The sequence below is a fragment of the Chenopodium album genome, chromosome 8 (genome assembly GCF_948465745.1).
Source record: "Chenopodium album chromosome 8, dcCheAlbu1.1, whole genome shotgun sequence".
Taxonomy (NCBI): Eukaryota; Viridiplantae; Streptophyta; class Magnoliopsida; order Caryophyllales; family Amaranthaceae; genus Chenopodium; species Chenopodium album.
In genome coordinates this window covers 76,259,185-76,317,455 of record NC_137841.1, presented here as the reverse complement: position 1 = coordinate 76,317,455, position 58,271 = coordinate 76,259,185, and the positions used below count along the sequence as shown (strand labels likewise).

The 58,271-nt window shown below is 33.5% G+C and overlaps 5 protein-coding genes across 10 annotated transcripts; 3 read left to right on the top strand and 2 right to left on the bottom strand.

Annotated features, from left to right (window-relative positions):
• Window positions 1-2,809: 2,809 nt before the first annotated feature.
• On the bottom strand, window positions 2,810-4,706 carry LOC145556794 (uncharacterized). The gene is made up of 3 exons (XM_081618443.1): window positions 4,568-4,706; window positions 3,978-4,341; window positions 2,810-3,227 (listed from the first exon to the last, which is right to left on the bottom strand). The coding sequence occupies exons 2-3, from the start codon at window positions 4,332-4,334 to the stop codon at window positions 3,060-3,062; spliced, it is 525 nt and encodes a 174-aa protein (XP_081474569.1). The 5' UTR covers window positions 4,335-4,341; window positions 4,568-4,706; the 3' UTR covers window positions 2,810-3,059.
• Window positions 4,707-12,638: 7,932 nt separating this feature from the next.
• Window positions 12,639-14,029, bottom strand: LOC145556793 (ethylene-responsive transcription factor SHINE 2-like). The gene is made up of 2 exons (XM_081618442.1): window positions 13,787-14,029; window positions 12,639-13,540 (listed from the first exon to the last, which is right to left on the bottom strand). The coding sequence occupies exons 1-2, from the start codon at window positions 13,867-13,869 to the stop codon at window positions 12,961-12,963; spliced, it is 663 nt and encodes a 220-aa protein (XP_081474568.1). The 5' UTR covers window positions 13,870-14,029; the 3' UTR covers window positions 12,639-12,960.
• A 9,625-nt stretch (window positions 14,030-23,654) lies between these two features.
• On the top strand, window positions 23,655-28,607 carry LOC145556791 (phospholipase D alpha 1-like). The gene is made up of 5 exons (XM_081618441.1): window positions 23,655-23,913; window positions 23,997-24,118; window positions 25,240-27,187; window positions 27,562-28,038; window positions 28,239-28,607. The coding sequence occupies exons 2-4, from the start codon at window positions 24,020-24,022 to the stop codon at window positions 27,996-27,998; spliced, it is 2,484 nt and encodes an 827-aa protein (XP_081474567.1). The 5' UTR covers window positions 23,655-23,913; window positions 23,997-24,019; the 3' UTR covers window positions 27,999-28,038; window positions 28,239-28,607.
• A 631-nt stretch (window positions 28,608-29,238) lies between these two features.
• On the top strand, window positions 29,239-35,388 carry LOC145642465 (uncharacterized). 6 transcript variants are annotated; one of them, XM_081693654.1, is made up of 6 exons: window positions 29,239-29,482; window positions 29,677-29,745; window positions 32,938-33,196; window positions 33,702-33,789; window positions 34,516-34,582; window positions 34,921-35,388. In XM_081693654.1, exons 2-6 carry the CDS (start codon window positions 29,680-29,682, stop codon window positions 34,972-34,974), a joined length of 534 nt encoding a protein of 177 aa, XP_081549780.1. In that variant the 5' UTR covers window positions 29,239-29,482; window positions 29,677-29,679; the 3' UTR covers window positions 34,975-35,388. The 6 variants fall into 6 exon arrangements, with proteins under 6 accessions (XP_081549780.1, XP_081549779.1, XP_081549784.1 ...); XM_081693653.1 differs by having other exon boundaries at window positions 29,242-29,482; window positions 29,612-29,745; XM_081693658.1 differs by lacking the exon at window positions 29,677-29,745 and having other exon boundaries at window positions 29,257-29,482.
• Window positions 35,389-44,399: 9,011 nt separating this feature from the next.
• Window positions 44,400-47,949, top strand: LOC145642463 (EIN3-binding F-box protein 1-like). The gene is made up of 2 exons (XM_081693651.1): window positions 44,400-44,697; window positions 45,319-47,949. Exons 1-2 carry the CDS (start codon window positions 44,673-44,675, stop codon window positions 47,214-47,216), a joined length of 1,923 nt encoding a protein of 640 aa, XP_081549777.1. The 5' UTR covers window positions 44,400-44,672; the 3' UTR covers window positions 47,217-47,949.
• The last annotated feature ends 10,322 nt before the right edge of the window (window positions 47,950-58,271 follow it).

The window sequence follows — 58,271 nt, the reverse complement described above, 5'->3', positions numbered from 1 at the left end:
CTTACTCCATTATGTCAATACACACTAACACACCACTTCTCACAAATGCTACTCGTATATGGCATCAACATCTTATCTATATACACGATTCCAGAATCCACTTCAATTAAATGCGATTGGATACAAAGATAAAAATTAAAAATAAAACAAGACAAAACAAAAAGAATCAGTATCCAGTTCTTATCCCATTGATGATAATTTGTTATGCAATTTTACTTGTGTCTAACGGTAATGTATAAAGACTTTTTCATACATACGTAAAGCTTTACAACAAAGCTTAATGTGACTTTGTATTAAGTATTAACTAAGCTGTGTATTGGTATTAAACTTTAATTGTACATTAGTACGTTGTACGTATATTTGTATTTGGCAACAAAATAAGATGAGGTTAGCGTGCGTTTACCAGTTTGCCCTTGATAAACTTTTGTGAACTTATCATATCATAGACTCAGAGTTAGAATTGGGCGGCCCACTGGGCTTTCTTTGCAAGATTTATTGGGCTGATGATAGCGGATTACATCGTCATGTATGCTTACCGTTGGCATTTGGCAATCTAGCATAGTGACATAAGATGGGCTGATCTCATCTTCTCTAAAAGTAATGCATGCTTTAACTATTGTATTTTAAGTTTGTTTGTAAGTTATTTCTTCATTAATAAAACAAGCTAAGTTGAATAAATGACATTTTTTTGTTTTGTTTTGCTTCGTTTTGTTTTCTCTGTTTGTGAGAGTCTGTCTCGTTTTTTTGGGGGGTTTTCCCACTTTTATGAGAGTTTGATTCTCATCTATGGATGAGAATTTTATTTTTAAGGTATTATTAAAAAAAAAAAAGTAACTTACTTAAATGTCTAAACCTGCGAAATTTATTTTAGATTATTGTCTAAAGTTATGTCTTTAGCGCTTATTTTAATATAATATATTTCGTCTAATACTTTGTATAACTTAAAATACATTAAACAGAACAAGGCCTAGTTATAGGTTCAACTCATTAACCTATTATTAGACCTTGTTTAATTCGCCTTATTTCTACTTATTTTAAGAAAAAATAAGTTCAGATCAGAACATGTTTTATGTGCGGTTTTTTATCGCTAAATATCTTTAATTTCTTATTGAAAAAAATTGTGAAAATTACATATTAATAAACTACTATACACATTATTACGAATATAACAAGAAAGATCCCACTTGATATATTTATTTCCTTAAAGATTATCGTACACTTAAGGTCAAAGTTTGGTCATATCAGACAATCAGATCAGATCAGACCAGACTAAATCAAATCAGTAAAAATAAGGTGAACCAAACAAGGTCTTAGTATTTCCTTTGCTCTTTATAATTAAATAGAATATGCATTAGACATATTCTTACAATAATAGATGCATTAGACATATTTAATATATAATTTAAGAGTCATTTTAACAACTTCTCACCACATCACTCCAAAACCCAATCCCTCAATTCTCATTCAATCCCCCTTTTTTTTCCTTTTTTTTTTGGAATAAAAGTGAAAGGGGAGATGAGAATCCAAATAGGAATGAGAAATGGGAGGGAAATAGGGAGGTAAGGTAAAGAATGGACCCAAAATGACGTCATGTGGTAGTTGGGAGGCAAGAAGGTGGTAACTTTTGATGTTTTTGAAAATAGAAGGTGGTAATTTTCAAAAAAAAATAAATAAATAAAAGATGGTAATTGCTAAAATGGACATAATAGAAGGCGGTAATTGTCAAAATTTCCTTTTTTTTTTTTTAATTTTTTAATTGAGAGTGTGTTCTTCTCTATGCAAATTGCAAAGTCTATAAACCGACTCTCTATTAATATAAGGCACCCATTGCGTGGTTTCAAAAAAAAAAATTATTGCAAAGTCTATCAACTCATGGCGAATCTCATGATCTACTTAAAATATAATCAAACTCAATCGAATTTTTTTAATTAGGAATAAATGATAATTTACCAACTTATGCGTACATAATTGTAATTGTTATATACGTAATTATGTTGTTTGATGAATTAATAAATCACACAAAGATGGTAATGACTATTGAGTAATTTACCCCGAAAAAAAAGGGGTTATCTTTATTTTAAAAGAAAAAAAGAACAACCAAATTCATAAAACAAATTCGTTATCTTTGCAGCCTATCATCAACTGTTCGTCAAATCTTTCCTAAAAAAACAAAAAATTGTTCGTCAAATCATTATGCATCATTAATTATAGGAAAATTTGCGAGGAAGATCCTTTTATGTAGACATTTTTGTGACAAAGGCCCTTTTATAAAAAAAAGGTGACACAAAAGGTCCTTATGTCATGTTTAGGTTATGAGGAGGGTCCTTTGACCATTTTCCGGTGTTGACTTTTTTATTTTCCGGCCAAAAACAAGTGAAAAGATTGTGCAGCAATCAAGAGCTCCGCCTAGACAAACCAGAAGACCAAACCACATTCAAATTGTTCTTTAATACTACGTAATATTTATCTCTAGCTCAAATCGTTTAGTGAATTTTATGATCTCTCAGTAATTTTTACTCCTCATCAAGTTGCAGTACATAGTATAATAGGGTCTTTAATTTAATAAAGAGTTAAAGTCAATGATAGAGCTGAGGAACTTAATCAAAATCCCATTTAGTTGTGATTATTACATGGAAATAATGGCTTGTCACTTGGACTACATGCGCAATAATAAATTAAACCTGATGAACTGTCGCCAAATTTGTAAAGTAAAAAGAACATACTTCGTGTGCTAAAAGAGGCACATTACTTAATATGTTTATTTACTTAAGTACTCTGTAGTACAGTACAAGCAACTAGAAGTCTAGAAGACTAGAACATCATGCATCATATCAGATGTATGTTATTATATATGTTACATAACATTCTTAATAATTACTACCTAGCTAATTAATAATACTCCGTAACTAGTAATTAAGTAGCTAATACATAAGTATATAAAAGAGATCTTATTCTTAACCATCTTATAGTAGATTATTTGTCCGCCCTAGCTACACAATAAAAATGCTTCGTATATATCTAGCTTAATTAGGGCGGACCATATCATTATATTATTTCATTTACATGAAATCAGCACTCACTACATTTGCAGCAATAAAAGCCTTCACTGAAGTTCGAGTATATGCGTCAATGTAGGAGCATGACCGGGTGGAAGCCTCGAGGTCCCTTTCGACCTTATCCCAGTCTATGTTTTGGAATTTCTCCAATAGCCCACATTCTCCATAGACCTGCGCGCATATAATAGCGTTACATGTATCATATATGTCGCCGCTTTATAATAATTGATATGGTCAAACTTGACATAACTATCAATGTAATAATCTGACCTTATTTGTAAAAATTATAATACTCATATCATAGGGGATGCCCCTCGTATCATAGGAGGGGTGGGGTGAGGATCGAACTCAGGTCACTCTCGGAAGAAATGGATAATATTGTAAGTATGTAGTTTACAAGATAGTCCCTCCGAATTTAAATACTTACTCAACTTCCTTTTTCGGCCATTTTTAAATACTTTGCTCTATTTCCTTATTTGGAAAGTTTTTACAATATTTAACTAATTTCTCTCACCTAATGGACCCACCACATATTTTCTCTCCTCCAATCCTCTCCACTACTTTTACTTTTTACAATTTTTTATTCTTCCACTTACCCCACTAACTCCATATATTATTATTTTCTCCAATTTCTCCTAAAACTCCACGCATGGAGAAATGGAGCAAGTATTTAAAAACGGAGGGAGTAATATTTTTAAAATTGAACTATGAAATGAAGGCACAATATATAAGGGGGGAAAAAAAGTTTATCTAGTAGCATTTTGGTAAATAAATCAGTAACTTGTTACTTATTTGGGCTCTCAAATGATGATCAATTTATTTACGAAAATGTCATTTTGACTGAGTGCAGACATTAAATACATACTTGTATATAATTACATAGGAGTACCTTTGATTGCACCAAAAAAAACATAGGAGTACCTTTGAAGTGCGTCTTTCTTCATTGACGTAGAAGTGAGACCATGCCAAGAGAAAAGCATAGTGATTAGATTGATCTTCACTAGTTTTGATAGAATACACTACAGCAGACTTGATTATTCCCTTGTCCTTTTTTACGCTTTGTGTAAAACCGGTTGATTCTGCAAATATTTCAGAATATTTATGATAAAAATCCCCAGACCATATCTTCTCAGCGTGGAGGTGCATGGGTGTGTGGGTACTCTTGTTGTAAAACCAACCTCCAAAGATCAAATCATCATGGGACTTTGCTTCTTCGGCTTGCTTCATTAGCTCATTCATGGCCGATTCTTCCTTGTGCACCACACCCTCATCAGCCATTTCGATCCTGACAGGTAATAGTTTGTGTACATGTGAGTTGTCCCACATTAAATAATAAACATCATTATATTATATTCCGTATTACAATAATAGCACAACTTAGGAGAAAATAACGTTTGGAACCCTTTTTAATAATACTTCTACTAAATATTTCAAGAAAGTAACAAATGCATGCATTAAAACATACGAAACTTAATTTTGAGACAAAAAAAAAATAAATAATTGAGGATTACCTTAATTTCTTGATGAAGAGAAGCTAATAGAGAACTTGACTTGGTGAAAATGGCACAGAAGATGCTAGACAAGCAACCAATTCATTCCCTATTTATAATGTAGCTTAGCTTAGCTTAGATGTGGCAATAATAATACGGAGTAATATAAATAATGTGCCCTTGTTTAAGTATTCGGTTATCTAGAAGGACCTAATTACGATAAAATATTCCCTTTATTTTTATTTACTATCTCTGTTTCATATTATTTGTAACGATTAAACATTTTTCATATCTAATGGAATACTTGATTAAACCCAATGCAGCAAAGCTTCAATTCCCGAAGCTACGAGAAGCTGGTGTCGGCCTACAAGGCATACATTAGTCCGATCCACAACTGCGTACATGGTTTCACAAGTACCAAGGCATACATTAGTCCGATCCACAATATCTCCATTATATTTCTCAGAAGACATGCATCCAAATGCCAACACCTAGTTTTCTGATGAAGCTACCTACGTGTCTTGCGAGTTGCTCACTGATCAATTCATTTGAAACAGAGGTAGTATATGGATAAACATGTCTTGCGAGTTGCTAAGTATTTGGTACTCGTACCAAATTAAGTCTTACTTGATACTCCGTATTAAATTACTTCGTTACTGGTTATGTGCAACGATTACACATTTTTTCTCTCTGCTTTATGTCAAATCGTTGTATATAACCTGTAACGGATGTAGTATATAAAAATCTATTAGTACTGACAAAGTTGTATATTGTTTCTAGGGATCTGTCATCTTGAGCTTAATTTCAATCCAGTTCAGCTCCAATCAGTTCAATTCAGTTCAGTTCCTAATTTCCTTATTTCATAAACAATTCATTTTAGTTTTATTCAATTTAATTTAGTTCAGCTCCAATCAGTTCCGTTCTCTTCAGCTCAGCTCAATTTAGTAAATCAGAACAGACCCTAAATTATAAAGTTTATATAGTACTCTAAATTAGTGTGAGGTAAGTGTGCGTTTACCAATTTGCCATTTTGTAAACTATATCATGGTTAGAATCGGCAGCCCTTTAGGTTACTTTGCAAGATATGGCCGGACAGGTCATATATATGAAGCGTTAATGAATTGGGCTGATTTCATCGTTCTAAGCTCTATCGTTGGAATTAGTGGGCCACTATTAGATGGGCTCATCTCATCTACTCTTAAAGAAATGCTTCTTTGTGTATTAATTAAGTTTATTTGTAAGTTTTGTCCCCCCTCCCAAAAAAAAAAGAGTTTATTTGTAAGTTGTTTCTTCATTTAAAGAACAAGCTAAGATGATTAAAAAGTTTGGAGGAAACCATTTTTGTGGGTTTATGATGATAATGAACGTCTGTTATATTCGACTTTTTTTTAACTCATCCAAATAATTTGAATTTATTTTATCTATTTTTTTTTAATGTCTACACTCTCTAAAGTCTAATTTATATTGCTTGAGCTTATTTAAACATAATTCTTGTCAAAAAGATATATATTTAAATATAATTTATTTTGTCTAAAATAACTTTAAACAAAAAAAGACCTGAGTTATAGACTTATAGGTCTAACTCATTAGCCAATTCTTACTACTACGTATTCTCTTTGTTCTTTATACGGAGTATTATTTAAATCTTTTCTATTATTACGTTTATCAATACATAATTTCAACAATTAATACTCTGTATCTAAAATTATCAATAAACAAATATTATACTACATTCGTTTTATATTTTTTGCAACTTTGGCCATTATTTGAGAGATATAAAATATTCCAAAGTTGCAAAAAACATGAAACGGAGTTAATAAATTAAAAAAAAAAAAGTTATATGTGGATGATATACGGAGTATATATACATTGAGATTACATTTTTCCGTAATTTGGAGTATGAAATATTATCAATTGATTATACTCCGTATGATCCGTATATAGTACGGAGTACTACAGATTTAGTGATTTTTGAACCAGTAAATAAGTTTTTAATGATAAAGAAATCCTTGAAAATCATTTTCTTTTGGTGTAAATTGACAATCATTTATTAGAGTTTGTTCACATTTACTGAATTTAACTGAACTGGACTGATTAGAGTTGAAATGAATATTTTACGAGAGAAGGAAATTAAGAGCTGAGCTGAACTGATCGGAGCTGGACTGTACTTGAATTAAATTGAAGTGAACAGGCTCTTAGTCTATTTTTTTTTTTTTTTGTTTTGGGTGGGTGAGTGTGTGTGTGTGTGTGTGGGGGGGGGGGGGGGGGGGGTGCAATTTAATTATGTAAATGGTTTTTGTCTTTAGTGAACAAAGCTAGTGAGATTTTTCAAATGTTGGACGTTTGTATTTAAGATATGATTATTGATGTATAGTCATCCTAGAAGTGATGTATTAATGAATTATAAATGATGGCACCTACTTTGAATTTTTCATATCACACATATATTCTTGAATTAAATTTACTACATTTGTCAGTAAAATATACTATTTATAATTTGTCAGTAAATGCCAAAATTGGTACATTTGAGTACATATTTGTAAAATTCCACTTAGAATTTAATGAAATTTTTGTAAAGCAAATCATTTAAAATTTTAATAACATGGTCAAAAGTTGGTAAGATATAAATATATAAATTAATAAAACCATCTTTTTGCCAGTAAAAGATAGGAGACTTTGGAGGCACAAGAGTTCCGTATGATCACAAAATCTACCAAATTAGGCAGTTGCAATTACTATAATTTACTTTCTTTGATTTTATGTACTTATATTAATGTCATATTTGCTAATCTTCCCTTTAAATTGAATTTACTAATTGCATAGTTATTTGTTACATTCTCAATGTTTTTGCCTTTTATGCTATAAGAGAGGGTTTAATTATTTTTATCCATTGCCTAATTAAACCAAAAGGGGACCAAGTCCTGTCCTTCTCAATGTTAAATGCAATCTTTTGGTTGAAACCTTGGCTCCCAATTGCAAAGATAACTATTGCAAGCAAGCTCTCTTGGCTTTTCTTTTTCGAGTACTATTTTAAATACTACGTACTTCGTAAATGCGTGCTTAACAATTACTACACTATACAACTCTTTGCCTCGAATGAACATGCATGTTGCGTGTATAATTTATATATACTATTTTGTTCGTTCTTAATTAAGGATTGCCTCATTTTGCTTTTTCATTAGTTTATAAGAAATTAAATTATCTTAGCTATTTTCATTTTATCTAGGGAGCCTCGCAATTATTCCTCTACTTTATTCACGTATTATCCTATATATATTTTAAAAAATAAATATTTACCTAATAATATAACCCAAATCAATACAACTACTAAAAAGTTAAATTTAGGACAACATAATCATTCAAAAAGGCAGAAATTGAATTTTATTAGAATGTACAAAACTTATACTCTGCACATGTTGATGATATGCACCGTGTATTTAAAAAACCTAATAACTTGTATTATGTTATGGGAGATGATAAAATGTTAATACATCATGTATTACTTTTACTATTATTATTTATTTATTTATTTTTAAAATTTGGTACATGAATAAGAATTAGGAAGCAATGTCTTTCAAAAAAAAAAAAAAAGAATTAGGAAGCAATGGCCTAGTAGGATAGTAGAATAAGGACCTAATTTTTTATGAATGGGATACTCATAAAGTTGACTCTTTCTACAATTTCTCTCTAAAATTGACTCTTCTCCAAAGCCGGTCACACCAAGTTGACTTTTTCTACAGCGCCAAATGAAGGTGGCTAGGTGGGTCGTGTCGACTATAAAATCAATAAGTGGGCCGGGCCGAGCCCATCAAGTGTTAACAACTTGGGGCCCGCTACTCCGTTAGGACATTTTCCTTAGCGTACTTTGTACAAGTATGTAGCCAATGTAGGGATATATCAATGGTTTCCTAATCCTTTTATTTTTAGAGAGAAAAAACATTTAGCATCAAAATTACTTTCATAAGACAATGTTGTTAAAATAAAAGGCCTTAACTACACCCCAAACCTTAGCAATACCACTCGTGCCACTTTACGCACAAATGTTTTTCAGAAGTATAATGACTATGTAAGTTTTATTGAAAAACCTTTTAAATTTATTGCAACTTATTTTAGTTATAAATTAAACTGGTATTCTTTATTGACTCTTACAAGAGTTGTAAGTCTTGTAACTAGTAGGATTACAATATTATAGTGATTTAGCTAAAACCCTTATCCTTGCCTTGATGAGCATTAAAGGTGAAGACTATTATATTAGAGGAATTGAAGTGCCATTTCATTATGTAGCAACCATGAAAGAGGGTTTGTAACTTTGAAATTAGGGCATATGGATTAGAATTACATATAACAATCATTGCTATTGATTACAAAAATTTCAATTCACATTTTAGCTCAGTATCCAAAATTTGAAAATAGAATTTGTACATAGACACGACACATACCCGAAATTGAAGGTTTAACTTCGTTCATCCTAGCCATGTCAAAGCAAGGATTATTATTATTTATTACTTCCTAAATTTAAGGAGAAATGTGAGAATAATAATGCAATTGATGTGATTTCATAATAAGATTGATAAATTTTCAATTTGTTGAACACTTCAATTCTCACCAAGATATATAAATACATGCCCCCTATATTTTGTTTTTCTCTTCATATATTTACTATAAAGTTGATGCCAAGTAAATGTCAACATCTTGCTCAACCAATTATAGACTTTGATTAAGACATGTCAACTTCAGTTTGTGTCATTTAATAAGGGACTATACCCAGTAACCATCTGCTTATGAAAGTATGATGATGTGTCAACATTTCTAGTAGTAAGTACATTTTAATACAGCTAACCTAACTTAAATTATTTATAGGAGCATTGATTATCAAACCAACTACTTGGAAAACTATAGTCACTATTATGTTTACTTAAGTATGTATGAGCTCATTTGCTCTATGGATCTTTAGCAATGTGTAGAGCTTTATTTCCTTCTATTCTTATATGTGATGCTCATTTTGTTTGGATGGTGGTTCGTGGTTGCCTCAACTCGCAAAAAAAAGTCAAATTATAAAGAACATATATGGTGACAAATAATTGTTTTCTTAATTTGTACTAAGATAAATTTTACAATGCGTGATATATTTATATTAATCGTATCTCAAGTTATATATGTTTAAAAATAAATTAAAATTTATTTGATTAGGATGTACATATTGTTTTTAAAAAGTAAAAATAAAAAAAGAAGAGTATTTATTTGATTTACAATTCATATATTGATATATATGTCTTCACTATTCAAGTATATAGGTAGTTATCAAGTTTCTATTTTCAATGTATAGTACACATATAAAATGCAAGTGATCATGCAATATTATACGAGGTACAGATCGGAGTATTGATTATTCTCGATCTTACAACAATTATCAAAACAAAAATGATTAGGAAATAAAAGGGTTGTAGACTTGTAGTCACAATCGAATTTCATGAAGGATCTTCTTTTTCTTTCTAATATGGAGTATTTAGGTATAATTAAATTATAGTTGGTATATATTGTTTTTATTTTTTTTTTAGGAAAAAATTATAGTTGGTATATTTCCAAACATAATATATTGAAAGATACAGCTCATGTACATCATTATATTAATTGATCATGATATGTTTATAATTGATAAATCTAGTCAATTTAAATTATATGAAAACTTGCTTGTTGGTTGTTACTATTTTGAAACAATACATATCATCTATCATATACGAAGTTTATGCTTTTCTAATGACAAAATGTTTATGAATTTAGAGACCACACGCAACATAAGTTATTAAGTAAAAAAATTGAATTGGGTTGGAAATTAAATTAATATAACATAAAAAAAATATATGTTTACATCAACAAACATGAAATTAATTTAATTATGCCTAGGTGAAATTAGTCTATTTTTGTTTGAAAAGTAGATTATTACATTTAAAAGTTTAGTATTAAGACCTTTTTGAAAACTATGTTTAATTACTGTACTAATACCATCAATTTTCGCTTTTTGTTGAAACGTCGATGTTTGTGAGAGATCAAAGCAAAATTAATTGAGATCTAAGCATTGAAAATCCAAAGAACATTTATACATCAAGAAACAAATAAATTAGGGCACACTAATAAGAAATATTATTGATTAGTCAATTTTGCATGAAAAGTGTACAATGATTACAAAAAAAATAAGATCTCTTTGAAAGCAAATTTTAGGGTACAATATTTGTACAAATACCTTGTTCTTTTACTTAATTTTTGTTGAAATTAGTTTTTTCTATACTAAATTTAGTTATTATATTTGTTATGAGTAATTAAATTAATTTATTCATTATGAAATTTATATTTATGCTTATCAAAAATCATTATAACTGATTACACCTATTTCATAGATTTCCTTTATTGTTTATTTGTTGGAATCACAAATTTTAATTAAAATTATATTAAATTGCATCTAGTAATTAAAATTTATTCTTATTGAATACATAATATTACGAAGTGTTATTTTAAGGTAAAGAGAACAAGAAAGTACATAAGACATAGCAATTCTAGGTTGCATAATGATGAAATTAGCACTGTCAAAACGGTTTGACAGTTCGGTTTCGGTTCGGTTTGAAATCGGTTCGGTATTTAATCGAGTCGGTTTGGAATCGGTTTAATTATCTCACGGTTCGGTTTTGGTTCGGTTTAAATAGTTATCGGTTCTATTCGGTTTCGGTTTATTCTTAAGCGGTTTTAATTCGGTTCGGGTTGTAAACAGTCCGGGTAGTAAACGGTTCGGTGCAGATGGGTTGCGGTTTGTTAACGGTGCGGTGTAAACGGTATTTATCCCGGTTCAAACAGTTTCGGGTTGGAAACGGTTTCGGGTTAGAAACAGTTCGGTTCTTTTTTGGTTCTGTTTATAACTGGTTCGGTTCTTTTTCGGTTCAGTTTTTAACTGGTTCGGTTCTTTTTCGGTTCAGTTTATAACTGGTTCGGTTCTTCGATTGTTTAACCACTTTAACGTTATTCATATCGGTTCCATTTCAAGTTTACTAAATTATAGTTGAATCTGAATTAAAACATAGCCTAATAGTATATTCATGTCACTAGCACACTCCCATCTTTATTTCATTATTACTCACAGAATCAATGTAATCATATGCTTAATAGTCTCTGTGAATTAATTTTATTTATTACGCCTTCAGCCAAGCCTTGGTACTTAATATTACAAGCTTTTTGTTCATTTGGTTTCATCACCTCAAATGTATACATGACTAGAGGCAGTAGTGTTGCTAATAGTTTGAGGCAGGGCCTGAGCCTGCTTGTTTTGCTCTTGTTTGTGAACACTGATTATCCTTAAGACCTTAATGAATGATTTGCCTTGCTATTTTAAAAAATATATTCTAAGATTTCTAATATTTAATCCATTTAATTATATCCCCGTCAAAAAAAAAAAAAATCCATTTAATTATATAAAAAAGTTTGTAAACGGTTCGATTTAGAAGCGGTTTGGTTCATAAACGGTTCGGTTTATAACCAGTTCGGTTTACAATCAGTTCGGTTTTTAAATGGTTCGGTGCAAACGGGTAGCAGTTTGCTAACGGTTCGGTGTAACCAGTTTTTTTGCCAGTTTAAACGGTTTCGGGTTGGAACCGGTTTCGGATTAGATACGGTTCAGTTCTTTTTCGGTTCGGTTTTCTTTCAGTTCGGTTTATATTCGGTTCGGTGTGTTAACGGGTTCGGTTCTTATACGGTTTAACATTATTCGGGTCGATTCGGTTTCGAGTTTACTAAAATACGGTTCAGGTCGGTTTTCGGTTTCAAAAAAATCGGTTTTTAATCGGTTCGGTTCTCATTTGGATCGGTCGGTTTCGGGCAATTAAACGGTTTCGGTTTGAAATTTGACATCACTAGATGAAATACATATGGATATAAGAGACCATGGTTACAATCAAGCACTTGTGAGGAATATATTGCTGGTAGTATTTAATTAAAGGTACAATATACGCATAATTTATACATATATACATCAAATAAAATATGTGTGTACGAAAGCTACTAATACAGAAAATTGATCACATGCAAATTAAATATATATGGACGAATATTAAACATAATAATAATAATAGTCATTTGAAATTCATAGGACCATATATGATATATGTACATATTTCATATCACTAATTGTTACTCATTTGTACCCATTATTTTTCGGGTTAAAATTGAGTAATAATTCATTGTCAAATTACATTATACTTGGTATGACACTTTGTATAACCCAACCCAATACTATTTTATGACATTATAACCAATAACCCTATATATATATTTCTATATGATATGATATGATAATATAGAAGCTAAAACTATGCCGCTAATAATCCATAGTTTTATACTAATTAATCGTACTTATAATTATATAATCATGGTTAGTTCAAGTAAGAAGTAGGAGGGTTCCAGTTGAGTAACTCTTCTATCATTTGCAACGCAGCTTTATCTTCTTCAGTCATATTATCATCACCTCCTGCCTCTAAAACCGAAGACGAGGTAGAATTCGAAGAAGATGATATAGGGGAACCATCATTACTCTCAAGCAAAACACTTGTATTAGTACTAGTAGTAGTAATAGTGTTGTTTTCCTTTGATGATGAGGCGGCTTTACCAAGTTCAACTCGCATAACCCAACTCGAACTCGAACAAGTTCCGGCCCTCTTTTGCCACACACCAATGTGAGAATTATCGGTGTCGAGTCGAAGACAAGTGAGTGAAGGAGAAGGATCCTTGCAATACTTCTTAAGCTTAGCACTAAGTATTTCTGATAATGCCGAGTTAAATGGTGGAATTTTCTCTTGGTCATTAATTGTGTTACTCTTTGATGATGAATAATGGTTCTTGTCTCTTGGGAAATTAGTCTTCGCATTTTGACCATTCATTAGTATGGCTGCTTGATCGTACGCTCTAGCAGCTTCCTCGGCCGTCTCAAATGTCCCTAGCCACACCCTCTTCTTCCTACATTCATGTACAGTTTCTCACATGGATCGTAAAACTATATACAAATAAACCATAATTTCAAGATAAGGACTAGCAAAAACTAGCGAATTGACAAAAGGTATACAATAATGTATCAGAATGGTCACCACTCACAAGTATCTACGGCTACTTTTAAGTTTAAATAGTTACAGAATGAGAGGTTGCATGGAAAAAGATACAAAAAAAAGACGAGTTAGGATAAATAAATAGTTTATGAGGACTTACAATAAAGGATGGCGGATCTCAGAAACCCAAGAGCCCCACTGGCGTTGCCTGACGCCTCTGAACTTCTTAGAAGGAAGTACCATTATATGACGAATAATCAAGTTATATCAGTATTTCTCTCTCCTAAATCTCTCTGCTCCACTGCTTAGGCAAAACAGACAGAGCCAACAAGTGAGTATAAATTGATATTTTGCGCAGTGAGTTGTTGCACAAATATATTACTGCTATACTAGTCCTACCACACCCAATTATAGCCGTACGAGGGATAAAATTGTAATTATACTCTTAAGTAGAGAGACCAATGGAAGACTAGTATTGTTAGAAAATAGGAAAAGTATAGTGTAGGACATGTTATATGGATGTGAGTTGTCGCCTTGTCGGTGGATTTACATTACTCCTTTCGTTTCTAAAAGAACGCTCTCTGAATTTTAATTTTTTTTATTTATTAAAGTAAAGTTCAAATTTGTGCTATAAGTGGGTATAAAACTAATGAGAAGACCGATAAAGAAAACAAATAAGATTATAAACGGAATATTTTTCAATTAAAGAATAGGCAATTTTTTAAGAACATCTAAAATAAGTATGAGATAATCTTTTAGAGACAGAGAGTAAATTGTGGAGTATAATATGAAAATAAATAAATAAATAAAAATAAAATAAAAATTACATAGTGTACTTTGTTGCACTAAATGTTCTACCTGCCCTTATTAAATTGTTGGGGCTGTATGAACCTAAGTTCAGTGCTGCACCATAGTTCCAAAGTAGTGGAGGGACCCAATTGTAAAGTAAATTATAAATGAAGAGAGCAAAAGGATGTTTTGTTTGCAAATTGCAATACTCATAAGAGTGAGATAGGTGTCAAATTTAGCTTTTATAGATTGAGTTTGAGCCGCACCTATTATCGGAGGAGAGTTTAGAATACTATTAATCTTAATAAGGTTTTGTTTTAATGTCAATTAGGATATTTTGTGCTAATTTTAGGTTAGTTGCCATAGACTCTCTAAATAACGCTCTTCTAGCTAAGGCTTTGATATCATTTAAGAGCTAGAGCTCAATATGCTTAAAAGCCTGAAAAATTATATTTAAATCAATTGATGATGGTAAAAATTACGTGATTGAAATATCAAACGGGTCAACTCAATTCAGGGTATGTAACGAACGGTAAAAGTTTCTTAGGACGGGGGAGGAAGGGGAAGGCCAGGTCTGATCTCTGACCCTAACTTAACATTTTAATAAAGATTAATCTCATGGTTATAAGATACAATATTTTACTAGTTACCGCTAAACTAAAAACTATACTATTTGTCACTTATTTGGTCACAATTCACAAGTGACCTTTAGTGAGACATGAATAAATGTCACGAGTATAAAGCTTTCTTGTATTTACTTTTGTTATGAATCCACGAGTTTAATATCTAACTTGAGGCTACAAAATTTTACGCAAGTACGATGTAAATGAAGTTGTTCAACCAATAAAAGTTGATAACCATTAAAGTAAATAGCAAAATTGAATGACTACTTTTTCTTTTCTTTTCAATATTGCGATAAAGATTTGAATCCGTAGTATTAGTACTATTATAGTACTTCCTAGTCCCTAATAATCCTTGTTATACAAAAAAAGTACCTAATAATTGTTACTATTGTTTTATTTGGTGCAAAATAATTGTTACTATTGTGTCATTATGTGTGTCACATATTTTTTATTGGTTCATGTCAATACACTTATTTGAATTAAATTGTAAAATTAAATTAATCAATTGTCACATTGTGTCTAATTAAGGGATTGTGCAAAATGAATGCTCTAGCTTATGATCTTTAAATTTGCCTCGTGGGAATTTAGAAGAACAAAATTAGTTTTAATTTGCACAATAAATCAACTGTTGATATTAGCCATGCATAAGAAAAGGAGTGTCCTAATAACTAGCCTCTACTTATCGTCCGCACATAATCCAATAAGGTTTTATTTTTAAATAAGTATAATATAATATACAGATTACTTAATATTAATAGTCTAAATACTTATATGTGATTCATACATAAAATTATGATAGCGATGCACTCTTTTGATGGTAGTATAATTAGAGTACTTATAAAGACTTTGTAATGGTTGATCTTGGTTTGTCAATGATGCAATCTAGCTCTCGAATCAATTTATCATTATGTCGTCATCTTATTATAAGAAACGTTTAATTGGTTTATAAAACGTTTTTATTTTTTGGCTTTGTGTCACCATATAATAACGAAATGTTTGTAGATCTTCATTTAGCATCAAGAAAATCCAACTTACATTCCATAATTGTGTATGAAATTAAACACCACTAAAGCAGTAAAGTTGAACAATCAGTTGTTTCACGCTTGTATAATGCTAGAATATGACTTTGATAGAGTGTGACTTTGTAAATCTCAAACGACCAATAAAACATACTCTTATCCTAATTTATGGTAAATAAAGATAAATGGCTAGGTTGTCAATGGTTTAGGTTATGTTACCCTTCTTTTGGGAATACAGTTAAATGTCATTTTTCATGGTAGATATTATTTAAATTGTCAATTAATTAAAACTATTAAACTTGTAGGACCCTAGACATATTTTGTGGAAAATATGATGTTATCATCATCATGATTATTTACTAAGATGCGTCACAACACAAGGAAAAGACTCAATTTAATTAACTTCTTATGCGATTGAAAATTTGCATCCCGCGCCGTACAATAAACATAATAGTCTCCTTGATTCCCGCTAAGATCTTTATGGATGTCATTAACTGCTTTATACTCCGCCAATAACTGCTCTCTAGTCATCAAGACAATAACAATTACCATTTTGAAAGTGTTACTCGTTGATACTTTTAAACATCATGTTGTTACAAGTTTACAATTATATGTACGTATCAACGACAAGTGGTCTAAACGAACTAACAACGAGCTGAGTGGTGAGCTTGTGGTTCTAAAAGGCTTGAAAATGGTCTAATGGCTAACGTAGTTGTAGATTGACAACCTTGCTCTGTAGTATATGTATTTGCATGTTAGTTATTAATTGCAAGATTTATGTGTATGGACCAATCAAAATAGTGTCGTTATTTAGGGATCGGAGGTTGCATGTAATGCCATATGCAAAAACCTCTACCTTTAAAGTTACGTGGTCCAATTGTATCATAAATTAAAGCACCTTTAATAAAAGTTAATTCATATACTTAACTTGATCATGCTATACAATAATCTACAAAGAATTAAACAATGTAGCTATTATTATTTCCGAAAAGATAAAGTATAAGTTAACACACTAACCGTAAACTCATGTCATAGTAAATGTAAAGAAAAATTAAGTGTAAAATGCCCAACTAACTTTACCTAGAGTCCTAAAAAGAGTCTAACTACTTCTTTTCCTTTTTTTTTTTTTTTTTTTTTTTTTTTTTGGTAATGTTATATGTAGCCCTAAGGGTTATATATAAATATTAAATACACTATTGAAAATTGTATAAAATTAGGAATTTATGACAAAAACACGCATAAAATCAGTGTAATTAGTGTTTATATATTTATGATTTCTTAACTTTTTACAATTTTCAAGTGTAAATTTAATACCTATGTATAACATTTTCCTTCTTTTTTTTAATAAAAAAAAAAAAAAAAATCATCAAAGTATAGGTGTGTATATAAAAAATATCATCAAAGTATAGGTGTGTATATAAAAGTCGTACTGTATCTTTTAGGAAAATTATTAAGCTAATTAATCATGCAATATTGAGGAAAAATTCATTGTCCACTGTACATTATGCAAAATGTGATGATGATTACTAATTTAGCGGGTGAGAGAGATCCATCATCTACATTCTCCTTAATGAATATTAATATAATTAATTAGGAGTAGTTAGCAGAACATATAATTATGTCTTCATTAAGTCACAATTTAGATCTAAGCACAATGTGAAGTGAAGACTTTAAGTCATCTAATCCCTTCTTATTTTAGAATTGCATAAATTCGTTTTGAACTTTTGTTTGGTGTTTTTTGGCATTCAAAATTTACATAACACGTTACTCGATCGATCACCCTAAATTAATTGTTTCATTGCCATTTGCGCATAATAATCAGATCCACCACAAGAGAAATAAAAAAAAATAAAATAAAAATAAAATAAAATAAAATAAAATAAAATAAAACTATTCTAGTAGCTTTAATGAATGATTAGGTCATTTTTCCAATATATAGAGGCATAAAGCAACATTAATGAATAAACTCATTAAAAATAATCAAAACTAATGTGTTATGCAATTACATGGTAAATAAACAATTTTGCAAAATGAAATTTTAATTTTAAGATAACTCTGCTTGTTTGATGAAATTACTAGGGAACAAAAATTTTGAACAATGAATATCGAGTAGAAAGAATAATTTAAATAACAACATTAAAACTTTTAAGCAACAAAAATTTGATTAAAAAGTTAATTATTAGCAAGTCTCAGTAGAGTTGTCAATTCGGGTAAACGAGTCGGGTAAGAATGGGCAGGTCAACTCGGGTCGGGTCAATTTGGATTAATTTCATAACCTATACGGGCCGGGTTTGGGTTGGGTCATGCTTGAGTCGGGTCACGTCGGATCATACTTCTTATCGGGTTTGGTTCTGGTTTATTAGGTCGAGTTAATAACAGGTCGGGTTACATACAGGTCAGGTGAACAATAGGTCGGGTTTAATTCAGGTTTTCACGGGTTAAAACGGGTTAGGGTGATTCTCGGGTTCGAGTCGGATTCGGTTCAAGTCAATAATTTGCGGGCTAGAATCAGGTCGGGTCATTCTCGGGTTTGAGTCGGGATCAGTTCAAATCAATAATTTGCGGATTATGATCAGGTTGGGTTATTTCAAGTCGGGTCATTCTCGGGTTCAAGTCGGGTTCGGTTCAAGTCAATAATTTGCGAGTTATAATCAGGTTGGGTCATTTCCAAGTCGAGTCATTCTCGGATTCAAGTCGGGTTATGTTCAAGTCAATAATTTGCAGGTTACAATCAGGTTGGGTCATTTCCAAGTCAGGTCGTATTCGGGTTCAACTAAATATAAATAGATAATTATCATTTTTATCAAGCTAATTATTTCCTTTGACTATAATATATATGACAATATACTAGGGAACTATATTCTATAATTTAAGAAGATAATTATCTCCTTTGACCATACAATAAATATACACTATATTTAACTCTTAAATTTGAGGATGATGCTCCTTTCTTTTGCTGGCCTAGACGTACTTGGTCTCCCTAGACAAAATACTTTGATAAACAATAATAAGGTGGTCTAAATTGCATTTAAGGTGATTGGAAATCAGGTCAGGAACAATTTGGTTTGAATTTAGATCGAGTCAATAACAAAGTCGTGTTAATTTTGAGTCGGGTTAGAAACAGATCGGGTTGAATTTTTTGATCGGGTAATAAGTAATAGGCCAGGTCTGGTAAAATTTGGTTAGGTAACAATTCGGGTTGAATTCGGGTCAGGTCAATAACAAGTCGGGTTGATTTCGGGTTGGGTTTGTTATAGGTTAGGTTAAATTTGGGTGTGTTAGGAACAGGTCGGGTTGAAATCCGGTCAGGTTAGTAACAAGTCGAGTTAAATTCGGGTTTTGATAGGTTAAAACGGGTTTGGGTTAATTTCGGTTCAAGTCGGGTTTGGTGCAAGTTAATTAAATTGGCCGTTGTAAAACGGTAAATCGGTGCAAGTTTTAAACCGGTAAATTGACCATTTAAAAACAAATTGGATGGTTCCACGCTTTTTGAGAAATTTTGGAGGTTTTGGGGCCCGGTGTCGAAAAGTCTTGAAATTGTATGGGATTATTTCGGGGTCATATAATGCCATTTGGAACCATATATGATCATTATTTGTTGTCATAAATGTTCGTGGTGACTTGAATTAATGAAATTGGTGCAAGTTGTAAACCGGTAAATTGGTCGTTTAAATGCAAATTGGATGGTTCCACCCACCCAATTGGACTCTCGGAGGGTATTAAGGACCATGGTAAACATTTCGGCAATATTTATTTTCGGGCGAAAAAAAGTCAAAAAATTCCAAAATTGAAGGCACGTTTTTTGAAAATTTTTGGAGGTTTTGGGGCCCGGTGTCGAAAAGCAATGAGATTTTAGGGGATACATCTCAGATTCATATAATGCCGTTTGGAACCATATATGATCATTATATGTTGTCGTAAATGTACGTGGTAGGCTTGAATTAATGAAATCGGTGCAAGTTGTAAATCGGTAAATTAGCCATTTAAAGGCAAATTGGATGGTTCCACCCACCCACTTGGACTCCTAGAGGTATTTGGGACTATGGTAAACATTTCGGGAATTTTTATTTCCGGACGGAAAAAGACAAAAATTCAAAAATTGAAAGCTAATATACACATTTTTTGAGAAATTTTTGAAGTTTCGAGGCCCGGTGTCAAAAAGGCTTGAGATTTTATTGGATACATCTCGGGGTCATATAATGCCGTTTGGAACCATATATGATCATTATATGTTGTCATAAATGTTCGTGATAGGCTTGAATTAATGAAATTGGTAAAGGTTGTAAATCGGCAAATTGATCGTTTAAAGCCAAATTGAATGGTTCCACCCACCCAACTGGACTCCCAGAGGGTATTAGGGACCATAGTAAACATTTCGGCAATTTTTATTTCCGGGCAAAAAAAAGTCAATAAATTCCAAAATTAAAGACTAATATCCACACTTTTTGAGAAATTTTGGGGTTTCGAGGCCTAGTGTCGAAAACGCTTTAAATTCTAGGGGATATATCTAGTGGTCATATAATATCGTTTGGACCCATGTATGATCATTATTTGTTTCATAAATGTTCGTGGTAGGCTTGAGTTAATGAAATTAGTGCAAGTTGTAAACCAGTAAATTGGTCGTTTAAAGGAAAATTAGATGGTTCCACTCACCCAATTGGACTTCTAAGGGGTATTAGGGACCATGGTAAAAATTTCGGCAATTTTTTATTTCCGTGCGAAAAAAAGTCAAAAAAATTCCAAAATTGAAGACTAATATTCATAATTTTTGAGAAATTTCGAAGGTTTCGGGACCCGGTGTCGAAAAGAAAAAAGATTTTAGGGGATACATCTCGTGGTCATATAATGCCGTTTGGAACCATAAATGATCATTATATGTTGTCATAATTGTTCGTGGTAGGCTTGAGTTAAAGAAATCGGTGCAAGTTGTAAACCGGTTAATTGGTCGTTTAAAGGCAAATTGGATGATTTCACCCACCCAATTGGACTCCCGGAGGTATTAGGGACCATGGTAAAAATTTCGGCAATTTTTATTTTCGGGCGAAAAAAGTCAAAAAATTCCAAAATTAAAGGCTAATATCCACGCTTTTTGAGAAATTTTTGGAGTTTCGAGGCCGAACGTCGAAAAGGCTTGAGATTTTAGGGGATACATCTCGGGGTCATATAATGTCGTTTGGAACCAAATATGATCATTATATGTTGTCATAAATGTTCGTGGTAGGCTTGAATTAATGAAATATGTGCAAGTTGTAAACCGGTAAATTGGCCGTTTAAAGGCAAATAGGATGGTTCCACCCACCCAATTGGACTCCCGGAGTCCCGGAGGGTGTTAAGGACCATGGTAAATATTTTGTCAATTTTTATTTTCGGGCGAAAAAAGTAAAAAAAAATCAAAATTGAAGGCTAATATCCATGTTTTTTGAGAAAATTGTGAGGTTTTGGGGTCCGGTGTCGAAAAGCCTTTAGATTATCCGGGATACATTTCGGAGTCATATAATGCTGTTTGGAACCATATATGATCATTATATGTTGTCATAAATGTTTGTGGTAGACTTGAGTTAATGAAATCGGCGCAAGTTATAAACCGGTAAATTGGTCGTTTAAAGACAAATTGGTTCACCCACCCAATTGGACTCCCGAAGGGTATTAAAGACCATGTTAAACATTTCGACAATTTTTATATTCGGGTAAAAAAAAGTCAAAATATTCCAAAATTAAAGGATAATATCCACACTTTTTAAGAAATTTTGGAGGTTTCGGCTGTGACCTAACTCCCAAAAGTTGGACTATACTCTGGCCCAATTACTTTTTGGGAAATTAGAAAGAGAAACAACCCAATTAGGCAATTATACTCTGGCCCAAATTTCTCCAATTCGCATAAATTACAACATGGATTATACCTAAAATATTACTTTATCTTATATTGTTGGATTATACACAAAATACAAGTATGAGATTAAAATTTTTTACGGATTTTTCACCAAATACCACTGAGTTTAAGCTTAATTCACCGTATACCACCAAAAACTTTCTAATACACCATATAACCTTCAGTTTTATGAAAATGTCACAACATGCCATTAATGACCAACGGAGGTTAACACCGTTAGTCATTAAGGTTAATAATGCCACGTGGCACTCAATAATTGGTCCAAATAAAAAAAAAGTTAAAACAAAAACAAAAATATGTAAAAAAAAAAATGAAAAAAACCCACCACCCACCCCCAACCCCCCAAGCCACCGCGAAACCCTAACCCTTACCCTAGGCCCACCTAAAACTGGTCGGCCGCCACCCTAAACCCTCGAAATCGACCGGCCGGAACCCCCCAATACAAACAACCACCCCGCCGATCTAAGTCCAACTTCGAAATCACCCCTTGACCCAAATCCTACCCCCGAAACCACCATAACCACCACCCTTAAAACACCAGCCAACCTCGAAAAACCCCTCTAACCTTCGCAAATCACCGAAAACCTCCATCCCGGCCTCGATTAACCCCTCTAACCTTCGCAAAACGGCCGAAAACCTCCATCCCATCCCCGATTAACCCCTCTAACCTTCACCACGAAACTTGCCGAAAACCACCACCACGAAATCCCAAAACACCAAAATCGAAACCCTAGAATTTGGTTTTAGGGTTTCGGCATACGTGGTGGTTCAATGGGGCGGAGATGGCATCGGGACAAGGCGAATTCGTTCGCCGACGCGGGGGAGGGGGGTTTCGACGTCGGGCGGTGTGTAGGGGATGGTTTTTCGAGTGAGGTAGGGGTTTTTTGAGGTGATTCAATGGAGTTTTCGAGGGAGGCACGATAGTTTAGGGGAAGAGGAGGAGCACCGGCGGAGGTCCTGGTCGGATTCCGCACCGGCGAGGGGGTTCGTTGGTGGTGGCTGACAGGGGGTGTCGTTGGTGGTGGTAGGTTTTTTTTTTTTTTTTCAATAATTAATTAAATAATTATTTTAAAATTAAATTATTTAGAAGGGAACAAATCACAAGCTGCCACGTGGCATTATTAACCTTAATGACTAACGGTGTTAACCTCCGTTAGTCATTAATGGCATGTTGTGACATTTCCATAAAACTGAAGGTTATATGGTGTATTACAAAGTTTTTGGTGGTATACGATGAATTAAGCTTAAACTCAGTGGTATTTGGTGAAAAATCCGAATTTTTTATGTTTAATCAATGAGATCAGTACAAATCTAGTTTCCATATAAAATTTTTAGGTCAAACTAGTTCTTGATTTTGATTATTTACATTTTGAATTTGGGTTCGAACTTTCTTATGCTAAGCCAGATGGGTATGGGCTACATTTTATTTCAGAATAAGTCGATTTTTGATTACTTTATTATGAGGCTTCGTTTTAAAATTTTGGTTCAATTTGATTTTTTATAACTTTGCTATGAGGGTGGGCATGAGCTATGTTTTATTTCAGGTCAAGTCGATTTTTGATTACCACTACAGATCCGGAGAGGTTGTTATATACACACCCGAGCGTGTCTATAACTAATTAGAGCGGGTCCGCGGTTATCAAGGCTTTCATGTTTTATGTTACGGAGTAGTGGAGACTGTACCAATATAGTTTAATCTTTGCCCAAATGCGATACAAGAAAACTTGAAAGGAGAGTTGAGAACAAAAAATTTCTGAATTTTTAAAGAGAATCTTGCGAACGAGGAAAGAATGAAGAATCATCATCTCAAGATATCCATTGCTTTACACAAACTTGGCTTATTCATGGAGATCTCCTGCAAAAAAATCCACCTGATTTATACTGTTCAAATCTACCAATTTTTCTGGGCATTTAACTTTTCTGCAATTTCAACTGTTCAGAATTTTCAATTCCCTTTTGAGAAAAGGTTGCTAATTTTATTTTAGCGTTTATAACTTTCTGGGTTTTTCTTGTTGGGGTGATTAATTTGATCGTTTCTTGAATTTGCAGGGTTTCATTGATTTTTCTGAGGAATGAATCAAAGGCCCACATTGCTTCATGGGGTGCTTTTTGCCGAAATACATGAAATTGATAAGCTGCATTTGGGTTGTGGATTACCCCTTTTGAAACAGGTTAGTTAATCAGCTAGCTATTCTAAGTTATTACAACCTTCCTTCAATTTTAGTTGTCGCGGTATCATTTTATGTTATGTTACACTATTGAACCATGAGTTACGTGACTATTACGAGTAATTCTGAACTAGTTTATGTTATGTTACACAATTGAACCATGAGTTACATGACTATTAATTCCGAACTAAAAGAGTAGTTGATTGCTTGAAGAGTAATAGGTTTGCATCTATTATGTCATTATTGGTTGTCTTTTGTAACCTTCATTTTAATTTCTATCATAGTTTTAACCTGTATGACACAGTTTTTAAAGAGGGACACTTGGTACTCTAAATTTCTTGCAAATTATCCTGTTACTCTGTATGAAATATTGTACAAGTACTTGTATAGATGAATGAAATTTTAACATACTACATATCTAATTTGTCTTGTAAACCCTGTAATTAATCCTTACGAAAGTTGATTAGGGGAGGCTTAAGTGGGCTAATTATGGTGGAATTGCTTATTCAAGGACAAAAAGGCTTATGATATATTATCTCAAATAACAAAGCAGTATCCCTGTTTTTTCAGGGTTTTCTAAAACCTACCTAAATCATTTAAATCGTCCTTGATATGGGATTTATGGAAGTCCAATATTTATTATGGTTAATCATCCTCGGCCCCTCGGGCAATGGAACATATAAGAGAACTATGGGACTATGGGAGTGCAAATTACCTATGCCCTTCTTGGTAAATAACTTCCATAGCTTTGGAGGAATTTTGTTACATAGACCTTAAATTTTGTGATAAAGATACAAAAAAAAAAAATGTAATTCCATTTATCATGAGTTTTCAAGCTACTTTGCCTTAGAAGAAACATAAAAGTATAATACCAAGTTATGAGGTTAAATCATCCATAGTTCTGATCTTATAATTCATTTTCTTTGATCAACAAAGCATTGGTGTTTTCAAGAATAATGCAAAATGATGAAAATAAATCTTCCAATACATGTTACTTCGCGTGTAGCACAAACATAGTTTACCATCATGATTCTGCATTTTGTTGTCATGAAATCAGACATAAAAAATGACTTAGCTGCCTCTTTTTTTTTTTTTTTTTTTTTTTTTTGCTTGGAGGAAAATAGAGTATTGATGATCCAAGAAGGGTATGGAGAACATTATTGTACAGAATCAAAGGATATTGCGCGTGCAGTCCTCAGCTTGCAGGTTTCAGACTGTATGCCACAATTGATCTGGATAAAGCAAGAGTTGCACGGACAAAAATCATTACTACCCACCCTTCAAGGCCTCGTTGGTCTCAAAAATTTCGTGTCTATTGTGCTCATGAGGTGTCGAAAATTACATTTACTGTCAAGGACGAAAATCCTGTTAGTGCAACTCTGATTGGAAGAGCTTCTTTGCCTGTTAGAGAAGTCATTTCAGGTCGTCCAATAGACAGATGGCTTGAAATATTGGATGAGAGTGGCAACTCCATACGATCACAAATTCATGTCAGTGTACGATTTTTGGATGTAACTCGAGATCCATACTGGTCTCAGGGCATCCAAAATCCACAGTATGGAGGAGTCCCTTCCACATTCTTTAGACAGAGACAAGGTTGCAAAGTCTTTCTCTATCAAGATGCACATGTGTCTGACAGTTTTACCCCTTCCATAATGCTTCATGGAGGTAAGAATTATGAGTCACGGCGATGCTGGGAAGATATATTTGATGCCATTGTTAATGCAAAATACCTGATTTACATAGCTGGCTGGTCTGTTAACACAAAGATCACCTTAATAAGGGATCCTCGTAGGCAAAAGGCGGTAGGGGATCTTGCTCATCTTTCTTTAGGAGAGCTTCTCAAGGAGAAAGCTAAAGAGAGAGACATGAGAGTTCTCATACTTGTTTGGGATGATATAACTTCAGAGCCGTATAATAGGCAAGGATTAATGGGAACCCATGATGAAGACACCTTTGCTTACTTTCAGAATACAAATGTACGGTGTGTTAAGTGTCCTCGGAAGGCTGGCCAAGGATTAAGCACGATACGGGGTGTTCAGGTTGATGCTATGCTTACACACCATCAGAAGACAGTAGTGGTTGACTGTGAGAGCCCTGGATCACTAAAGAGGATAATTGTGAGTTTCTTAGGAGGTATTGATCTTTGTGATGGAAGATATGATACAGAAGATCATTCTCTTTTTAGGACGTTAAAAACAATTCACAAGGATGATTTCCATCAGCCTAATTTTCCAGGAGCTTCTATACAAAAAGGTGGTCCGAGGGAACCATGGCATGATATCCATTGCCGGCTAGAAGGACCTGTCGCTTGGGATGTGCTTTATAACTTTGAGCAAAGATGGACTAAGCAAGTGGGAAAGCATTTCCTATATTCACTAGATGAGCTTAAGGAAAGAATAACCAAACCTTTTGAGGTAATGACAGCAGCAGAAGAACAAGAATCTTGGAATGTTCAGATATTCCGATCCATTGATGGAGGTTCGGTGGTACTTGATGGAGAACCAGGGGTAGGCTTCCCATCAGACCCAAATAAGGCACTTCAGGTTGGCCTTTACTGTGATAGAGGCAGTATCATAGATCGTAGCATTCAAGATGGATACATAAATGCCATCAGACGAGCAAAGAACTTTATATACATTGAAAACCAATACTTTCTTGGAAGTTCGTATGCATGGAAACCTGAGGAAGATATTGATGCCTTGCATATCATACCGAAAGAGCTGTCATTGAAGATCATCAGTAAGATTGAAGCTGGAGAGAGATTTTCTGTGTATGTTGTAATACCTATGTGGCCTGAAGGACAGCCTGAAAGTGGTCCTGTCCAGGCAATACTATATTGGCAGAGGAGGACAATGGAAATGATGTATACTGATATTGCCAATGCCATACAACGCATGAATCTCAACGCACACCCAAGAGATTATTTATCATTTTTCTGTCTTGGTAATCGGGAGGTTTTGAAAACTGGGGAAGATCAGCCTGCAGAGAAGCCAGTGCCTGGTTCTACATATGACAAAGCTCAACACAATCGACGTTTCATGATATATGTTCATGCTAAAATGATGATAGGTATTTTGTGCTCACCAACAATCATTATATGGTCTGTTCGGTCTCTTTAACTTATTCCTTGTAAATTTTATTTGGTTTTACTAATAATTCGTTATCTCTTTTTGCTGGAAATTATGTGTTTCCCTTCTTTGATCTCTTTTAGCTGCCTTTTGGAGTAGGAGATGTGTTGAAATGACATTCATTTTTTTTTTTTTTTTTGACACAAATGAAGAAGAAGCCAGCAATTTGCCAATAAACAGACGATAAATTGAATGCAATATAGCCTTAAAAAGACAAAGCTCCTAACCTCTTCTTTCTAGCCTAACATCTTGGTTTATCCCTCAATTGCTTTGATTCTTTCTGCAGTAATATTGTTTATATATCTTGCATTTCAGTTGATGATGAATACATCATTATTGGGTCTGCAAATATAAACCAGCGGTCAATGGATGGGGGAAGAGACACAGAGATAGCAATGGGAGCCTACCAGCCGTATCATTTATCTGCAGGGCAGCCAGCAAAGGCGCATATATATGGCTTTAGAATGGCACTGTGGTATGAGCACCTTCACCATATGGATGTATCATTTCTGTATCCCGAGACACTGGAATGCATGCAAGTTGTGAACAGTCTTGCTGAAAAATATTGGAAAATATATTCTAGTGAAACTTTCGATCAAGACTTGCCTGGCCACCTCCTTCGATATCCCATCAAAGTCACAAGTTTTGGACATGTTACCCTGCTTTCTGAAGATGAAAAGTTCTTCCCTGACACCATTGCTCCTATTCTCGGGACTAAGTCCGATCTGCTGCCTCCTATACTTACTACTTAGGAACATTGATATTTCAATACAAGACTTACAAGACAAAAGGGTAAGTAATCGCATTTATTCTTTGAACCTGTTGATTATTGACATTTCAGAAAAAATAATGAATCACTTAAACTCTTAAAGTGATCTCAGCTCTTTTTTTAGGATGATCCTCATTTGAAGGTGTAGCAGTAGAGTATACCCGGTATAAGTCATATCATGTTTCACTAATAATTTTTTCCTTGTTGCTGCACTCTCTTGCAGAAGCATCTGTCATTGAGCAACTGAAGCATAAGCTGATATGTTTAAGATCAGAGCTGCGGAATGCGAAGGAAGACCAAAAGTTCAGGGATTTTGTTGTTCTGTACATAAGCATAGCAATTAACAAAGGTGAATGATTAATAGCCTAGGCAAGACAATAGAAGAATTGATGTATTTAACCAGAACACAATGTTCATAAACATTCTTTTAAGACAGCAGCATTACCATTACTTGTATTTCATGTATAATGTATGGAATTTGCTTCTGGAAACAATCCATTTCATTTTATCTATCTGAAGTACGGAGTATTTTCTAGAAAACAAATCAAATTTGAATTCTTCTAAAATGAGATAAGTTTGATAATATCATTGACAAATGACTATAAATTAGTTAAGATAAGTTTTTTAAGGTATGAATGTCACTTAGAACTCTTGTGAGTTGTGACTTTGTCTCTACAAAAATGTCATCCTTATCTTGAAAAATAATTACTCGTAAATATTTATCCCCTATCATCCAAAACATAAATGATTGTCAAAATGTCGTTAACAATGCTCTATTAACAGGAAACAACGTGATTGGAGTGCTCTTATCTACTAGGTTCCATCTATTCAAAACTATAGTTGTGACTCTTGTGAGAGTGATTGTCTCTAAAAACATGTTTTTTTTTTTTTTTTTTAATATATTCAAGAAGAAACTAATAAAGTTTAGTTAAGCTCGTGCAACTTAATATTAACTTGATTTTTCTCGAAGAAAAATACTTCGTACTCACTTTTATATATATGGTATTTTTATACAAAATTAATCTACTCCGTAAATCAGTATATCCCACCCTTTTTTACACATTTTTATCTGTAATATGTATTCAATTTTCAAAAATTTAGTATAATAATTTTTTTTTTTCAAAATCAAAATTTCAAAGATCTTGAATCATCCACTGACAGACTGACAATTTCCATCTACCCTTTTTAAATGGCCAACCTCCCCTCTTTCTACTCTCCTTATTATCCATAACTGAAAACTGAAAAATATCAGCAACTAGCACAATTATATAAATTCAATTCTTTTAAAAAAAAAAAAATTATATTCTTTACAAAACTTTATTCTTCTTCCTCCTTTTTCACTTCCCAATAATTGAATTTTAAATTACCAAAAAAATAAAGTCAATAAAAAAACCAGACTTAAAAAAAAAAAAAAAAAAACTACTCAATATTGTTTCTTGAAGCCTTCAAGTAGCTCGCAATTATCAGGTATTTCATTCTCTCTCCTAAATTTAATCTTTTGCTATTTTCTTCAATTGAATTCACTGATTTCTACATTTGGGTTTTATTTTTAAATTTTTTTGGGGTTTTTTTTTAAATTTTTTTTTTGGGGTTTAGTTTATATGAAGTATGGTGATCTCTTCAAAATAGCAAATTGAAGTATCTGGGTGTGATTATTCCAGTAAATGCTACTTGGTAATCAACAATTTCTGCTTGGATTCTTGGATTTCTCACATATTTGCATGCATGGGGTGAGTCACTCTTCCCTCAATTTTAATTTGTCAAAGAATTGGAATAATTTACTGTTCTTTTTTCCATATTCCAATCTAATACCCTTTTGGTTGATTGTTCTAATTCTTTATGTAAATTGAATTGGTATGATTATTTGTTGAGTCATTGGATAAAATGAAGGATTCAATTTAGTTGAACTTATTGACTGTTTCTTGATTTTTATCATTACTATTTGGTGGGGTCGGATGTCGATTAGCTTAGTTGGTTATAGTTTGAGAGTATTACACGGACCTTGGATCGAATCTCGTGTACATCACTGCCGTGGCGATGTTTATACTCCATAACTAGTACTGTACTGCGTACTGTGGAGTAGAAGATTTGCTATGGAGGCCATCTATACCTTTTGACTTCAAATAAACCTGCCTTAGTTGTGCCCCATTTATAGTGTTGTCTAGATTTTTTCGGGGTTAGGGTACTTAATGAGTAAGTGTTAAGAGTAACAAGTTTAAAAAAGGTTTCTAAATTTAGTTCTGTTTAAGATACTACAGCTCATAAACCATTCTTTCAACTGTAGTAAGCTACAGCTGTGTACCCTTTATTAGTATTTTGTTGGAAACAATGTTGTTGTTCTCTTTACCTTGTTTTATAAAGATGCCTTAATAGTATTAGTGAAGTTGCTTGCTCTTTGGATTGGAATCTAGTCTTGCCTTGTTTTGTGAGGTAACTTGTGACAGATGATTGAGAGACATTAGCCTTTTTCTTGTGAATATGTTGTTTCTAAAATTTCGAGAAGCTTAATTCTATTTTTCGCGCCCCCTTTCTCTCTTTCTCTCCTTTACACTCTTTGCCACTCTATATTTCTTTGTTGTGTGTGCCTATTGGCACAAGACATGAATTCAAGATGTTGTTTGATGATTGAAATCGACAATTGTGTTGAGAGAAAGCGTTGCTGTTCATTTTTACAACTTTCCCTTGCTTATTTTGGCGCTCTTGCTTGTCTCATGATCGAAAAGATAAAAAATGTATGCAGGAACCTTTTCAATGTAAGGGCTTCCAATTTTTCTCTTGAGTGTTTCATATAATTTCTGCTAGTAGTTAAGTTTTGAAAAGCGGTTTGGATATTAGGCATAATATGTATGTGGTAGGATAAGATAACTACTTGCTCTTTTTTATGGTGCTGAAAGTGCTAAGCTCTGCTTAACTTTTCTGGTTTCTGATGTTTGTATAGCATGCAGTGCTAGAAGAAAATTTAGTTGGGGAGTACTTTTTGACAACAGTAGCTTGTGCACACATTGATGTAGACATATTTGTTGTTGTGTGTAGAACGAAATTGAAGTCCGAAAATTGGATAGTAGCTATTTTGATATATCGAGTTATGCTCTTCCAAACCTTTGATTTTAGCTTCACCCATGTCTGAGTTATTTGCTCTAAGTACTGCTCATTTATGCATAATATAAACTTTATGTGTATTGAGACCTTTATGATAGTTACTTCATAGTCCATATCTTCTTAAAAAGTTTTCAACATTTTATGCTACTTGCTTAATTGGCCCATTTGGCTATTTATAATTTGTTTTGCCCACCTTATAAGATTTAGATTCGGTTTAAGATCAGTTTTAATAAGTAAAAGTCAATTGTAATCAATCAAAATCAGATTTCATTATCACTAATCAGTTTGATCAGTAAGTAAATATAAGGGTTTGTTCTTTTGAATTCTCCCTAAAATTTACCCGGTTAAACACTCTGTTGAATACACAAAACTTGTGTATCTGTTTGCTTGCATAGCTGTATAGTATTTTCTTCAGATCATAAAACGGTAGCTCGGTGCTTTCTCATAGGTTTCTCTGAGCTCACAACATAAGATAGCATGGGTTATGTGTATGTAAACATTGGCTTGGAACAGCCCCCCAACACTAGTACATTATGCTGACAGGTCTTTCTAGAATATGTTGTACAACAAGAATCATTTGTTAATGCGGCTTCAACAGGCACATTCTAGCATGGATGAGAATAGGCTCCTAACAGGTTTTTCTTATGTAAATGCATAGTGGTGGTCAGTGACAATGATGTTTCATATGAAAATAGTAACCCATCTTTTTATTATTTTCGATGTATATGAAGGCTTTTTGTATATCATCTTGAGTTATTCTAATGTAATATATGCTTGTTCCCTTCCACTCTTTTAGTAATACTCCCTCCATGTTTAAATAAATGAAACGTTTTGACTTTCACGGACTTTAAAGGTTAGTTATGAGTTGAGGAGATAGAAAAGAGTAAGGGATTTTGTGAGAATCATTAGTTTGTAGAATGTTATTTAAAAATAGAGAGAATATTATTAAATAACAAAGAGAAATAACTTTTAAAAAAAAGGAAACGTTTCATTTATTTCAACACGACTGGAAAAGGAAAACGTTTATAACTAACGTTTAACGTTTACCTTTTCTGGCCGTGTTTAAATACGTGCTTCACTTTTCATTTCCGGCCGTTTCTAAATACTTGCTTCACTTTCTATTTTCGGACGTTTTTAGATACATGCTCCATTTCCTTGTTTGGAAAGCTTTTACAGTATTTAATTCAATTCTCTGAACTAGTGGACCCAACATAAATCATATTTTATTTATATAATATTATGTCTCTTCCAATTCTCTCAACTACTTTTGCTTTTTATAACTTTTTAATCTTCCACTTGCCCCTGTACAAGCAAGTATTTAAAAACAGGAGGTGTATCACTTTTTTTTTTTTTTTTGGTGGACAAGTCCATATGACAATTCATGTTAGCCAACCCCAAATCATTCTGCAACCAAAGCTTTGCTTTGGTGATAGTTTATGGAAGTGTTCTTAGGCTTCTTCTTATCATAGGATGTTGTTATTTCATAATGATTGATCAATATGCAGTATTTTAATAATACTTTCACCTCCCACCCCCACCCCCATGAAAATTGTTATTGTTTTTGAGTGCTCACTACTCTGTGATCGCCATAAGCATTAGATAGCTCTAAGAATGTGATGTGAATGGTTGAACTTTTCCCTTGTAACGTGAAGAAATTAACATTTTTTTTTTACCTCAAAACTCAGCAAAATATGGGTTTGAGTGTATATGGAACATAGGCTTAGATTGTTTTGTTGATGTAGTCTATATATAACTCCATCATTTATGGTTGAATGTTGAGAGGGTGGTACTAATCATTTTAAAAATGCCTGATTTTGCAACAGAGCAGTGGTTGTCTTGGATGCTGTACCAGGCCCCAACTAATAATCGCTGTGGATGAGCCATCAAAAGGATTGAAAATACAAGGCCGATCCGTAAAGAAATCAAGCTTACCAGTCGAAATTTGGAGCAGCTCGTATGAAATGGACAATAGTGCAGTTCAGTCACAGAGAAGCATTTCATCTATGAGTGCCTCTAATCAGAACCTTGATCCCCATGGTGGTGGTGGAAGCACAAGCAATCCTTCTGAATTTGTAAATAATGGCAAGTTTCCTTCCTCTTTATTCCAACCCAACTCTCCCAGCTGGTATTCCTGCTTAATTTTCCCTATAATTAACCAGGATTTCCCCCTCCCCATCTCCAGTGCCTAAAAGAAATGGATAATGTATTATTATTACCATGTAACACTTGAAGTGGTTATACTGATTCTTGGAGATGTCTATTTATAGTTCATCCAGTTATTTGGGCAGAGAAACAGACCTCAAAGGCAACAGTTTGTGCATGTGTCTCCTTTTTTTAATTATTATTTTATTATTATTTTCTTTGTTACTGTTGTTTATGCTGGAGTATGTGGATCTACTAATTTATAATTGATGATTGGGTGTGACTGCTATAATAATTATTCAAAGTACTATTTTCTCTTCTTTCATTTCTATGTGGTTATGCATAGGATTATAATCATTTGAAAGATATCCCTTTGACTGAATTCTTATACGAAGTATCCAAGAAATTTAGATTTACTTGTAGATTGAAAATCTGTTGGATGCAGGCCTACTTCTCTGGAACCAAATGAGGCAGCAGTGGGTTGGTGATAGAAAGTCTCGTAACCAGCCAAAAATGCGTGAACCCAGATTAAGGTATGGAAATTTGTATTTCTTAAGGTTGCCTAACATAGATTTATTGAACTGCAGAATCTATGTGGTTAATTACTTCACTGATTGAATCCTGATTTACATAGAATGAAAATTCGAGTTAGTAGGTTACTTGAGGTTTATTCAAAGGGTGTTCCAGATGATGTTTTTCAGGAATCATTTATCAAAGCATGATATATGATAGGTTGTTGTGTTTGTTGGTTAGAAATAGGAAAACTAAAGCCTTGGGAAAAAAAAAATTGTTTGGGGGTGCTCTCGTTATGAATTCCCTCTGAGTAGAATGAGTTGGCTTACAGATCTTTTTGGTGATAACTGAAGAAGCTGTTGAAGTGGAATCAATCTGCCAGACTTCATGCTCTAGGCTCGTTAACAGAAAGTCTTCTAGGGCTTAGGTTTAACTCCTTTCACTTCTCAATATTTTAGGTGTTCAAGCTGCAATCCTAAAGGTCTGTCTACAAGTAGTTGACTTATGTGTGTTGATCGGATAGGTTATGCTAGGATGCTCTCTAGTGTAGGTAAATTTGTGTCTTGTGTTTTGACTACCTGGAGACAATTGAGCTTAGGCTCTTTTCTTTTGTTGTTATATTGTTTAGTCAATATATATAAGCCATTGGCTAGTAGTTCTGATCTTGTTTGATGCTCTCTTTTTCTCCCTGCTGGGTTGTTTTACTGCTGCTCCTATGAAATTGAGCAAAATGCTGTACTGTGCAGTTGGAATGCTACATACGAGACTCTGCTTGGGACAAATAAGCCTTTTCCTCAACCCATCCCTCTGCCTGTAAGTATATACTCGGTACTTAACATAAGCTGTTATTTGTTTTTTCCCGTATATTTCATTTTTCCCCCTATTTAAAACTATAGGCTCATCTTTGGTTTAGTTTGCCCCATATAATTATAATAGGCCACTTCCAATAGTATAATGTTATAATTTGAACTTTCTCATATCAACCTTATTGATGTCCTTAACTAAGGATTCCGAATAATATACATTGCTACGAACTGTAATTTTTAGTAGTTGCTGATGCCTACTCTTTATAATGAAGACCTCAATTTGATTAGGACTAAAGAAGCAGTAGTTGTAATTGTTTACCAACGTTTGGTTGCTGTTTTTTGTAGGAAATGGTTGATTTTCTCGTTGATGTCTGGGAACAAGAAGGCTTGTATGATTGAGCTATACCAAAATCTTGAAAACTGATGATTCTTCCTTTTAGCAACCACTCGGATTTTGTAAAGGTTTGGTGCCAGAAGATGATTAGTAGCAAAGCTAAAATGATCACCTCTAGAGCACGATTAATCCTCAGAACTCATCTGTTTTCCTACATCAAGTCAAAAACTTTCCAATCTGATAAAATTCTAGCTTTGATTTTTAATTTCCTGCCATCAAGTTAATTTAATCTGCATGATTAGTAGGTAATCGATATCATTGACTTGAGTCGTCTTTTTTCATGATCTAATGTGCAGAAAAATGATTGAATTAGTGTATTTGATGGAAATTTGTGGGAATCTATTTTTCATCCTTGCAATCATAGAGAAACATGTTTTGCAGAACATAAAATTTCAATTTTATTGGTTTGTAAAGACACAGGACACCTTGTTATCATGAAAAAATATTCTATAAGTGGTTTCATGCCTAATTTTGCTACCATTTCACCAGTTTTGCTATCTTGTCCCTGATTGTACTCCGTAACTTGCTGTAAGGACTCGTTAACGGTGATGAATTACACCTCTTCCTCCTGAAAATGCCCATTGTCGTCTCAAACAAATGCTGATTATCCCAACGCCCTCGTTTTAAGAAAAAAATCTTCTTAATACACGAAAGTTGGAAACGTCTTCTATTAAGATTGTAATCTAAGTTAATACTCGGTAACATAGTCGTATGAGCGATATGTTACCCGGATGTGTTAGGCACAAATGCACTGGTACATCCACATTCAATGTAGCTAAGTTGGAGATCTTTCAAAGATGCAACAAAGTACCATAATGTACTACGATGTATGCTATTCAAAAAAAAATGTACTACGATGTATAGATCTGACCATATAATACAAATTCTACCATTAGTTTTAGAGATATTTTAATGGCTGTTTGGCATATGCTGGAAATTTGTTTCCTCCGCATATATTCGAGATTTTTACATGAATGACGCAAAGATTATGAATAGAGAAAGGTTAGGTCGGTGTTGGTCCTTTTTTTTTTTTTTTTTTTTTTTTTTTTTTTTTTTTGTTGTGAATAGGCGCCTGGTGGTCCAATTTTTTTCTCCGTTTTATAATACTTAGTACCATTTTTATAGTGAGAATTAAAGAAATTACTGATTAAAACTATGAATTAGTAAGTGTGAAAAGAAACATGGCAAGTACGGAGTATAAAGAAACAAAGAAGTGTATACTGTAATCTTCTGCTTCTTATCTCACAATTTGTGTATTAATGTTTTTATTTATTTAATGTTATGTGAACTCGGTCCATTACTCTATTCTCTATATGTGGGTTATACTTGATATTTTCAACCAAAATTTATTTACATCATTATCCATTGTGGCTTTTAACAATCGTACAAGCTTGTACATAATCCAATTAACATACCCATTTTGCTATTGTACTTATTGAGTGATTTCGATCTGAATATAATTTATTTGACCCCATTAAAATATAATTAAAGTGTTGAATAAGTGTAAATTCTTTTTTTTTTTTTTTTTTTAATTGCTTTATTGGTTTGGTAGGGAAAGGGGGGATGGAGAGTGCTTCATTACATGTTGGAGGTGTAGGTAACAAAAAATAGTTGATATTTGACACCACTATGAATTTTGCATTCAAGGGGTTACTATTACCTATATTTACAACAAGTGGGTGGTCTTAGCTTCAGTCTACCACTGAAATTGCTGGTTTCATCTCATGTTTTATGCAGTTCTCTATAATTGATTGATGCCCAACTGTAACTGCTATGATTGATAATCAATGTGTTGCCAATTTGCCCTAAATTTATTTATTTATTTATTTATTTTTAAAGAACCAATTTGCTCCTAGTAAAGGAAGTATAGTTGGGTATATGAGGATATTTCGAGGAAGAGGGTTTTCGCAACTTAGTGTTTGGTGTGAAGGTTATCTAGCTTAGTTGTAAAGGTCTCTCAAAAATCATAATCTCAAGTAGAGGCCGAAGGTAAGTTTCAATTTATTCGCAAGTCATCTTAAATTAATAATAATAATACAATTCTGAAAAGTGGTCGGAATTTCTCCTAAAATAGTAGTACAAACAGAAGTATCTCATAAAGTGAAGTTATGGTATGTATCATGTAAGACATTATGACCATAAATAAAAATGGGCACTTTTTAACTTAACTACAAGAGAAGGAGAAAACCGTGAGAAATATGGTCATAATAAATGAATGAAATTGAGTGACGTATAGTGGGGCAATTTGTTCCCTTACGATTGTGGAAGTGTTCAAAGCTTCGGCCCACAACCCATTCATATGCTTGAGAATGGAGGGTAGATAAGATTCTTACAAATTTTAATGTCAAAACTTAATATTCTCGACAATGAGAGAAAGTCTCATTTTCTTTGGTGTGAAGATGTATTAGTTTTTATGACAACTTGCATCCCCTTTCAAGAGTTCCAACACCCATTATTATGTATTTGAAGGTATACGTGGGTGTAGTACGATCTCAATTTATTTCATTTTTTTTGTCGAACTCATAATTGTGAAAAAAGTTTAGTGCGTCTATAATAAATTCGTAATTCTAACAGTCTGTATGTATTGAATCACTTGCAATAAGGGATATTTTAGTTTCCATCTCAAGAATTGTAACTGATGGTAGACTAGAAAACGTGACCTTAACGTTATAAGGTGAAACTCCTACTAACTACATCAAATATTACTTTAGTATATGTATAAAACACATAATATATTATGTGCCCGACGTGGATAGTTAGTTCAAGGACCAACTATCTCCTCGACTAATGGATGCAAATAGTAGCCAATATTTCAATAATGTACATACAGATTTGATAAAATCGAATAAGCCGTTTTTATAAGTACATTAAAAATCAAAAGCCCCCACGCCGCATTGCATTCAATAATGTACGACAGTAAGAGTATACAACTTTATAATATTATCAATGAATTCAACGTTGATAATCCGATCCCTTTTCTTTTGCTTCATAATGTTTAATTATATCAAGTCATTTTCTTTCTATAGTGCCCACTTTGTCACACTTGTAATCGCAAGTTTGAAGGTTTATGGAGTAGTATTTAGCTTGTGTGTGTTACTCGTATTGACTAATTATTGCCACCAACAAGGCATAATTTTGTAATTTTGTTGCATGTTTCGATACAAGAAGGTAGATTGTACTCTAGTACCGTGACAACAACGCAAGATGAAAGGTAAAATAGATCACGTTTTTAATACTGATATTATGATAAAGTATAATGTATACAAGTAAGCTCTTAATTAGGGCTTATACTCCCTCCGTGTATTAGAATTAGGTCAGAAATCAATGAAAACAATTTCACATTGTTAAGTACGGAGTATTTATTAATGATATGTTCATTCTTATTTAAGCTAGAGTACTTATATGCAAAGCTGTATTTATCATTTTTCTTTCAATATGGTTATTATATGAAACCCTTAAAGCATTATAATTATGAAAAATCTCACGTAAAATGGTATTTAATGATAGAGTATAACATATATTCATGGGCCTCAACAATTAGTTTAAGTTTTTTGGTATCAAGAGCGATGATCCTCTAACATTTAATTTATTATTGTTAAAGCTTTCCTCTTTAATCTTCTTGTATATGCAATTTAAGAGCAACTAGCACATTATACATGTATAGGTTTGAGATTTTATGAAAAAAAAAAATTACAAGAGAAGACATAGTCCCTAATCCCCTATCCATATATGTATATCTAAGTTAATTAAATTATTATAGTACTTTAATTCATCATGGCTTATTAAACATTATTTCTGCACTAATAAGATATTATATTACCCCCAAATTTTGATCATAATTATATAAATCACATTAAGAGAATTTAGAAGTTTTGCAAACTGGTTTAGTAGTGTAATTGGCTAGCACTACAATAGAATGGTGATCCGTGCATTAGCCATTAGAATGTTCAACTGTTTGCTGTAATTTAATAAATCCATAAAATAAGATAAGATAGAGGATTTATGGAACATTAATATAAAAAAATTAAGCTAATCTAATGTTAATTTGATCGTGCATGCATTTTCATTTAAGTCCATCAAATTCCATAATTCTAAACCCCCCCCCCCCCCCCCCAAAAAAAAAAAAAAAAAAAAAAAACACCCACTCTATTAAGGTCCCGGACTTAGAGTCCAAAAAAAATCTCGTTACGTTATAAACACGTTAACATATACAATTAGTATTGTATGTTTAGACGAGATTCGATCTCATACCTAGATATCACCTCAATTACGACAATATGTTATGTTGTGTATTTAATCATATATACGAGTAGGTGCGGTACAACATATAATAATGATTAATTAATTAATTAGAGAAATCCAATTTGGGTATCTTAATCAATCAATTGATCTTCAGAGACCCAGATTAGTTAGGTGCAAAGAATCAAAACTAGTAATTAGAGATAGAGAAAGAGAGAGAGAGAGAGAGTTTAAGAAGACTTGTATACACGTGCCACTTACGCAGATATGAGTTGGATCCTTTAGGGGAAAAAATACGGAGTATTTCTAGGATTATTTCTTAGAGTATTTTACGTCCCTTAGTAAACACTTAATAAAGGGATTTAACGTATAAATGCATTAAAGGAAATAAAACAAAAAGTTTAAAATATAGGAGTAATAAGATTTATTTTGAAAATACACGAAACAAGTAAAAACTATAAGGTAGAAATTAAAATTGTAATGGCAATAGCTTAAAAGAGACCTTTTCTCAATTTTAGAACATTTTTTTGCTATACAACCTGTTCTATTTTGCAAGGTATAATTGAAGTTATATCGGATAACACTCAAAAGGTATAACTGTATAAGTGCATGCAATATTTTTGCCTCCTTGGTTCTATCATGCTCAAGAATCAACCATTAGCACATTAAAGGCAACTTGTGTGTTATAACTTTTTTTTTTCTTTTTTTTTTTTAAGTGGTAGATTGGACAGCAAACCTCAAAGCTCACGGTTTTTTTGATCCAGTATTTGCGGGGACCAGACACTTGAGGGTAGGGGCCCTAGGGGGGAGAGGGTAAGAAAATCTCTATCCCAAATACTCTCACTTGATAGGATTCGAACTTTGATATGCTTCTATCTTACCTCTGTTTTTAAATACTTGCTCCATTTCTATTTTTAGCACTATTCATTTGTCCTACTTTGACTAATGTTTGTGACTTATACATAAGAAAAAATATAGTCTTGTGGGTACTTGTTGGAATCATCTCAATGAATAGATTACTAATTTTCAATTGTTAGAATTTATACTTATTGATAATTAAAGATATAAGTGATCAAAGATTAGCATCGGCATACGTTCCAAGAGAAATGGAACAAGTACTTAAAAACGGAGGGATTACAAATAATATTATAGACACGTAATGACACATAAAAATACGTATACAACTATACATTCATAGTACAAGTAAATAAGTAATCTATTTTTTCGGGACCAGTTAATTAACTATTAAGTACCTTAATACGGAGTATTTAAAACCAGGTTGATTAAAGGAGTAAGCCAACCTAGCTAATAAAAGCATGATATATTTGCAAGTTGCGTATATTTGCCAGCTTTGGCATGTGAAAATTGCTAGATTCATGATCTTGAGGACATAAGAGAATGTACTTGCTAATAATCATCTATGTTTTTTAGACCAACTTGATCTGATTATTTTTATCAACTTTTTATTACCATATAGTAACCTAATTTCCAACTTGTATATGAACTGGAAAATCAAATTTAATGTAATTAAACAAAAATTATTCAGGTGAAAGGAATTTTGAGTAAAATACTATTCCTAGGAAAGAGAAAGGAGAGAGAGTGTGTGTGTTCGTGCACGTGGATCTCAAAATGGACGGTTTAATAACGTTTATTAATATTAATAAAAAATAATTAAGATTAAAGGATTAAATTAAATTAATTAAAACAATTTGAATTAAAAAAATTATTAGTAGAGTATAGTTTAATTAAAAGCAGAAAATAAAAAACATGAGGAAGTTGCTAGATGACTTGGACCAGGTTCATATTATATAGTGTAGCCGCGTTTAAATTCGGTCAAAAATTCAACAAATTCAAGAGGGCAAGTGTATAAATAACGTTACATATTATATTAGTTGGTAATGAATTAATTAAAAAGTATGCAATGAATCTTATAATTGTCAAATTTCAATGTCAATTCTGGTCTCTTTGCCTCTTGTTTACTTTCTTTATAAACACGGTCTTATCTTAATAATACCCTAGTAAAATGAAATAGGTGACTTTTTTCTTCAACTTTTTTCTAGATATTCCATTTGGCTAGTCTCTTTATATAGTCCATATTGTATTCATTATTATTCAAATACTATACATCATATGTCTATTTGCACTCTGATAAGTGAATGGATTATACATTTGTAGTTCCTATAGCTAGTGATCTTTTTGTAGATATTTTTGTGACGAATATTGATTTATTTCACTAGCTAGGTCATTCAAAAGTCTATATTTAATGAGATCATGGGATCGAGTCTGATTATATATGCAAAGTTGGTCATTCTTTCCCTATTTTCTTCAATATGAGACAATTAGTTCCATCATATGTGCTGATGTGCATTACGTTTCTAACAAGATCATATTATTGCCAATAAGACACGTTTAGGTCGAAAGAGATGCCCTAGTTAGAATATTACCAATATAGTAATTACCACACATTAATGTCACAATTATTATTTAGTGCTTGTTTAGTTCACCTTATTATTGCTTATTTGATTTGATTTAAACTTATATGGTCTAATATGATGTGACCTAGTAGGCTAGTATGATATGATATGATCAAATTGTCTAATTTGACTAAACTTTGATCTTATGTGTTTGATAATCTATAAAACAAAATATACTAGTATGTATCAACCTGGGTCTTGGTAGATTTGTAGTAAATAGTAATGTGTATTTTATTAGGAAAAAGTTAACGATCCTAGCGTCCCCAAGGCGTTAGATAAGAGAACTCAATATGGAAATATTAAAGTAAAATTACATTAATTACACTGATCGACGCGTGATTTTGTTATATATTGAAAATTTAATAGTATTATTTTAACTAATATATTGAGTAGTTATCTAACGCCCCAGGGCGCTTGTTAGCAAAATCCATTTTATAAATATGTAATTTTCAAAATAATAATAATAATAATAATAATAATAATAATTACGTAACTAAAGATATTTAAAAAAACCACACATAAAACGATAAAGTATGTCATAGCTTATTTTTCCTGATTTGAACTTGCCTTTTAAGATTTAATCTGATTTGAACATCTGAAATAAGTAAAAACAAATGAACTAAAAAAATGATGACCTTAGTGTTTAAACTTGAGGTATATTATATGCATATATGAGTTTGAGACGTACATGTAGTTGTATATTGTAAAAATGTGATTAGGCTTCAGAAAACATTTTCTTTGATTCATCTCTAGACATTGTTTGGGAGCTTTGGGGTATATTCTAATTTACCAAACTATGCTGAACTGAACTGATTGGAGCTGAACTGAATTGTTTATAAGAGAAAGAAATTAATAATTGAACTGAACTGAACTGATTGAAGCTGAATTGAACTGAACTTAAACTGAAGAGAACTAGCCCTTAATGGCTTAAGTTCATTATGCCAACTTAACCATGCGATGAGGGGGAGTATGAAAGTGTGCTCTGGCCAAAATATCACAAGTGATGAAATTAAAGGACCACTTTATAAGACTAAGCGGCTATCACAGTATTATTGTCATGTACTTTTGGGTTGGAACCTTGTTAGACTTGTAATATAGACCTATCTCCTAGCTAGGTGATGAGCGCGATCCTAACTTGTATTTTGCATAATACAGTACTATTTTTATTTGCATTATAAGAAAAATATAATGTACCATTACACTATCTAATGTTATAACACTATCTATCTATTTAATTAAATTTTATACAATGTAAATCCATACTTTTTAAAAAGTATGGCTAACCACTTATGAATTGTGTTGAGATAATAATGCCCCCTTAAAATGTTTATTTACATATTTACTATTATATAATAAGAAGTATTTGTTACATGTATGAATAGTATTGAGACAATAACTAGCCCCTTAATATACTTATTTACATACAAAGTATTTACCTTGAATATCTTTGTTCGATATTTTATGAATATTGCTGAGACAACTATGCCCCTTAATATGTTTATTTACTTATTTGTCGTCATTAATGTTGATTGCCTATTTTTTACTCTTATGAATAGTGTGCGAACATTTATGCTAAAAATACTAGTTTACGTATTTTCCTATATTAATGATGGCAATATATAATTAAAAGTGTGACATAAAGTCAAAATGAAAAAACTTTACAGGTATGACTAGCTGTGGCGCGTACATTAGCCGGCCTAGAATTTATAAAATTTCCACCAAAACTCAGTTTTAAACACAATGACTAAAAAAATGTTTAGAAAATATTGAAATCTATTGAGGTCGAGATCTTGATTTAAAAAATATACTCGTACAAACATTTTCCAACTTAATTGAATTGGGTTGGTCTTGATAAATTATCTTTAATGTGTATTTTCTATATACCTAAATTTTTGTACTTTTGATTTTATACTTCGTGTGATACAAAAACTAAAAAAATATTTGACAATCAAAACATAAATAAGAATATCAATTCATTATCATCAACTTTGGTATGTTATAGTAGATCATTGATTTGGTTTGACATTAATAAGGATATAAGCAATAAATTGCTATAATAAGGTGAATTGAACATAGACTCATGATAACCAATATGAAGTAGTTTTTTTGACAAAGGAGCGTAAGTGATTCACAACTTCAAAGAAAATTTTCCAAATATGACCTAATATTTATAGGAAAACACTACACACAGCCCTAATGACAACACATCATTAGGCAGACATACTTCTCAGTTCTCACTGTGACAAGTTGCAGTTTCAAACAAACGAAAATTGGACACGTACATAACCCTAACGAGTAACGACTACGTACGCTATACGATGCTAAAAGTAGAAACACTACCATCACCATACAAAAAAAAAAAAAAAAAAAAAAAAAAAAAAAAAAAAGCTACCTTGGGAAAAAAGAATACACCTTATACCAAACCCAAGTTTTGAATCCCAAATAAAAGGGTATTTTAGACAAGTGGGTGTTTATGTGATAACTTAGGAATGGGAGCAAAGAATACAAGTTTTAGAGTGAGATTCATTGCATTTGCATGTCATCTATCCCCCACACCTTCCAAATTCCTTGTATATGAATCATATTCATGCATTTTCCCACCTATTATTAATAACCTTATAATATAAAATCAAATAATCAATTACATTATTTTTGTTGGACCCACCTTAATACATTGACAACATCTAAAGATAAAAACACGTCCACAGCACCAAACCTTTTCTCATTGTTCGTTCGTTTCATTCATTCCCCCTTCCCCTCTTTCCTTTCGCCCCAATTTCCCCTTTTTTGCCCTATTTTCAATAGGGTTTTCTCTTTCACGCTCTACTTTCCCATCTCATGAATTTTGCAGACCTTCAATTTTCATCCATCTTTGTTGTTTTTGTCTTCATAATCTCGATTTTTGGAGCTGTTGAGGATCTGGGTGGCTTCTTTTACTCGTCTAGCTCTCCCCTTTTTTGCCTCTCCGAGGTTTTTAATCAGCTTTCAACATGTCTCAGATCTTCGATTTCAGTGGTATGTTTTGGATCCTTGTCTTTCTTTTCTGTAAATTTTTATGATTTTATTGTATTGATTTATTTAATTTCATGTGGGTGCTTTTGCCATGTTTTGTTTAGAGTTAATTAGGGTTTGTATGATAGGGTTTTTATATATGATTGGGTTGCTTGAGGAAATTTGGCATCTGGGTTTTGTTCGGTATTTAGTTACTGAAAATTTCAGGTAGTTTTGGCATATGGGGTTTACTTAATCTGTTTCAATTAGAGCTAATTAGGGTTTGGTATGATTTGGCTTATCAATTTTTGTTGCATGAATTTGAAGTGGTGGTTCTTATTTTATTTATTTTTGGCATCTGGGTTTTGTTGGATTAGGCTAAATTTGGGTAAAATTGATTTGAGTTTATGAACATAGGCATTTGATCTGTATGTTAAGGCCTCGAATTTATGCAGAACACTGTAGATGTTCATGATAATATATGAGTGATTCAGTATTATAATTTTTAGTTTAATCATGAATTGTTGTTGATCTCTTGAATTTGGATGATGTGGGTAATTTGATGGTTAGTTTAATTAGCTGAAGGGATCAAGTGATGTTGGTGGAATCATATACTGAATTTGTTTTGGTTATTTGGATTTTCAGGAAGTGAGGAATTTTACCATGGGGGATCAATATACTCAAACCCCAAGGAAGCTGGTAGCTTTTTGTCCCTTGGTATTGCCAACCATGTGGATGTTTACTTCCCTAACAAAAGGGCTAGGATCAGTGCCCCTATTGTAACAGGAGAAAGTGTAGAACAGAAGAAGCAGGTCTCTCTTGATGTCCTCCCAGACGAGTGCTTGTTCGAGATCTTCAGACGTTTGTCTGGGGACCAGGAAAGGAGTTCTTGTGCCGGCGTTTCAAAGCGATGGCTTATGCTTTTGAGCAGCATCCCTAGTGAGGATCTATGCAACAAAAATATGGTTGCTGCTGATGAAGCTGAGGAGATCGAGAACGATGGATTTCTTACCAGGAGTTTGGAGGGTAAGAAAGCCACCGATGTTAGACTTGCAGCTGTTGCTGTAGGAAGTGCTGCTCGTGGTGGTTTGGGCAAGCTTATGATCAGGGGAAACAATTCCGTCCGTGGAGTTACAGACCTTGGTTTGAAGGCTGTTGCTCGATGCTGCCCATCTCTAAAGAGTTTATCTCTTTGGAACATTTCTTCCATTGGAGATGAAGGCCTTATTGAGATTGCCAACAGATGCCACCGCCTTGAGAAACTTGACCTTTGCAATTGCCCATCAATCACTAACAAGGCCTTGCTCGCCATTGCCAAGAATTGTCCAACTTTGACCTCGTTGAGTATTGAGGGTTGTCAGTATATTGGTAACGAAGGTGTGAAATCAATTGGACAGTTCTGTCCTAACCTTAAGTCAGTTACCATCAAGGACTGCCCACTTGTCGGTGATCAGGGTGTTGCGAGTTTGATGGCATCAGCATCTTTCTCCATAACTAAGTTGAAGCTACAGGGGTTGAATGTAACTGATCTTTCTCTTGCTGTTGTTGGCCACTATGGAAAGGCCATTACTGATCTTGTTTTGACCAACCTTCAGAATGTGAATGAAAAGGGTTTCTGGGTCATGGGTAACGCTGAGGGTCTTCAGCATCTCAGGTCATTTACCATTTCATCATGCCGTGGAGTCACAGATGTAGCAGTTGAAGCTGTTGGAAAAGGTTGTCCTAATTTGAAACAATTTGTTCTGAAGAAGTGTGCTTTCATTTCTGATAACGGATTGGTATCTTTTGCCAAAGCTGCAAGATCCCTTGAGAGCCTACAACTTGAAGAGTGCCACAGGATTACCCAAATTGGGTTTTTTGGTCTCCTTTTTAACTGTGGTCCTAAGTTGAAGGCTCTTACTTTGTCTAGCTGCTTTGGATTCAAGGATATGATTTTGGGATTCCCCCTTCCAATCAAATCCACACCACTTCGATCTGTTACAGTTAGTAACTGCCCTGGGCTTGGAGACATGACCTTGGCCATGTTGGCAAAGCTGTGTCCTCAATTGCAATGTATCAATTTCAATGGGCTTCCCTGTATCACCGATGCTGGCCTTCTCTCTCTCATTGAGAGCTGTGATGCTGGCGCTGGCCTTGTGAAGGTTGGTCTCACTGGCTGTGTTAATGTGACTGACAATGTTGTCATTGCACTGGCAAAATTCCATGGTGGAACCCTGGAGGTGTTGAACCTTGAAGGATGTGGAAAAGTGACTGATGCAGGATTGGTGGCTATTGCTGACGATTGCCTTCTGCTCAATGAACTTGATCTTTCCAAGTGTGCCATTACTGATTTTGGTGTTGCATCTTTGGCTCGGTCAAAGCAGCTGTGCTTGCAGATCCTCTCTTTATCTGGGTGCTCAATGCTCTCAGACAAGTGCTTGCCATTCTTGGTGAAGTTGGGTCAGTCTCTCATGGGGCTGAATCTTCAGAACTGCAACTCAATCAGCAGCACTGTTGTCGACATGCTCGTGCAGCGGCTTTTCAGGTGTGATATCCTTTCCTAAGTGGGAAGCTTATATATGCTCTTCAGTGAATTCAAGTAGCCTCAGAAGTACATCAGCAGAAATCGTGAATAGTTAACGTTCGTTTAAGTTTTTTGGGTCCATCAGTTCAAAATGGGCTTACCTTTTGCCAGAGACTTGGCTCTTTTTCCAGGAGGATAACGATCGATTTTATACCCCTTTTTTTACAGGTTTCCTCAATATGGGAAATCTGTTTCAAGAATTTATTCTTGAGCGGTCGTTGATGCCTGAGATTACAGTTACTGGTCTCTGGATTTGGAGGGTTTGGCCTTTGTCTATCTTTTGCTGGGTTTCTGGACCTTCATTCCAAAAAAAAAAAAAAAAAAAAAAAAATACAAAAAAGAAAAAAAAATTTTTAGCTTGGCTTTAGACTACTTTAGAGCTGAGTTCTGAACCTTTAGAAGTGTTTTTTCAAGTCTGTGTATCGGTTTTACCAAGTCCTCCATGTCCGAGTGGTTTATGTTCCGCTCATGGTAGTGGGTGTTGGTCACTGGTGAGTGTTGCTAGTTGTTTACCGTTGCTTTTGTAAGTTCGAAGTATGGTGCCTTGTTTCGTAGGGGGCTTTGGCTGTGGCAGCAGTAGCTGCCATTACAATCTTCACTTATGGGTGAGATTGTTTTTTCATTAGTTTTGCCAAAGCCTTTTTTTTACAGGCGCCTTTTGTATGAACTTGTTCTCCGCAACGGATTTAAATTAATGTAAGAATTATGAATAATATGCTCGCTCTCTTGTCTATTATAATTTCCTTCTGCAATTTCTTATGATAGGTTTTATTTTATTATTTTATTTTGTCTGAAATAAGTTGGACAAATGGAGCCGTAGTCTCTTACGGAGTATAATCTTAATTATACTTGAAAACAGGAAGATTAATTGCTGTAATCAATTGCTTTTGGATAACTGTCAATTGATAATTATATGATAAATTTACACCATTAAACTACAGTATTGTGATTAAAGAGGAAGCAAAGATGAGATTAACCTTGGTAGTTGGTGTGCCTCGACTACCTAGAGGCTCTTTTCACTATTCAGTTGGCACCAGATCTCTATATACGGAGTACAAAATATGGTACTCCTTCCGTCCTTTTATTATATTACCTCCGTTACAGGTTATGTGCAACGATTAGACATTTTCTCTCTCTGCTTTATGTCAAATCGTTGCACATAATCTGTAACGGAGGTAGTATGTTTATTTCTAGCATTTAGGGCCTATTTTCATAATCTCATTAACTCAAATGAGCTGAATTGAACTTATTAGAGCTGAATTGAACTTAACTGAACTGAATATTTTATGAAAGAAGGAAATTAGGAACCGAACTGAATTTATTAGAGCTGAAGTGAATCGAACTGAACTGAACTGAAAATAATCTAATTAGAATTTTTTTTTTTTTGAATAAAAAGGAAAAATGTAGACAAGAGACCATGGGATTAGCTGGCTGTCATAGGTGAGTATGCAATGATGCACTGGAAACTACAATTCTCAAATAATTGATAAATCCAACCACCGAATTATTAGGATCATATTAGACAATACCTGACCAAAAATCTTTTTTGAGATGTTATACAGATATAATTTTCCATTTAATGACTCTCAAAATTGATTTTTTTCCCCTTAAATACATTAATTAGTACATGACCATCATAACTTTGGTACCTAAACCAACCAATTCTAAATAATACAAGCAAGCCCCTTTTAAAAAATCTAGAAGCTAATTAAACAGAGATGGTCAAAAAATGCAACCAAGAAAAAGTATAAGAGAATGACGACTAATTAAAACTCGATGAAAATTCACCAAGAATATGATCTTTGTAGGAAATTTCTGGCTCCTCCTATCTTTTGGAAAATTCTAGCTGAGCACATTTCATAGTAGTTACTACTAGTGTGGTTCAAATACATTCTTTCTGTGTAGAAAATTAGCTTATGTAAATATTGTAATGTTTTAGTCAATAGTTAGCCTCACAACAGTCACGCGTGTGAAACCAATGTACGGAGTAGAGATTATATACACTCATATATACATATAGTACGCGTCGCATGTCAATATATAAGTTGTTGATTTAGAAGTTAATACTTCTTAGATAGACAAAAGTATGAGTTCGAATTTCATAGTAAATAACTAAATACTTTATACTTTATACAGAGTATTACATCATATATTATTTCAAAGAAGCTTTAACAATCATTTTAAAGTGTATTTAAAGATTAAAAAAAAAAATCTATTTTAACACCAATTTGGTGGAGAATCAATTCCAAGATGAAATGGGAGTGCAAAATTAAGCATCTTAACTATTATTGTTATTGGAAGATAATTTTTCATACCAAAAAAGATACCTAATCGTTGTGAAGATCATAAGTTTATAATTTCAATAAATTTAATTATTGAAGATTCTCATTGACAACAAATAAAAAACAAAAACTATTTTCATGCATTTTGCAGCAAATCTTCCATGGTCAGATATATTTTTGGGGATGCAATCAACTTTACTAAAAGTGTAATCTCTCTAAATATTCGTCATTCACTCAATTATAGTAATTTACACATCTTCACGTGGTCACCAAACATAAACTAGTGGTAGGATGACAAATTGGAATTAATGTATTTACACTGGTTAGAATCATATTAGATCACATTAGATCAATAATATTTATAGTAATATATAGAGTTGTCAATTCGGGTAAACGGGTTGGATTTGGGTCGGGTAAGAGTGGGTCGGGTTAACTCGGGTTGAGTTAATTCGGAGTAATTACATAACCTATGCCAGTCGGGTTTGGGTTGGGTCATGCTTGAGTCGGGTCATACTTCTTATCGGGTTTGGGTCGGGTTACATTCGGTTTGGGTGAACAATAAGTTGGGTTTAATTCGGGTTTTCACGGGTTAGGGTAATTCTCGGGTTCGAGTCGGGTTCAATTCAAGTCAATAATTTGCGAGTTAGAATCAGGTCGGGTCATTCTCGGGTTTGAGTCGGGTTCGGTTCAAGTCAATAATTTGCGGATTATAATCAGGTCGGGCAATTCTCGGGTTCAAGTCGGGTTCGGTTCAAGTCAATAATTTGCAGGTTATAATTAGGTTGGGTCATTTCCAAGTAAGGTAATTCTCGGATTCAAGTCGGGTTATGTTCAAGTCAATAATTTGCAGGTTACAATCAGGTCGGGTCATTTCCAAGTCAGGAAATATTCGGGTTAAACTAACTATAAATAGATAATTATCATTTTTATCAAGCTAATAATTTCCTTTGACTATAATATATATGGCAATATACTAGGGAACTATATATAGTCTATAATTTAGGAATATAATTATCTCCTTTGACCATACAACAAATATATACAATATTTAACTCTTAAAATTGAGGATGACGCTCCTTTCTTTTGTTGGCCTAAACCGACTAGGTCTCCCTAGACAAAATGCTTTGATCAACAATAATAAGGTGGTCTAAATTGCATTTAAGGTGATTTGAAATTGGGTCAGAAATAATTTGGGTTGAATTTAGGTCGGGTAAATAACAAGTTGTGTTAATTTCGAGTCGAGATAGTAACAGATCGGGTTGAATTTTTGGGTCAGGTAAGTAATAGGTCTGGTAAAATTCGGGTCGAGTCAATAACAAATCAGGTTGAATTTGGGTCAGATCAATAACAAGACGGGTTGATTTCGGGTCGGGTTTGTAACAGGTTGGGCTAAATTCAGGTCGGGTTAGGAATGGGTCAGGTTGAATTTAGGTCAGGTACGGTCAGTAACAAGTAGGGTTAAATAAGGGTTTCACTAGTAGAAAAATACAAAAAGGCAACCCCCAAATGGCACCGGTTCAGGCCAAACCGGTGCCAAAAATCGGCCTAAAAATGGGCGGGTTTTTAGACAAAAATACAAATGGCACCGGTTTGAACCGGTTCCATAAGATGTTAAAAAAAAAACGGTTCAATTCACATAATAAACCCTAAAAAAAGTTCTCACTCCGCCTCTTTTTATTTCATTCCCTCTGATCTCCTTCTCTCTCCTCTCTCCCTTCTCTCTCCTCTCATCTCCCTTATTGATCTTCATCTCCCATGCATATTCGATCTAGCTCCTCTCTCTAAACCGATCTTCTTTCATCTCCTCTCCCTAGCTTCTTCGATCTCCTCTCTTTCTTTGATCTACACCACCACAAATTCGACCACCGCCACAAAGCCCACCACCACAACATCACCACTGCCGCAAAGCCCACCACCACAACATCACCACTGCCGCAAAGCCGCCGCCACCACCACAAAGGCCGACGGCCGCCGCAAATCCCACCGACAATTTTTGGGTATAATTTATACGAGGTTAGGATTTAATTTGATTTTAATCGATTTTGTTGGATTTAATTTAGGGTTTAAAGTAATCAATTTTGGATTTTAATCAATTTTTCTGGGTTTATTTAATCGATTTTTGGATTTTAATTCGATTTTTGTGGGTATAATTATCCGAATTTAATGAGTTTTGTTTAATTCGATTTGTTCTCGTTTTTTCTGGGTTTAATTTTGGGTTGATTAATCAATTTTAATTACATGCATGTGTTTTTTTTGGGTTTTTTTTAATTACATGCATGTGTTTTTTTTTTGGTATAATTTATACAAGGTTATGGTTTAATTTATAAGTTTAATTCGATTTTAATCAATTATGTTGGATTGAATTTAGGGTTTAAGTAATCGTTTTGGATTTTAATCGATTTTTCTGGGTTTATTTAATCAGTTTTTGGATTTTAATTCGATTTTTGTGGGTATAATTATCCGAATTTAATAGGTTTTGTATTTTAATTCGATTTGTTCTCGTTTTTCTGGGTTTAATTTTGGGTTGATTAATCAATTTTAATTACATGCATGTGTTTTTTGGGTATTTTTTTAATTACATGTATGTGCATTTTTTTTTTTATTTTGAGTTTCTGGGTTGTTTTTTTTTTCCGGGGATTTTGTATTTTTTTTCAATTTTATTTTTTATAATTTTGTGTTTTCTGGGTATAATTATCAGAATATAATCGTTTTTGTTTTTTTTTCAATTTTCAGTTCGTGAGTTATCTTCGTCGAAAATTGATGGCCGATACTTTGCTTCTGCAATTCAGCTACTGAGCTCGTTCGTCGAATCCATTTGGTTTTTTTTTTTGGGCAAGTGTAAAACTACTGATTATAAATTTCAATTATATTATGTATTAATGTATTATGTAACATTTTGATGATTATGAATTTCAATTATATTTGGTGTGTTATTATTGATTATGAATTAATGTTATAATTGGTGTTGTATTAGTTTTCTACCAATTTTCAAGTGAACAAAGAACAAGAACAAAAACAAAACAAAACAAAAAAAAAATTAAAAAAAAAAATAATTTTGGGCAGTTTTGGCACCGGTCGGTGCCAAAACCAATGAAATAAATATTTTGGTTCATTTTTGGCACCGGTTAACCGGTGCCTAATTGAATATATGGCACCGGTTTTAAACCGGTGCTAAAAAGGGGGTATTTGGCACCCCCCACATAGGCAGCGGTTCAAACCGGTGCCTTAGACCGGGTTTGAACCGCTGCCAAACCACTTTTTTCACCTAGTGTTTGGACGGGTTAAAACGGGTTTGGGCCAATTTCGATTCAAGTCGGGTTCTGTGCAAGTTAATTAAATTGGGCGTTGTAAACCGGTAATTTGGCCGTTTAAAAGCAAATTGGATGATTCCGCACACCCAATTGCACTGCAGGAGGGTATTAAGGACCATGGTAAACATTTTTGGGAATTTTTATTTTCGGGCGAAAAAAAGTCGAAAAAATTCCAAATTTGTAGACTAATATCCACGCTTTTAGAGAAATTTTGGAGGTTTCGAGGCCTGGTGTAGAAAAGTATTGATATTTTAGGGGTTACATCTCGGGGTCATATAATGCTGTTTGAAACCATATATGATCATTATATGTTGTCATAAATGTTTGTAGTAGGCTCGAGTTAATGAAATCCGTGCAAGTTGTAAACCGATAATTAAATTGGTCGTTTAAGGCAAATTGGATAGTTCCATCAACCCAATTGGACTCCCGGAGGGTATTAGGGACCATGGTAAACATTTCGGCAACTTTTATTTCCGGGTGAAAAAAGTAAAAAATTTCCAAAATTAAAGACTAATATCCACGCTTTTTAAAATATTTTAGATGTTTCAGGGCCTGGTGTCGAATGGTCTTGAAATTCTAGGGGATACATCTCGGGGACATATAATGCCGTTTGGAACCATGTATGATCATTATTTGTTGTCATAAATATTCGTGGTAGGCTTAAGTTAATGAAATCGATGCAAGTTGTAAAAGTTGTAAATTGGTCGTTTAAAGGCAAATAAGATGGTTTCACAACCCCAATTGGACTTCTGGAGGGTATTAGGGAGCATGGTAAATATTTCGGCAATTTTTATTTCCAGGCAAAAACTGTCAAAAAATTCAAAAATTGAAGGCTAATATCCACACTTTTTGAGAAATTTTGGATGTTTCAAGGCCCGGTGTAGAAAAGGCTTGAGATTTTACGGTATACATTTCGGGGTCATATAATGTCGTTTGGAAATATATGATCACTTTATGTTGTCATAAATGTTCGTGATAAGTTTGATTTAATGAATTCGGTGAAGTTGTTAACCGGTAAATTGGCCGTTTAAAGGCAAATTGGAAGGTTACATCCACCCAATTGTACTCTCAGAGGGTAATAGGGACCATGGTAAACATTTCGACAATTTTATTTGTGGCGAAAAAAAGTCAAAAAAAAAAAAAAAATCCAAAATAGAGGGCTAATATCCTAGCTTTTTGAAAAATTTTGGCGGTTTCGTGACCCGGTGTAGAAAAGTTTTGATATTATAGTGGATACATCTCGAGGTCATATAATGCTGTATGGAACAATATATGATCATTATATATTATCATAAATGTTCGTAGTAGACTTGAGTTAATGAAATCCATGCAAGATGTAAACCGGTAAATTGGTCATTCAAAGGCAAATTGGATATTTCCACCAACCCAATTGGACTCTCGGAGGTTATTAGGGACCTTGGTAAACATTACGGCAATTTTTTTTTCTGGGCGAAAAAAAGTTAAAAAATTCAAAAATTAAAGGCTAATATCCACGCTTTTTAAGAAATTTTTGAGGTTTCTGGGCTTGGTGTCCAAAAGTCTTGAAAATCTAGGGGATACGTCTCGGGGTCATATAGTGCCGTTTGGATCCATATATGTTCATTATTTGTTGTCATAAATGTTCGTGGTACGCTTAAGTTAAGGAAATCGGTGCAAGTTGTAAATTGGTCGTATAAAGGCAAATTAGATGGTTCCACCAACCCAATTGGACTCCCGGAGGGTATTAGGGACCATGTTAAACATTTCAGCAACTTTTATTTCCGGGCGAAAAAAAGTCAAAAAATTCCAAAATAAAGGCTAATATCCACGCTTTTTAAGAAATTTTAGAGGTTTCTAGGCCTGGTGTCGAAAAGTCTTGAAATTCTAGGGGATACATCTCGAGGTCATATAATGCCGTTTGGAACCATATATGATCATTATTTGTTGTCATAAATATTCGTGGTAGGCTTGAGTTAATGAAATCGGTTCAAGTTGTAAAAGTTGAAAATTAGTCGTTTAAAGGCAAATTAGATGGTTTCACAACCCCAGGACTTCTGGAGGGTATTATAGAGCATGGTAAATATTTCGGCAATTTTTATTTCCAGGCAAAAACTGTAAAAAAAATTCAAAAATTGAAAGCTAATATCCACGCTTTTTGAGAAATTTTGGATGTTTCAAGGCCCGGTGTAGAAAAGGCTTGAGATTTTACGATATACATTTCGGGGTCATATAATGTCGTTTGGAACCATATATGATCATTTTATGTTGTCATAAATGTTCGTGATAAATTTGATTTAATGAATTCGGTGAAGTTGTTAATCGGTAAATTGGTCATTTAAAGGCAAATTGGATGGTTACATCCACCCAATTGTACTCTCAGAGGGTAATAGGACCATGGTAAACATTTCGACAATTTTATTTGTGGGCGAAATAAAGTGAAAAAAAAAAATCCAAAATAGAGGGCTAATATCCACGTTTTTTAAAAAAAATTTGGCGGTTTTGTGTCGCGGTGTAGAAAAGTCTTGATATTATAGGGGACACATCTCGAGGTCATATAATACCGTATGGAACCATATATGATCATTATATGTTATCATAAATGTTCGTAGTAGGCTTGAGTTAATGAAATCCGTGCAAGATGTAAACCGATAAGTTGGTCATTCAAAAGCAAATTGGATGGTCCACCAACCCAATTGGACTCCCGGAGGGTTACTAGGGACTATAGTAAACATTTTGGCAAATTTTTTTTTCAGTGCAAAAAAAAGTCGAAAAATTCCAAAATTAAAGGCTAATATCCACGCTTTTTGAGAACTTTTTGAGGTTTCTAGTCTTTGTGTCGAAAAGTCTTGAAAATCTAGGGGATACATCTCGGGATCATATAGTGCCGTTTGGATCCATATATGATCAATATTTGTTTTCATAAATGTTCGTGGTAGGCTTGAGTTATGGAAATCGGTGCAAGTTGTAAACTGGTAAATTGGTCGTTTAAAGGCAAATTGGATGGTTCCACTAACCCAATTGGACTCCCTGTGGGTATTAGGGACCATGGTAAACATTTCGACAACTTTTATTTCCGGGCGAAAAAAGTCAAAAAATTCAAAAATTAAAGGCTAATATCCACTCTTTTTAAGAAATTTTAGATGTTTCAGGACTTGGTGTCGAAGAGTATTGAAATTCTAGGGGATACATCTCGGGGTCATATAATGCCGTGTGGAACCATATATGATCATTATTTGTTGTCATAAATATTCGTGGTAGGCTTGAGTTAATGAAATCGGTGCAAGTTGTAAAAGTTGTAAATTGGTCGTTTAAAGGCAAATTAGATGGTTTTACAACCCCAACTGGACTTCTGGAGGGTATTAGGGAGCATGGTAAATATTTTGGCAATTTTTATTTCCAGACAAAAACTGTCAAAAAAATCAAAAATTAAAGGCTAATATCCATGCTTTTTGAGAAATTGTGGATGTTTCAAGACCCGGTGTAGAAAAGGATTGATATTTTAGGGTATACATCTCGGGGTCATATAATGTCGTTTGGAACTATATATGATCATTTTATATTGTCATAAATGTTCGTGATAAGTTTGATTTAATGAATTCGGTGAAGTTGTTAACCGGTAAATTGGCCGTTTAAAGGCAAATTGGAAGGTTACATCCACCCAATTGTACTCTCAGAGGGTAATAGGGACCATAGTAAACATTTTGGCAATTTTATTTGTGGGCGAAAAAAAGTAAAAAAAAATCCAAAATAGAAGGCTAATATCCACGCTTTTTGAAAAATTTTGGCGGTTTCGTGACCCGGTGTAGAAAAGTCTTGATATTATAGGGGATACATCTCGAGGTCATATAATGCCGTATGGAACCATATATGATCATTATATGTTATCATAAATTTTCGTAGTAGGCTTGAGTTAATGAAATTCGTGCAAGATGTAAACCGGTAAATTGGTCATTCAAAAGCAAATTGGATGGTTCCACCAACCCAATTGGACTCCCGGAGGGTATTAGGGACCATGGTAAACATTTCGGCAATTTTTTTTCTAAGCGAAAAAAAAATCAAAAAATTTCAAAATTAAAGGCTAATATCCACGCTTTTTGGGAAATTTTTGAGGTTTCTGGGCTTGGTGTCCAAAAGTCTTGAAAATCTAGGGGATACATCTCGGGGTCATATAGTGTCGTTTGGATCCATATATGATCATTATATGTTATCATAAATGTTCGTAGTAGGCTTGAGTTAATGAAATCCGTACAAGATGTAAAACGGTAACTTGGTCATTCAAAGGCAAGTTGAATGGTTCCACCAACCCAATTGGACTCCCGGAGGGTATTAGGGACCATGGTAAACATTTCGGCAATTTTTTTTTCTGGGGAAATAAAAAAATTCCAAAAGTAAAGGCTAATATCCACGCTTTTTGAGAAATTTTTGAGGTTTCTGGGCATGGTGTCGCAAAGTCTTGAAAATCTAGGGGATACATCTCGGGTTCATATAGTGCCGTTTGGATCCATATATGATCATTATTTGTTGTCATAAATGTTCGTGGTAGGCTTGAGTTAATGAAATCGGTGCATGTTCTAAACTGGTAAATTGGTTTTTTAAAGGCAAATTGGATGGTTCCACTAACCCAATTGGACTCCCGGAGGGTATTAGGGACCATGGTAAACATTTCGGCAACTTTTATTTCCGGGCGAAAAAAAGTTAAAAAAATTCCAAAATTAAAGGCTAATATCCACGCTTTTTAAGAAATTTTAGATGCATCAGGGCCAGGTGTCGAAAAGTTTTGAAATTTTAAGGGATACATCTCGGGTTCATATAGTGCCGTTTGGATCCATATATGATCATTATTTGTTGTCATAAATGTTCGTGGTAGGCTTGAGTTAATGAAATCGGTGCATGTTCTAAACTGGTAAATTGGTTTTTTAAAGGCAAATTGGATGGTTCCACTAACCCAATTGGACTCCCGGAGGATATTAGGGACCATGGTAAACATTTCGGAAATTTTTATTTCCGGGCGAAAAAAAGTCAAAAAAATTCCAAACTTAAAGACTAATTATCCACGCTATTTAAGAAATTTTAGAGGTTTCTGGGCTCGGTGTCGAAAAGTCTTGAAATTTTAGGGGATACATCTCGGGGTCATATAATACCGCTTGGAACCATATATGATCATTATTGGTTGTCATAAATATTCGTGGTAGGCTTGAGTTAATGAAATCGGTGTAAGTTGTAAACTGGTAAATTGGTTGTTTAAAGGCAAATTCGATGGTTCCACCAACCCAATTGGACTCCCGGAGGGTATTAGGGACCATGGTAAATGTTTCGGCAATTTTTATTTTCGGGCAAAAAATAGGTAAATTAATTCCAAAATTGAAGGCTAATATCCACGCTTTTTGAGAAAATTTGGATGTTTCGGGGTCTGGTTTCGTAAAACATTTAGATTTTAGGTGATACATCCTGGGGTCATATAAT

What these genes read in the sequence shown, in the direction of transcription:
- LOC145556791 (XM_081618441.1), top strand. Translation starts at nt 24,020, where the DNA reads ATGAATCAAAGGCCCACATTGCTTCATGGGGTGCTTTTTGCCGAAATA. An exon ending in GATTACCCCTTTTGAAACAG is followed by an intron (nt 24,119 to 25,239) that starts GTTAGTTAATCA and finishes GGAGGAAAATAG; the next exon opens with AGTATTGATGATCCAAGAAG. An exon ending in TCATGCTAAAATGATGATAG is followed by an intron (nt 27,188 to 27,561) that starts GTATTTTGTGCT and finishes CTTGCATTTCAG; the next exon opens with TTGATGATGAATACATCATT.
- LOC145556793 (XM_081618442.1), bottom strand. Translation starts at nt 13,869, where the DNA reads ATGGTACTTCCTTCTAAGAAGTTCAGAGGCGTCAGGCAACGCCAGTGG. An exon ending in GAGATCCGCCATCCTTTATT is followed by an intron (nt 13,541 to 13,786) that starts GTAAGTCCTCAT and finishes ACATGAATGTAG; the next exon opens with GAAGAAGAGGGTGTGGCTAG.
- LOC145642465 (XM_081693652.1), top strand. Translation starts at nt 30,616, where the DNA reads ATGAATTCAAGATGTTGTTTGATGATTGAAATCGACAATTGTGTTGAG. An exon ending in TATGCAGGAACCTTTTCAAT is followed by an intron (nt 30,769 to 32,937) that starts GTAAGGGCTTCC and finishes ATTTTGCAACAG; the next exon opens with AGCAGTGGTTGTCTTGGATG. An exon ending in ATGCGTGAACCCAGATTAAG is followed by an intron (nt 33,790 to 34,515) that starts GTATGGAAATTT and finishes TGTACTGTGCAG; the next exon opens with TTGGAATGCTACATACGAGA.
- LOC145556794 (XM_081618443.1), bottom strand. Translation starts at nt 4,334, where the DNA reads ATGGCTGATGAGGGTGTGGTGCACAAGGAAGAATCGGCCATGAATGAG. An exon ending in AAGAAAGACGCACTTCAAAG is followed by an intron (nt 3,228 to 3,977) that starts GTACTCCTATGT and finishes ATATGCGCGCAG; the next exon opens with GTCTATGGAGAATGTGGGCT.
- LOC145642463 (XM_081693651.1), top strand. Translation starts at nt 44,673, where the DNA reads ATGTCTCAGATCTTCGATTTCAGTG. An exon ending in TCAGATCTTCGATTTCAGTG is followed by an intron (nt 44,698 to 45,318) that starts GTATGTTTTGGA and finishes TTGGATTTTCAG; the next exon opens with GAAGTGAGGAATTTTACCAT.